Source organism: Epinephelus moara, chromosome 11 (genome assembly GCF_006386435.1).
Source record: "Epinephelus moara isolate mb chromosome 11, YSFRI_EMoa_1.0, whole genome shotgun sequence".
Lineage (NCBI taxonomy): Eukaryota > Metazoa > Chordata > Actinopteri > Perciformes > Serranidae > Epinephelus > Epinephelus moara.
The window spans coordinates 22,102,166-22,172,850 of NC_065516.1; the positions used below are offsets into that span (position 1 = coordinate 22,102,166).

General features: G+C 41.3%; 4 protein-coding genes across 5 annotated transcripts in view; 1 reads left to right on the forward strand and 3 right to left on the reverse strand.

Moving 5' to 3' along the window:
• The window catches only part of pola1 (polymerase (DNA directed), alpha 1), an 83,350-nt gene extending 63,066 nt beyond the window's left edge, over positions 1–20,284 (reverse strand). Inside the window, exons 1-26 of the mRNA XM_050056266.1 lie at positions 20,136–20,284; positions 19,543–19,670; positions 18,091–18,187; positions 17,924–18,001; positions 17,718–17,833; positions 17,520–17,582; positions 17,143–17,244; positions 16,880–17,033; positions 16,614–16,782; positions 16,326–16,498; positions 16,089–16,201; positions 14,372–14,485; positions 14,191–14,265; positions 13,948–14,086; positions 13,682–13,836; positions 13,300–13,384; positions 13,095–13,156; positions 12,294–12,383; positions 12,060–12,176; positions 11,797–11,972; positions 11,572–11,701; positions 10,838–10,957; positions 10,662–10,752; positions 10,448–10,578; positions 10,177–10,326; positions 8,056–8,178 (exon numbers count right to left, since the gene is read on the reverse strand). Of these exons, the coding sequence (XP_049912223.1) occupies positions 8,056–8,178; positions 10,177–10,326; positions 10,448–10,578; positions 10,662–10,752; positions 10,838–10,957; positions 11,572–11,701; positions 11,797–11,972; positions 12,060–12,176; positions 12,294–12,383; positions 13,095–13,156; positions 13,300–13,384; positions 13,682–13,836; positions 13,948–14,086; positions 14,191–14,265; positions 14,372–14,485; positions 16,089–16,201; positions 16,326–16,498; positions 16,614–16,782; positions 16,880–17,033; positions 17,143–17,244; positions 17,520–17,582; positions 17,718–17,833; positions 17,924–18,001; positions 18,091–18,187; positions 19,543–19,670; positions 20,136–20,184 (3,000 nt within the window). The 5' untranslated portion in view covers positions 20,185–20,284. The remainder of the gene's footprint in view (positions 1–8,055; positions 8,179–10,176; positions 10,327–10,447; positions 10,579–10,661; positions 10,753–10,837; positions 10,958–11,571; positions 11,702–11,796; positions 11,973–12,059; positions 12,177–12,293; positions 12,384–13,094; positions 13,157–13,299; positions 13,385–13,681; positions 13,837–13,947; positions 14,087–14,190; positions 14,266–14,371; positions 14,486–16,088; positions 16,202–16,325; positions 16,499–16,613; positions 16,783–16,879; positions 17,034–17,142; positions 17,245–17,519; positions 17,583–17,717; positions 17,834–17,923; positions 18,002–18,090; positions 18,188–19,542; positions 19,671–20,135) is intronic.
• Positions 20,285–22,397: 2,113 nt separating this feature from the next.
• On the forward strand, positions 22,398–38,272 carry pcyt1ba (phosphate cytidylyltransferase 1B, choline a). 2 transcript variants are annotated; one of them, XM_050056282.1, is made up of 8 exons: positions 22,398–22,560; positions 31,408–31,507; positions 33,922–34,038; positions 34,146–34,297; positions 35,288–35,366; positions 35,452–35,594; positions 35,827–36,015; positions 37,409–38,272. In XM_050056282.1, exons 1-8 carry the CDS (start codon positions 22,480–22,482, stop codon positions 37,631–37,633), a joined length of 1,086 nt encoding a protein of 361 aa, XP_049912239.1. In that variant the 5' UTR covers positions 22,398–22,479; the 3' UTR covers positions 37,634–38,272. The 2 variants fall into 2 exon arrangements, with proteins under 2 accessions (XP_049912239.1, XP_049912240.1); XM_050056283.1 differs by lacking the exon at positions 22,398–22,560 and adding an exon at positions 24,915–25,096.
• Positions 38,273–41,580: 3,308 nt separating this feature from the next.
• Positions 41,581–53,673, reverse strand: pdk3a (pyruvate dehydrogenase kinase, isozyme 3a). The gene is made up of 11 exons (XM_050056279.1): positions 53,298–53,673; positions 50,063–50,204; positions 49,876–49,947; positions 49,197–49,381; positions 49,019–49,108; positions 47,028–47,105; positions 46,730–46,806; positions 46,495–46,596; positions 46,305–46,412; positions 46,062–46,175; positions 41,581–43,973 (listed from the first exon to the last, which is right to left on the reverse strand). Exons 1-11 carry the CDS (start codon positions 53,398–53,400, stop codon positions 43,824–43,826), a joined length of 1,221 nt encoding a protein of 406 aa, XP_049912236.1. The 5' UTR covers positions 53,401–53,673; the 3' UTR covers positions 41,581–43,823.
• A 5,855-nt stretch (positions 53,674–59,528) lies between these two features.
• The window catches only part of slc51a (solute carrier family 51 subunit alpha), an 11,993-nt gene continuing 836 nt past the window's right edge, over positions 59,529–70,685 (reverse strand). The window contains exons 2-8 of the mRNA XM_050056284.1: positions 65,506–65,657; positions 65,346–65,419; positions 64,903–65,061; positions 62,954–63,065; positions 60,252–60,398; positions 59,954–60,059; positions 59,529–59,801 (exon numbers count right to left, since the gene is read on the reverse strand). Of these exons, the coding sequence (XP_049912241.1) occupies positions 59,656–59,801; positions 59,954–60,059; positions 60,252–60,398; positions 62,954–63,065; positions 64,903–65,061; positions 65,346–65,419; positions 65,506–65,657 (896 nt within the window). The 3' untranslated portion in view covers positions 59,529–59,655. The remainder of the gene's footprint in view (positions 59,802–59,953; positions 60,060–60,251; positions 60,399–62,953; positions 63,066–64,902; positions 65,062–65,345; positions 65,420–65,505; positions 65,658–70,685) is intronic.

Genomic DNA, 70,685 nt, shown 5'->3' on the forward strand with positions numbered 1-70,685 from the left:
GTTCTCATGTCTGCTACTGGGAGGGTCAATCTGTTGTAAAGCTGTGTCTGATTTAATACAACCGGCTGAGATCACAAACACCGGCGTTCATCGAAAATAACTCGACAATGACAGCAATCCTCCCGCTGTCTGGTCAATTAAATATGTGGTACTTTAATCGTTGGAAAGGACACATCCCAGTGTGTCATTTCATCCATGGCACACTCAAAGTAGCCACCAATGAATTCTTAAAATGTTGCCAGGCAAATGGATAATGTACGTGTGGATGATCAGAAGAGCTTATTTAAATGCGAGGCAACAGATGAAATGATCTTTGGTATAGAGTTCCCCAGGAATGAGTCCCAAAACCCAGAAATGCCTTAGCATGTTATCTCAAACGGTTCCCGCGTCTCGAAGTCAATATGTTCTTTGAATTGATTTTTGGTTTGATGCCTGAAATAAGGTCTGTGGTTCACAAAAGCTTGAGAGACATGCATGTTGATCTACAACATAAAATCTGTTAGCAAATACCCCACTGTGAATTTAGAAGCTTTTATGCGTCTTAAAAAAGGTGGTTGCTTACAAGTGGCTAAATTAGACAATAGAACGTCGCCACGCCGAACATGGCTTTACAGTCTTGTTATGGTGGTGACGTAAGCTCATGCGACCGTTACCTTTTTACTTCTGGCGATTGCATTTAAGCTTCAATAATCATGGAAAACGCGTTTTGTTTGTGAAGATTATCTTGCTGAACAAAATGTTAAATATTTCTGCAATAATTCAATGGAAAAATCGTGTTGACTTTTTAATGAGGGAACCAGTGCGATGCCAACTTCCGGGTCGTCCTACAGAAAAACATCATCCCTGGAGCACTAATTCTAATAATTTTTATTAATATATTTTCAACTGATCTTTGAAGTGTGAGTGTAAGAATAAACTTTTTTATTATGACTATGCTGGTGACTAGCTGGTGAGAATAGTGGAGCATTTAACAGCTAAAGAGACAGATAATTCTCTCAGGAACTGGTGGAGACCAAAAACAGAACTAGAAGAGAGTGAATATTTGGGCAAGAAACACAACTCCTAATGAATAATTAAGTTTCTCCATAACTGCTGGGTGTTGACCATATCAACATGATATAGAACAAAGGTAATTTGTCAGTGTCTCAAAAAAAAAAAATATCAAAACAAAATCAGCTTATGTAGAGTAAACATGTTATATATAGCCCTTTTCACATATGCAGTCTCTCCCCGACATGTTCAGGAACATTTCCTGCATGGGGTCAGGTGTAAATTGGAGCAGGGGTCGATTTAAAGAGAAATCTGTGCTGCCGATTCCCCACCTCAAGATTTAGTAACATTTCAGGAAAAATGCCAGTACGACTGTGTTGTTAATGAAAGCAGTAATATTAATGGGACAAGCACGTAAAGGGGTACGTCCTTCTGACAAAAAAGACTTCATGTTGAGCAAGCGAACCAATCACTAGTCGCCGCTGATAGCGTATTTGGATCCAAGACTTGTTTATGGCTTAGCATGTACACCAATGGTTGAACAAGCAATGTAAGTTCTTTAATTTGCTTTGGCACCCCAAAAAAACAACCTCTCTTCTGCCATGTTCCCGAAAATTATAAGACACGTCTTTTGCCACGTACATGTACATCTGGCGTCACCCTAACTTCTTACCCTTGCCGCATCTCTTCCAGCATTGGCGTGGCGTGTGTGAAACGGGGCAAGAGGGAAATGTTCCTGAATGTAGTGCATGTGTGAATAGTGAAAATAACAAGCAGTGCCCCAAAGGTTATCCCAGTAATTTACTGGGAACTAAGTGTTAAAGAGGCTCAAGTTTCAATTTCCTACCTACCCTAAACTTAGGGAGCAGTAAATGTCAGCATATCGTTTTATTTTTGGTTCAATAAAACAAATGCAGCAAAGCAGAGCAGAGGATTGAATTCATTAGGGTCATAAATCAAGAAATGTTAAGGTTTTAATAGAACAGAATGTATGTCTCACCTACTTGTCAAGTCAACTACAACCATGTACTAATTGTCCTCTCATTTACAACTCCATCAGTGGCCCTGATAAAGACACCATATGTCAGATCAATCCGCAATGAATCATAATCCCTGCCATTAGCCAGGTCTCACATGGCCTCATTAGCAGGTGTTGCTAAAGTCGCAGTTTGGATTCTGAAACCTTGTCCTGTCCACTGTCAGCCCTCACAGACAAGCTAATGTCGCCAAAATAGCAGCACTGCTCCCATGTGACTATTTGTTAAGTCCACTCCTATCAGCAGTAAAGCCGGCTCTACAGACTACGGGACCATGGAAACATGCAGCCTGCAATTCCCCAGACATGAGCACGCATGTGTGCACCAACACACATACACACACATCAGTGTAGGCAGGCTTATGTATTCTTAAATCTAATTCGGGGAAATGTAAAAATGACCCTTGTGATTCTGAGACCACAGCAGCAATTGAGACCCTGAATGAAAGAAATGGGGGCAACAATATTTACGCGCTCCACATCACGGCGCAGCCTGACAGACGCACACACAGACGAGACATGATAGGCTGGTTTAGGTATTCCTGCGTCTAATTCGGGGAAATGATTTGTGATTCCTGAGACAAGAGGAATGATACAGAACCTGAACGAGGGACACCGGGGGCAACAATATTTACTTAGACTTCATTACAAGCACACGCACCCTCACACATACACACAAGTGCGCACTGAGGTTTAACCTAAGCCAAACTTTGACCTCTCCACACCCTCGCTCCGTTACCCAAGCCCGCTTCCATCCTTCACTCTGCATGCCATCCAATAATGTGAACTACGAGCTCCTGTCAGGCTGTTTTTAAACACAAGGACAGAGACTCAATTACAGCAGAACGGCTTTCCGGAGTCATCCTCCGTCCTGAGACACACACACCTGCTAATGGTTGTCAGATTTGCTGGCAAAAGGGTCAAAGGTCAAACCAATCTGCATTCCACAACAATCAACGGCTTCAAGCGGCCTCTGTTGTTAACATCACTCGATTAGGAGGACTTACACACACTTACAAATTGTGCTCAGAGACGAGAGGGTTAACACGGATTCTCAACAAGTGGCAAATCTACGAAAACTGGGAATAAAAAAAGAGCTACTGATTAATTCTGTGTCTTTACTTACACTAAAGGACGCCAAAGATGAACTACACTCCAGGAAAGCAGCTTTTGTGGTGTCCTTGACTGTTAGCAGACACTTCTCTATTTGCTATGACTAGCAACATTAACACCAGCAGAGGAAATTAACACCAACAACCGGCCAAATGCTGCAGAGTTTTTCCTGCAATGGATCTCTAAACCGCAAGAGCGTCTGCAGAAAATCCTCCATTCTTCACATTTAATTCTCTCTATTTGTACAGTGAAACTGAAGTCAGGGGTACACCATCCAGTGGCTGGCAGACAATAAAAGTCTTCCTAGTATGACAAATGCATTTATCAGCCTATTATAACCACATGCGTGTAAGTTGTCTGTGTTTCATATATCGGTTTCTCTGCACCCAACTGTTCTCTGGCGAACATACAAAAGAACCCAAAATAACGCTGAGGGGTTGAGGGGGACATCAATCTGTGGCTGTGTAATCCTAAACCTTCACCTTCCTCTTAATACCCATCATCCCCCCCTTAATACCCACACATACCAGGACAGAGTAGGGCCACAACAAATGGTCCCCCGACAAAGGGCAGAGTTCGGCCAGTAGCACTTGTGCGTGCACACGCACAGACACATGTACATCGACACATACATACAGACACAGATAGATACAAGACATACTCAAGGAGCTCGCACAAGAGTTGGGAGGGGAGCTAAGTGGGGGCTTTCCCCTCTTAACTTGGCAAGTCTGATCAGAAGAGCCACCGCCAAGGGTCTGTCATCCCCCCTGTGAGCCCCCTCATCTGAACCCTCCCTGGGCTGAGAAACCACTGTGGCCCCCGGGCCTGGCCCGTCCTGCCGCAGGGGGGTTAGGCCTCAATTTAAAACGAGAGTGAGAGAAAGATGAGAGCTAAGCCAATCAATAAATACACAGAACACATGCACATTCAGCCGCACACCCGTCCAAACAGATGAAGGGAGCGCGCCGAAGGGTGGGAGGGTGGATTTACACCACGAACAGAGAAGTGGTCTGTGTACGTGTTGCAATTACAAAAATAAAAAGCCTCCTAAATCATGATATGAAAGTAGAGTGCAAATGTGACGATTAAAATGGGGGCCGGGGTGCAAACGGCAATACCCACAAATACACTAGAAACCCCGCTATAAATGCCAGCTGGCCTTTCTGGCTCGCTGCAGTCGGAAACTACCAAGAACTACTTGGCTTACGGTTATTAAACTGTTGCCTGAACCAAACTGCTCTTTGTGTCTTTGCCCGAGCCAGTCGGTTTATGTATAATAAAAATTATAGTAATAATAAACTTGATTTACAGGGCAGGAGATGTCACTTAAGGAGCTTTACAAAAAATATAAAAATGCAACACATTACATAAGGAGCACACAGACAATAAAATGAAATAATAAACAATACCTAACAAATAAATGTCCAAAAACAAATTCATCAGAGTGCTAAATTATACTCGACAACATTGTTTACAACATCTCATTTACAGTGGGAGTCCCTGGTTGTCGTGTTGATGCTGAGCTCTCCCAAAACACACAGCCTGCAGTATAAATAGATCCGTGTCTAAGATCATGGATACAAAGTAAACAAAACACTAAGATTGTGAAAACTGGGATCTCCTGCTGCCTCAGCAAGCTGAGGTCCATGCCATGTACTCAGCACACTGTGGGCTCAGCTCTGACTGATGACCTTTTGACGCACATCTCGCCAATCCGGTGTATCACTGTCCACTGTAAGCAGTGTACTAATGCAACTAATAAAATACAATCCAATTAGTTTAATGTCCCATGATTAAACTGGGTAACTTCAGAAGGCTGAGAGGAAACTGATATTGAAGGAGGTCATCAGCAGGTTTCAAGAGCAGCTTTAAAGACACAGTTCAACCCAAAATCAAGAATAAATATTTTTCCTCACACTTGTAGTGCAATTTATCAGTCTAGATTGTTTTGGTGTGAGCTGCTGAGTGTTGGAGATATCAACCGTAAAGATATCTGCCATCTCTCGAATTTAATGGACCTAGTTGGCACTCGGCTTGTGGTGCTTAAAGCGCCAAAAAAATATGTATGAAAAACTTGTGAAAAAATGAAATCATGACCCAGTTACTCAAGATAATCCACAGACCTTGGTGCAAGCACTTTCACGTAGGAACTATTTTCTTTCTAGCAAACTACACCTGCCAACCGTATCACCACGCAGAAGGAAGCGTGCATCTACTGCTAACTCACCTAGCACCACTGAGCTAGCTAACATTACAGCTCAGCAGAAGAGGACACCATTAATGTTTACATCTCGTGCTGTCACAAGCACGAGCCTCTCGTCTATGCATGAGTAGATGCACGCTTCCTTATGCACGGTGATACAGTTGGCGGGTGTAGTTCGGTAGAAACAAAATAGTTCCTACATGAAACAGCTCACAACAAGGTCTGTGGATTATCTTGAGTAACCGGGTCATGATTTCTGGAAAGAGACATTGCTGTTGAGTTATTCAAGCATATTTTTTGGCGCTTTAAGCACCAGAGGCTGAGTGCCATCTAGTTCCATTATATTCGAGAGAAGGCAGACATCTCTAACACTCTGCAACTCCCACCAAAACAATCTAGATTAATAGATAGCTCAACAGGTAAGTGAAAAATATAAATTTTCAGTTTTGGGATGAACTGTCCCTTTAAAATGATCTGAAGCCATTTAAACGTAAATAAATTTATTTAAATCTATCAAAATATATGTGAACACGGCAGATATTCCAGGCCAGAAATTGTTACATGAAAGGTAAACAAAAGGATTGTTTTGATTATATCAAAAGTGCAGCAGCCTGTTGGCTCCCAAATTCTCAACGTATACCATTATAAAAGGCCCACTATATGCCTTAGCATAAATTTTAAGATTCAGCTTCAAGTTTTCAAATCAGTCACTGTGATTCTCTGAATCTGTCTCAGATATGATACATAAGACACATTCCTTCAAGGTTTCCTCCTAAACTCTACGTTTCGACCCAAATGGTCGAACCATTTGGGTCGAAACGTTGCTTTTTTAGTCATTAAAAACAAAACTGGGAGCTCTAATTCAGTGTGCGGATTTTCTTCTTCTTTCTGCATGGACCCCTATTATCTAGCACCTGACCTAAAACAGGATTGGATGTGCGCACAACTACTCTGTCTTCTGTTCCTCTTAAACTCTGACATCGATTTGTTCCCTATGCTCAGCCTAAACCCTCTGGAGAAACAGTTTTATCATGTGTACAGTCTTCACTTCTGGAACAACCGGTAATAGTACCTAAAAGCATCAGTGCTGAGACTGACAGCTTCTCACAAAACTTTAAAATATATTTTCTAGTTTTATTTTAATTCTCTATTCTATGTTTATACTATTTGTTTAGTTACTATTTCAACTCATACATGTATATTTGTGTTTATATTTATTTCTAATGCAACATAAGCGAGCACCAGTATGTCCTTGTCAGCATATTCTTTAACTACTCAAGTAGCTGAAGAGTAAACGGTGGATCCAAACAGGAAATGTTTGTTTTATTATCTCACTCTGCTTAAATCTCTGTGGCAGAACACTCTTGGTTACTTGTGTAACCAGTGCTGTCAGTGAGAAAACTGCAAGAGGTAAATATTTAGAACATATTTAACGCCAAAATTATGCTACAAGAGCAGAGGAGAAATTTTGTTGAAGTTTTAAAAAGGTAACTGAACCGAGTCTGTTTACAATTACAACATTTTGATGTTCCTAAGGGCACCTTGCAAAGTGCAGCGATGTCACCACCATTTCAGACAGTGTAAATGGAGCTGACTTTGTGGCTGAGAGCAGTGCCACTTCCTGGATAAAATACAGCCAGAAGGAGGTAAAATGTAATAAACCCATCCACCTCTGGCTGCTGACAAAGATACAAGCAGTAAGTCTGGAGGGGGAGAAACTCCCACCTGTACCAGCGAATCAAATCTGCACCTTTTACAATGTAGCTCTGTCAGCCGAACAACGAGCGTGACTGGAGGCACAAACGGACTGACAAAATAACAAACACACACACACTGAGTTACTGCCCTGCCCTCTATTAGTGAACACAATGAGTGTGTAAGGGGATCTTAATGAAGGACTCCCCTGAGGCAAAGCTCGACGCCTCTGCTGAGGATGTGTACTGTTAGAGCTCATTAAATGAACATGAGTACAACCACTGACATGGTGGGAGAGAGTGTGTGAGTGGTGTTCAGTTACAATACCAGATTTAGCCGTTTATGTCACGCAGCACACATGCCTCTGTGCGCCAATTTATTGAGCGCGCACGCCCATTTTGTTCCGTTTGTGTGCGTTGAAAGAAGTCATTACACAATCAGACTTTACATGGAGCGAGTGCGAGCTTCATGTGTGCGCCTGTGGCATTTTGTAAGCGGAAAATACTTACACAGAGCTATTGATATCACAGACAACACAACAGGTCTCTGATTCTGACAGAATGAACTTGAGGGAATAATCGTATTCAGAAGAGGGAAGGGCACGGGGTGAGGGAGGAAGAGATAATGTTGTGGAGAGAGAAGATGACAGATGTGAGACGGGAGGAAAAGAAACAGAAGACGAGGAAGAAGTCAGAAAGAAAAGGAAACAGTGGAAGGAGTGGTGCACGATGTGGAAATTGATGTAGCAGTGCCCTCTTGTGGATGAAATAGGCAATATTTAAATTCTGTTGAGGTGACTCCAAAGACCAGAATCTAAACCTCAAAATGACTCATTATTTAATCAGTCAGAGTGTGTTATGCCTGCTTCCTCTGTGTGTACTGTAATAAATGTACCACTTCCTTTTGAGCATGGGTTTCTATAGGTTCTGTATTAGCTATCAGAGGTGCGACAGCTAAAACCTTCGGCCTCCATCAAAGCTACAGAATCACTGATCTGTGCAGTGTGGGTTACACTCACCTCTCTACCCTTGTGTGTGACCAGGGCAGCGAGTGGCTTGGCGTAGAAGCGGCTGTAGCTGAATCCCAGGCAGCCGTACATACTGTTGGCAGTCAGCTTCAGAGCCTTCTGACGAATGTCGTACTGATGGAAAGACAGACTCGAGTTAGGCCAAACAGATAAAAGAATAAAGATTGTCTCAGAGATAAATAAAGATCTTTGACAAGTAAGCCAATTGTGGTTTTGAGCCTGGATGCAGGCATTAGTCTTTTCAGCAAAATAAAAATGGTTGACCATTTTCTCAAACGGCACCAATGTGCCTACTGAACAGCTGTTTGCATAACTCTGTGTCTTCGCTGAGAGCAGAAGATAATGTAATGCACTCAAAGATGCCCAATTGCTGTCCATCTGTACGCCAGTGTGATCCAAACATCTTTTCACTAATATATGGTTAAATAAATATGCTACTTGCTGCAGTGCTTTGGATTTTAAGGATGACAGAGCAACACAGAAGTATTTTCCCCATACTTTGGCGAAAAGTAATGACAGTTTGGGACATAGCATGCATACAGATGGATGACAAAGTTCATTTTTCTGCAGGAGTAGTTTGAGAAGTTCCTGTGGATGTTATATCCTCCTGTGACCCTGTGTCCTCATATGAGGACATCACATTTTGGGTTTACTTGACCGTATACTTCATTCTGCTTAAATTAGACCTGTTGTCCTTGTTCATGGACACTTTTTTGTGCCACCTCGTGGTCGTAAGAGCACAATACTCTAATCTATGTAAAAACAAGACATAGGTGTCCACATTTTACGCCAGCAAGACTATATCACATCTGTTTACAAACTCTCTCACAACCCGTGCAGTATTATCCCAGTCTCATTTATCTCACCTTATGTTTAGTACTTCCCAAACAGACAATCTTTTCAAACAGGGAACAGAACTAAACGATAAACTTACCTATGCTGTCTTCAAAGCCAGACTCCAGTGACAAAAACAGCAATTTTACCTCACTGAACACAGGAGCTGCTAGTCCACCACTGCATCAATCAGTTAGTGCGTTTGTGTTATTTTGTGACCTTGGTGTTTTAAAGGTAGTTTGTATTACCCAAAGCCACACAATAACACAAACAGATAACCAATTGAGGCAGAGGTAGACCAACAGCATCAATGTTATGCAAGGTAAAATTACGTTGATGTTTTTGTCAGTGGAGTCTGGCTTTGATGGGAGCTTGGAAAGTTTTGGGAAGTACTGAGGATACAAGTGGATAAGACTTGGATTACACTGTAAAGTTCTGTTCACACCAGACACACATAAAACAATTCACGCTACTGAATTACATGTTAAGTCAATGTAAAGATGCAATTACACGTGAATTCCCGCTAGGCAGCATGATGGAGGTGACCTAAATGACACAAAATATGCAAACTAAGCAGTGCAAATGAAGCAAGTGGCTCAATTGTGTGTCATACGTTTATTTGCAAGAGTTGAAAAATCTGAACTTCATATAGCCAATAAGCATTGAGATCCTCTGGGGACATTTGACGCTAAGGACGTACCAGTGGAAGTCCACTCATCGATTCAGCGATTTCACGCACGTATGGCGCAAGCTTTTTGCTTGTGTTACACCAGTAAGCACAAAATATTCAAGCATTCAAACTCAAACTCATTCAAAAAAAATTTGCATCATGTTTGAGTTGCATTGAGTTAGAGTGTGTAAACTGACTTTTCATTTAGTTTTGCTGTTATTAAACAGTCACCCATGACTTCAATTCATCAAGAATTTTCTCTGTTTTTGGATTCTTCATTCAATGTGGAGACGTGCGACAAAAACCAAGTTGTCATCATAAATTTAACGTAGCACAGGGTGAGTAATGTTTATACAAATGCTCATTTAGGAGTTTAAGTATTACTTTAAGTGAATTCAAACAGATTACAATCACAAGAAGCTACAACAGACAAACATTTTAAAGTTTCATATGAAGTCTCAACTAACTTTAAGAATAACTAACCAACAAACAGGGAAGTGAGTACCCATATCAACTTGAACTCAATAACTAAATTGGAAGCAATACAGTATGTAAAGCATCTGTGTTTCAGTGTGCATGTGTAGGTGTGTGTGTGCGTGTGTGTGTACCTGCAGGTAGAGGTCTGGGTTGATGTCTTGCTGTTTCATCAGCTGTTTGACTTGTTTACGCCGCTCGACAAGCTTCCTAATCTCTTTGGGCAGGATTCCCATGTCCAGGTCTGAATCAGGAATCTCAGGAATCTCCTCTGGGTCATCCTCCTGTAACCACGGAGACGAGAGTTGGATGTGAGCAGGAATTAAGTCAGGCTGGGGACCAGGATTTTGAGGCTCTACAAATCAATATACCTGGGTTCAATCTATAAATCATATCATAAATTACCTCGTCCTTCTTCTTCTTCTGTGTGTTATGAGCCTCCCGCTGCACAGTGGTGAAGCAGATGTTGAACTCTTGGATGATTGAAGGATACAGGCTGTTGAAGTCAAGCAGCAGCACGAACTTGTCGTAGAAACCTGCAGAGAGAGGGTGGTTATCGAAATATGTACAGAGACAGAAAAAAAGACAAAGACTTTAAACTAAAAAAAACCAGACGTACCAACTTTAGGATCCAGCACCAGCCCTCCAGCATAGGCTGCCTTCTTCTTCCGCTTGCCTTTTCCTGTATCCACATCTTCCTCTCCCTCGACCTGGGACACAGGAATGAAGAGATAAAGACAATGAGACATTTGTCCAACTAAAAAAGAAGCTATGTGTGACTGTGTGTGGCTTTACCGTTTCCATCTGGGCCTTTTTGAAGGACGGTTTGTCAGGGACGATGTAGTTTTTGTCATGGAAGGCATGAAGCAATAGGAACTCGTTCCTCTCGGAGCGACCGCCCATCAGAGTACGAGACTGCAGAGAAGAAGCAGAGGTTGCATAGGGCTCAGGGGTGATGGCATCTTTATGTCCCATTCTAAGTCCAAAATGTCATCTTACCCCTCTGTATTAAATTTCGTAGTTCTCCCTGAAACACACTTTTGATCAAAACACGCCGGCTCTAAATCTCGATAAAGGCTTTTAAGATTTAAAGCTTTTCTCTTCATTCAAAGGAGAACCAACTCTTGCTTTTGTCTGCAAACTGTTTTGTTTCTGACTTCAATTTTTAGTGTTTGTACCTCAGCTGTACAATAATTGAGAGGAGCTGCTGCCTGGAATTCACAAACCTCAACGATTGTCCATCCCTGTCTTTTGTCAGGTGTGTTTAAAATGCTTTTTCCAAATACTGTTGGTAGTGCAGACGTTTTTTCATTCAGAGAGCAAAATGCATTTTAAGTGTGAGTTGTGTGAATGGTCATATTACGACATTTACCAAATTGTGAAGTGACTACAGTTTTAATTGTTATTTGCATTTTCTGTTTGAGCCGAACAATAAGACTCAGAAGATAACTCTGTTATTACATTTGATGTATATTTTTCTTTTTTTGAAATTGCAGAGGATGAAAGCAAATAGTGTTGGTGTGGGTTACCATGACGTTGCCAGCAATGTTGGTGATCTGCAAGGCCAGGGGCAGCACGTTGAGCTCACACATCATCTGGAGGATGAGCTTGGCGTCTGTCCATGTCAACTCCAACAGGTACAGCAGGTCATGAGAGTCACTGATACACAAACACACACACAGTTTTTTTAGGAGACACAGTTTTGGGGGGATTATGTTGAGGAATTGCAAAAAAAACAAACAAATAATTCTAACTTGTAGAGATTCCTAATGTTTTCCTGCGGGACTGTGACTCTCTCCATCTTCAGCACTTGTGCAGCCAGTTCAGTCAGATGGTAACTTTTACAGCGAATCAGCTCTTTGGCTGAGATCTCCACGTCGCACACCAGACGGCCGCAGGTTGCACTCTTCTCTGCGAAGGCACTACGACCCTGCCACCGCAAACAACAACATTTAGTGATGTGCAATGTGGTGCAGAAACCAACATAAATATTGCTAAGGATTTTTACTCTTCTTACCCCTAGTTTGGGCATATTGGCCCTCCTGAGGCGTCCCATCTTAGACCAGTGGGGAACCTTACACACATTGATCCTCTGCAGAATCACCTCCAAGTCAAAACCAAAGATGTCATGACCCTGCAGGAGAAGAAGAATAATTAGCATACTAATTTTTACCCAGATCAAGCACTGCACCTTCATCTGGGCAAATTATTTGTCTGTAACCAATTCAGGAAAATTGCATCTTCTACTCACCACCAGCACATCAGGGTCGATTTTGTGCAGCTTAGCCAGGAAGAAGCCGAGCAGAGTCCGCTCTGTAGCCGCTATCTCCACTTTGCCATTCTGACGGGGGAGTAAGAGTCACATCATCAATGTTTTTGTCACACATAATAAAAAGAACACAGGGTTCCCACACATTTTCATGCATAAAATTTCAAAATTTTTACATGACTTTTCAAGGACCCAAAATATTTTTTTTTACTTAAGTGCTTTTTGAATAAAGTTTATTAAATTGAAGGCTGACACCCTCTGGCTGGTCGGCTGGTTTGTCGATATGCTCTTGGCTGACCAAATCCTCATGGTCATACAATCGCTGATGTAACTTTCGTAAGCAGCCGTGTGTCTGTTAAAGCTTGTTTTCCCAGCTGAAATGCTGGAGGCGCAGAGTTTTTAAACAGAGATGCTATAATATGGAATATCCACATGGGTAAAAACGTCAGCACAAGGTCGAGTATTTGCTCTCTCCCTTGCTCTGGATGAAGAGAGGGCTGAAGAGCGTACGGAGAGAGGACAGACCAGCCGGTCTATGTAGCCAGCAGTTTCAATTTCTCCTCCACTGCTGCTGTTTTTCAGTATTTGTACATTTAGGATGTAACAGTCACATACATCCACCCTTCCTCTACTGTGATTGTACAGTTGGGTAAATATTGAAAGTGATGAGCACAGTGTTGTCCCCAAAGCTGAATAACTTTCAACTCTTTGCAACCAGAAAAAAATGCCAAACGTGTGACACACGTTATATACATAAATATATAAACCAGTTATCCTTCTCACCTTCTTCCTCACAGCATCTTTAAAGTCGTAGGGGAAGATACAGTCAACTGGTTTACTGACCACTGCAAAGAGAAGAAGGATATAACAGTTTGAAAACTTTCATTAAGATCCTTTCAGACTTTCACTCGTCAGCTGAGCTTTAAAAGTCTATAACATTCATGTGTTACAAGGAAAACCTTCAATAACAGAGGTATAAATAGCTTACCACAAAAATGGGTCTGGTACGGAGGCTGAGGTGGAGCTTTATCCATATGGAACTGGTAGTGGACCAGTGCAGCCAGAGACACAATCTGCAGAAGAACAATTAGATCATCAGGTCCCTGCTCACAAAGTCTCTCAGCTTGAAAACTTTTTCAACAATGTCTGCACAGCTGGTTGCTCAATCTATGTCCACTGCAATATTTGGAGTAGCTCTTCTAGATGTTAACTTAAGCAGAGCCCAAGTGGACATTGTTTCTTTTTTTTCCTTACATCTGTCAGTATATCTTTAATGAATTGCCAATAAAAATACCTTTTTTAAAAAAATGTATCTCAGTTTGTTGGAGCACATCATAAAATTTAAAGTTAAAAAAAAAATTCATTGTGACCTCGTTGTGGTGTGTCTTGGGGTTCTGGACGGTCTTGAGGCTGATGGACATGACGGTGATGGGTGGAGGTGACAGGTCTTTGACCACAGTGACCAGGTCACTCCTCAGGGCCAGAGCCTCCACCTTACACCAGCTGACCGGCTGGCTGATCAGCTCTAACACAGACACAGGGGGCACAAGTGAGTATTCCAACAAGAGCCTCAATCAATCATTGTTATGAATACAAATCATGTTAAACTAAATGGACAAAGGGACGTCCTCCTTACGTGGTGTCTTGATATCCAGCCAGCAAGGCCCTCTTATCTTCCTGCTGAGAAGGAAGTGCTCCAGACTCGATGTGTTGGTTCCAAAAATGTGGGAAAATGTCGCCCCCTTAAGGTCTGACGGCAACGCAGGGAACTCAGCCTGCAAAAACAATATTTAACACATTGACAAATGGGTAATCACCAAAGGTCGACCACATTTCTGGATAACAGCTGGACAAGATGTATGTGTACACATCCACTCACAGAATATCTGACTTCCAGGTACTCGCTCTGAGTGGGAACATCAGGAATTTCAAAAGCGTAGCTCTTCTCCACTTTCTGCAGAGAGAAACACAGAAACAGGCACCATGTGAAACTTACCACCTGCCAGAACCTGACATTCAAGCTATACAGTAATTACCAAATACCAAAGGTTGGCACTGACCTTGGATTTGAACTTCATGATCTTGAACTTCTCGGAGAGTTCGTTAAATTCCTGGTAGACATCCATCATTCCTACAGGAGTGTCAGACACCTCCCCGGTCTTTGTGTTCACTTTCTGTTTATGAAAACAGCCAAACAATTGAAAGAATATCAAAAAAAAGTAGAAGTGATTTCACACACAAAGACATTGTCCTATAGCTTTACAGCTTTTTTAAATTGGGAGAATGTACTTTATCCTGAATCTTAAGCCCTGTTCACATGGGCCTAGTTTTACCTGGGGACATCATGTGATTATGAAAATACACCCCCACATCTGTGTTTCCTTTCCATCGTGCTATGTGTGCAACCCATCGAAGGAGATTTAAAAAGTAGCTCATAGTGGTTAGCAGCTAACTCAAAAGAAAAGAAACAGCGGCCGAAAATGTATGCTAATTTGGAAACAATGAGGTCCGGGAGCTCCTTACCCTCCGAGCAGAGGACGAGATCAGCCGCCGTAAAACAGGGACAGTAAATGACTGTTATTGTCATGTTATGTCATTGTTATTGTTTCTGAAGTGCTGCTGACACATGTTACATGTCATACTAGAGGCCAACACTGTTGTGTTACATGTCACACCCCTAATGCCTCTTTTGATTCCGTAATGCAGGCATGCTGTCTAAAATCCCACACTGGAGCAGCATGATACGCTAGTGTCTGGTTCTGTGTAAAAATGCAAAGGCAGCATGAAGGAAGGACTTCGTTGCGGCTCTATAGTGCGGTATCTGTGTAAAAAGGGCTCCTATTTCACTTGGGTTTACTGACATTATCCTCGGGATATGTTGTCAAGGCTCTGCTTAACATCAACAAGGTCTGAATTTGCTCCCAAAATTCTGTCAAATCTTGAATGCATAATTGCCAACACAGCGTCCCAAATCCTTGACCAGGAAAGAGGTAGAGAGAAAACAAAACACCAGAATACGACCCAAAATAATGAGACGCTGTTTTGCGTGGGATTGATATTATTATATGACCTCTGTGTTTGGCACAATATGGTACCTGATTCCCACAGGATTAAGACGACAGATGTCCTCCACAATTATTCCAAATTACTAGAGGTCCCCAGATTATTCTAGTCCAGTGGGAATTGGGCTTTATATGGCATGATTTACAAAAATTAAGTATAATCTTACTTGTTGAATTCCAGCAAATATAATAAAATGTCACACTGATAGGCGTCTTGGAAAATTGACGCCAAACAAATCTCAAAATGAAACCCCACCTCTCATCACAGTATCAAATATTAGGGCTGCACAATATGAAAAAAAAATCATATAGCAATTATTTTGACAGATATCGTGATTGCGACATGAGTCATTTTAACTGAAAAAGAACTGAAAATGATGAATTTGTGCTGGCTTCTGTACCAAACAAGCATGTTCCTTTATGACTGAAGTATGATTTATAGGCCAGGTCATCTCTGCTGCACCACAATGCGTCATTTAAAATGGCAAGTTGTGACACATTTTACCTTTATCAAAAAAAAAAACTGTAGTAGCAATTTGGAGACTTCACTTGGCCATGTTGCCATTCTGATAACATTTTAATTAACTGTACAGCCCTGGTAATCGTTGGGTTTTCCAAAAACGGTACAAAGGGGTAGCTGGTTGTTTCTTAAGACATGGTCATGACCTTGTTTCCATAATATACTGGCAGTAATGTAACAGAGTAGTTAACTTACATATTCGCGAGGCAGGATGTACATGGTCCTCTCAATGTTCCTGACACTGACACAGCAGCTGACGTGAGACTTTGCAGACTCAATCCACACTTTTCCAAACAGGTACACCACACCTAGGCCACAGGTGAGTCAAAATATCAGGATGTGTTCAACAAATCTGAACAGAATCCTGAGATTATGAAACTACATGATATAATATCCAATATATATTTTCCTCTGGGTGTGAATATGCCTCACCTGGCTGGCTGTAGGGGTCTTCAAAGGCATCCAACCAATAGAAGCGGAAAACCTGCTCCCCGTCTGCACCCTCCACCAGCGGGAGTTTGCTGGAGTCAACCTGTATCTCTGCTGGAGCCTCGCTGGCTGCACCCTCCTCCTCTTGGCCCCACGAGCTTCCAATCCTGCTGGATCTAGAAAAACACAAAGGAAAAAATTTTGAGGTCTTGACATGTTAGCTTATTGTATGTAAAACACATCTATATTTCCTACTAAAGTAGAAGCAAACAACGTAGATAAAAGCCTTACAATAAGACGGGGTCCTGAGGCTCTGCTTTGGGCTCCACTTTAACTGCCACTGTTGCGGCTTTAGGCGAAGGCTCAGCATCATCTTTAAGTGCTGGCTTCTCCTCCTCCTCAAGGCCAACCTCCATCGGCTCATCGAAGTCCACCCCATCAAACGCCAGAGCATCATTAACTGAGAAACACATTGTCATAAAAGGTTAGTGTATTCTTGCTGCTCGAAGCCAGAAAAGAAACAAAAAGGTAGCAGAGCTGTATCTGTCTTTTTTTACCATTGTCTTCATCCATCTCCTCCACTTTTGCCTTCTGTTTCTCCACAGGAAGCGCAGGTGTGGAGGGAGTGAGGCGGGCTGATGGCCTTGGGGTCGGGTCAGAGGGTGGTGGCCGGATAACTTTGGCCTTTAACCCCGTAGCTGTGGGTGACTCCTAGTGGTAGAGGTGACACATAGTAAACAATTATTGGATTCACACTGTAGAATTTGGCCGGTGATGTAGTTTACAGACACTTCTAGTCATATGATAGGTTAAACAATACCTTTGGCATCTGAGGTTTGATAGAAAAAGGATTCATGGGTGCGCCAAGAGACTTCTTTTTCTTCAGAGTGACCACCGGTGGAGGAGCCAGAGTTGTTGGTTTCTAGGACGACAGGGGTAGAGACAGATTTGAAAATCAGATATTAAAACATATCACAGTAGGTACAGGCAAGGAAGAGGTGGAGAAGCTGGCTATGACCAAAAAAAGACACCACTGCTGTGTAAAAAAATCTAGCCACCAAAACTATACTAACTGAGTGTCCCCTTCGACCAACATGACTTGCTCACTCATTACACATCAGCTACAGGCCTAAATATAAATGTGCAGGAACCACTTGGCTGTTTGTGGGAAACACCTGACTCCATACTGCTCCATACCTCAGAGTGCAGGTCTTGTAAGATGTCTCCTAATAGGTCATCTTTGGACAGGTCGACATCTTTCTGCAGGAGACAAAATGACGCTCATGGTCAATGCAAAAGAAGGAAAGACTGTAGGACATCTCTCATGTCAAGTTAAGATCAACACAGAGCAAAGTGAGGGACATTTGTAATTGAAGGAAGTCAGCAGACACACACCTCAGCAGGTCTCTTGACATTACTGTTCATGAAGAGGCTCTTGATGGTGTTGGGCTTGGCTACAACAGATTTCTTCACATTTTTCTTAGAGTCTGCTCCTTTAGCACCACCTTTACCTGCAAACACAAACAAAAAAAAATCACTGTGTACAAAACTATTTACTGTACATTACCTCGCACTCACAATACACATAAGTTGTTGTTTACCTTGTTTGTTTTCAACGATATCATCATCCAAATCATCGTCAAAGATTTCTCTTCCATCCTCCACGTATCCTGTTCCATCTGAGAGGAGAAAAGGCAAAACACATGTTTACATTAGACCTCTGCATCACATATATTCCCACAGTGGACACAGGGGGACTGAGACTCACCATCATCAATAATCCAGTCATCCTCTTGTCTTTCTCGTACCAACTTCGAGTACTGATGTTCGTCCACCTCCTCGTACACACTTGTCAGCTCCTCCACCTGGAAGACATGAACACTGGTTACAGGCTGTGTACAGCTACAAACAAATTAAATTTAATACTTCTCAAGACAGTTTTTATACCAATTAAAAAGAAATTAAAGACAAAAGATGCATAGGAAATTCACACCAAGAGTGAAAATATACTTTTTCAAAGTAAACACATTGATGTCAGTTCAACAGTAAAGAAAATGACACAGATGATAACTCTGCGCTTCCCACTCTGCAGGTGCAGAAAAAATAAACTGACAAGCAGGCTTACTATCAAGGCCTTAGTTTAATGATGCAGACTCACTGCTCAATCTAAATACAGAGAGGGAGAAAATAGGGGCACTGCACGCTTACAGGTGCTGTGACGAAGTTGGAAATTCTCATGTTGAAGTGACTAAAAAACATCTCAGACCCCCCCAGTTCCCAAGCCAAGTCCCTATGGGCCAAGCTACTGCCGCCCCCAAAAGCTGCCATGACCCGGATTCGAACCGGGGTTGCTGCGGTCACAACGCAAAGTACTAACCACTATACTTACTGCAACTGCCTGTATTCCTGTCTTAATCAAAAAACCTTGCAACTACCACAGAAGCACAACCACATTACACCAGTTTTAGCCTTTAGGATTGACTTTAAAATCTTATTAATGACTTTCAAGGCTCTTCATGGCTCCAGAAAACATTTCAGACCTGTTAGTCCCTTATGAACCTCTGTATAGTTTGAGATCCTCAGGCAGAGGTCTGGAATGACCTGCCCGAGGAGATAAGTCTCTCCTAAAAACGTACTTCTATCAGAAAGCCTATCCTGACTTTATCTGAGCTGTCTGTTTTATATATATCTTATTGATGATATTTCCCATTTATTATCTAGATTGTAGTTTTGTCCTTCCTCATTTTATCTTTTACTAGACGACATTTTATGACATGTTGTTTGTTTTATTCTCTTTGTGTTTTAAATGTGTTTCGTTTTATTGTACAGCACTTCGTAACTGTGTTTCCTCTAATGGTCCTCTATTACTGTTACAATTTCATCACACACAACTATATATGGTTTTTCCAAACCTTTACTAATTCCATGACTTTCCAGACCTGGAAAACATAACTGTGAAATTGAGCCAGCTCCTTTGACTGGGCAACAAGTTTCCTCCAGACACAGGACTGCTTGTTGTATCCAAAGGCAAAGTCAGATGAACTTTGGAAAGGGATCCTAACAAGTACAAGGTGATGAAGCTCTGAGATTGAATGTGTCATTAAGTGAGATAACACTGAACTGATGCACATTGAGTTGGATTTAATACAAACAATCACAGCCACATTGTGTGATGTCGACTGCTGTGCACCTGTGTACAAACAACACTTAAGCTTCTCACCTCATATTTGATCTTCTCCCCCTTCTTGGCCTTCTTAAGCTGGTCCAGAGCGGACTTCCTCCCCACCTTCTCCCTCTTCTCCCGTCTGGAGCGAGACCTCGCCAGACCAGCAGCATCACCTCCGTCATCTGAGCACAGGGACACATGGACGTGACGCAGAAGCAAGTATGGACATGACTGCTCGGTTTGGAGAGACTTATCTCAACACATACTCCACTAATGTGCACAACACGGTTCCTTTTACTTTAAGAACACGAACTTTTCTGAGTTATTTCTGTGACGGACACCAAAGTTGCAGTGGAGACAGAGTCATGTCAGAGAATGACAAACGGCTGTAGTTAACTTAGCTAACATTATCTCACACGACTGTTATGACTTGTTATCCTCTCTTAAACTTTAGCATCATTAGTTTCACACTGCAAACTGTTAGCTTAACTAACGTTAGTTCAGGCACTTCAAGAAACACTCAGTATTACTGGCCTAAGCGTGTCCCTTGTTGTAAATGGCAGTGTAAGCTAGCTAACATGTTAGCTAACTTCTTCGCTGCCCCTGCGCTACACTCAGCTAGCAAGCGGCGCAAGACCAAAACTCACCGGCGTCCGGGCCGTCCATGTCTTTCTCTGGGTTTGATACCGGAGCCATTTATCTTTATCTTCTCGCCGTTACCGTTTGCTCACCGACTCCTGCTAACCGCGTCAGAAACAAGTCAACACAACAACAGGGCAGTCCGCGCCAATTCGCCTTCCCGGGGAAAGTCATATGCAGGAAGTGACATCACGCCGCTGTCAGCCAATTGAAGGAAGCGCTGTCTCCTCTCAGTCCGCGCGGGGGCAGTGTTGTTCAGCTGTCGTGTTGACTCCACATGAGCCAGACCACAAACAAGTACAGTGTTTCTACAGTGTCTGAAGCAGGTTTACACTAAGGGACTTTTAAATTTAGTACATTTATCTGTCAGAAATGGTTCATTACTCTGTAAATTCACATTGGAAATACTTTTTATAATATTTTTATGAGCCATACTGTAAACCTGGTTCTGCCATTGTACATATTTTGGATTTACGCCTTACTGTTATCGTAGATTTTATACATTTGTACTCTTTGTATTTGCACTTTTTCCACTTTGTATTGCAAAAAAAAGCAATGAAAAGATATGGTGCAGTCTTATCTCATCTTTTCTTACATGATACAATCAAAAATCATATGATGCTCAGTAATAAGACCACTTAGAACTTAAAATGGCCGATTGTTTACACTTTTCAAAAAGCACTGTATTTATTTGTGCATCTACCTCACACATAAAAACCACAACTACAAAAAAAAGTGTGGATCCTAAAAAATTGTAATCTAACAAAAAAGCAAAGGCACTCAAAGTACATAGTAAAAGTACAAATAAATAAACCCAAAGCAATTATGCACAGCAAACAAATACAGCTCCTGTGTCGAGGGATCCTATACCGACTAATGTTTAAGGTATTTATGATATATCCTCACATCTTTTCTCACAGGTTTCCCTTTTATTGCAAATATTAATTTTCAATAAAGGGAAACCCCATAGATAGCAGACTTATTAGACATATCCTCATGAGAACTTTTGTTTGTTATTCAGTTTTAATTTCTTCTAGCTATTTGGGATCAGTAGGACCTGATAAGTATAAAAAAATAAACACTGTCAACGATAATAAAGTCCCAATGTCCTCAATTAACAGTGTCTTAGCTTGTTACTGTTGGTAAACTTGGTAAAAATTTGTCGTCATATCAAACTACAAACTTAAATTAATCTTAAATAAACAAGTTCAAAGCATAAAATGTGATCAGGTTTTGTCCACTTTTGTCTCAGGATCAGCTGTCTGACTTGACAGACATGGCTGCCATCTTGTCTGTACATTTATTAGTGTATTGTGCTCTTATAATCACTATATGACACAAAAAAGTGTCCTGACAATGAAGCAAAATGAAGTATAAGGTGCAGGAAACCAAAAATGTGACGTCCTCATATGAGGACACAGGGTCACAGGAGGATATAACACTGTGGTTTCAGCATTTTTTTCCTCTAAACATAACAATTGTGTTGGCATACAGAGAGACATATAACAAAACTACTTTTTCCATCAGTATAATATTCCCATGGACAGGTCTATTGTCTAAGGTTACTGAGGTCATGGTGTTGGTATTTTCCAGGCAATATTATTACAACTCTGTTCTAAAATTAGCACCCTCAAATTATAGGATTAGGACAGTCGTCTCCCCCTTTTTTTTTTTTTTTTTTTTCTTTTTTTTTTTTTTTTTTTTTAAAAAAGTGCCTGTGTATCTCGGTGAAGCTCGTTTCCATGGCAACCAGGCGGGACTTTGTGGGGCACAATGGGTTCCTGTCCCATAATGGGGCCACAGAGACACTACAGTGAGTCCAACAATGAAAAACAAAGCGTGTTTTGTCCTTTATCCTCACAGCATATTTTGGGCTTTAATGCCATAAATCAATGTGATTATTTTAAACCTGCTCCTATAACACTATAGTGGGTTTAAGTCCACTTTATCATATTAATGTGTAAAGTAGAATTGTTTAGGTGCTGGTTAATGTTTGTTGTGTTTGATCATTTTTGGTTCAATTTTTAATAGGTTACAAGTTGCATATTTCATCCATGAGTAAAGTCCTCCACTGCAGAACAATAGGACTTCATGAATGTATACACTAACAGCCGTATGGTGTCCTGTAAGGTCTGCTAAATGGACCGTAGCCCACAGTTGTCGCAGCTCATCAGCGCTGAGCAGCTGATCTGTCCTGTGGACAGACTGGACAGACGGGCTGCCGTCCCTCTGCTGCTCCTGCCCACTGTGCTGGAGCAGAGGCTGCCTCACACCGAGCAGAAACTAGACAGGGAAGCAAGTGGAACATAAACCTCTTACTTTACATAGGCTACTTGTTTGGTTTTGGACAGCATGGTGAAACAGCGACGCGTCAGAGCGCGTTCCTGCTGCGCAGCTGTTGCGCCTCTCTGTAGCAGAAGAGGAGCAGTAAAGGTAAGTGTGCATGCTGGGTTTAGTTTCATTACATACTACATAGTTACTCTAGTCTGTATGCTAGTGGCTGGTAGTATGATGGTGGGTAAAGGGAAAAAAGTAAAGTAGTCTAGTGTGTGTATTCCGAGGCAAAGCTAATAAGACCTTGTTTTAATTTTCATATTTAATTTAAGCTATTTTTTCTTTTTTTGAATTTATTTTATTCTACTTTTTATTTTGTTGCCAAATAGCTAACACACTTTTGAATGGTGCTTCTGTTGCACTGCTCGTCAGACTGCTCACACATGGGTGTGACTGTGGTGGTTACAAGGAGATATGCTATCTCTAACTGTATACAACACGAGACTATGTACATACCAGACACCCCATCGAGCTTTACAATAATCTGATAGTATAAGTGATATCATGGTTACCACTGAAATATTAAATTAGTTCTGCAAGACGCTGAATCTTGCATCCTCTTATAACCCTACTTCTTCCTTTCCAGGTCAAATTGTTAATTTATAAAATAAAAATGAGGCTATATATTCTTCTTTTACACTTCTCCATACTTCACATTTGATCTACTTTGATCCGGAGCCAGTGGATAAGTAGTGATACCCAGAATCATCTCACTGATGGTGCTATGGACCACTCCACCAATCCTCACTGCTCATACTGCCAGACTGCTGTAGCTGCTCTCTCATTGGTCCTTTCCTGGAGCTCTCTCCTCTTTTCCGTCGCCATGGCGAGAGCTCATCGGCTCTGTACACCAAGATCGTCTATTGAGACAATGACTCACTCACGGACAGAATAATCCCGCACAGATAGGCTAAATAATGTCTTCTCTTCTCACGTGGCTCATTTCTGCTCAGAGGAGATGATATCCCTACAGTGCATGGCGGATTATGAGACAATGGGCCCCTGGGCACGAGACACACACATACGTTGTGGTGGTTTTTGTAGTTGTTTTTGTTTCTTTGCAGTTCCTTTGAATCTCTTTGTAGTCTTTTTTTGTGTCACATTGTGGTTGTTTTGTATGTCTTTGTTGTCGTTTTGCGTCTCTTTGTAGTTGTTATACATCTCTTTCTGGTTTTGTGTCTCTTGTGGTAATTTTACGTCACTTTGTAGTTATTTTGTGGTTGTTTTTGTAGTTATTTTTTGTCTCTTTGCAGTTCCTTTGCATCTCTTTTTTTCTGAATGTGACTTTTTGCATCGTTTTGAGTCTCTGTTACCCCCCCTCCCCATTTTTATAGTAATTTGTGTCCCTTAGCAGTTAATTTGAATTTTTGTGTAGTCTTTTTTACGTCACATTGTGGTTGTTTTGCATCTCTTTGTAGACATTATACGTCTTTTTAAGGTTTTGTGTCACTTTGTGGTCATTTTGTGTCTCTTTGTGGTTGTTTTTGTAGTTATTTTTTGTCTCTTTGTAGTNCTCTTTGTAGTCGTTATAAATCTTTTTTGTTTCGTGTCTTTTTTTGGTTGTTTTTGTAGTTATTTTGTGTCTCTTTGCGGTCCCTGTGCATCTCTGTGTCTATGTGTTGTTGTTTTTTTGTGTCTCTGTGTCATTTTGAGTCTCTCTGTCGTTGTTTTGCCCCTTTCTATAGTTGTGGTTGTTTTGTGTCTATTTTTGGTTATTTTGTGTCTCCTTGTGGTCATTTTGTGTCTCTTTGCGGTTGTTTAGTGACTTTTTGTAGTGGTTTTGTGGTTGTTTTATGTCTCTTTTTAAGCCATTTTGTGTCACTTTGCCTCAGTTTTGTGTCTGTTTGGTTGTTTTGCCCATTTTTGTGATTATTTTATATCTCTTTGCATCCCTTTGTGGTCTTTAAGCATCTCTTTGTAGTAATTCTGAGTCTCCTCCTGGTCGGTAATTTGAATGACATTTTGCAGGTGAAGGCCAGGGGGCCCCTGACACATATGGCCCCTGGGCCTGTGCCTAATAGGCCCATTCCGTGATCCATCCATGCCTACAGTTGCACATAAATGATGGATGAGTGACCCCCAAATCAACTGTGTTGCACTTGTAATTTCCACACGATTGCAATCTATCCAATCGAAGGCAGTCTACTATAGGTGTCTCCTTCCCTTGTTTTTACACAACCATCAATGTTAGTGAACATCTGTAACACCAGTGTTGCCTGCAGACCCATTTGTGACACAGATACAAAGAGTCTATAGGTTTATTCTAAAGCGTCTATAGAGAGAAGCAAAATCGATGCAACTTTTTTAACTAGATATATGTGCAGGAGCATCAAGATGAGAGCAGAGATTATCCTCTTTTGTGGTACCAAGAAGTAGCTGTGGAGTGAGACCTCCTCACTGCCTCCTCCTCTCTGCAGCAGGGGATCAGAGAGGTGGAGGAGGAGGAGGACAGACAGAGAGGCAGAGCAGGGAGTGGGCGGGGGGAACAGAGGACGGAGAAAGAGACAGAGTGGCGAGAGGAGAGAGGCAGCGTCTCACTGATGCTGAGTCACATTACAGAGGGACCACAGCCGCATCCCATGAGTCTTTGGGAATCATGGAGGAGCTCGAGCACACCTGCCCCCATCCGCGGACGGTAGGGCATTTGAATGTGTGTGTTCTGTCGTGTGTTCATGCCTTGCAGTGTGTGTGGCAGACAGAGACAGGGAGACAAAGGGACCTGCTTTCTCCCCTGTTACGAAACAGATCCCCTATAGCATGAGGCTGTGGGATACACTGAGAATGCTGAGTGGACAGTGTGTGTGTGCTTGAGTGTGTGTTTGCCAAAGAAGGAGGGGGTTCACACAATGGACAACATTGCATGAGTGTCCTGCTGATGGGACATTGCGGCAGTGAGGAGAGCCTCCTGTGTTTGGATCCTCTTGTCTGCTTTGGTGTAATTCCTCATCCTGGCATTCATGTTTGTCTTCTCATATGTGCCTTCTCCTCCTCCCTACCTTCACCTCAGCCTCTCTGTTGTTGTGAGACGCTCTGTCTTTACTGCCGGTGTTTTCTTTTGGCCTTGTGTTTCTCTTTTTTGTCAGCTTTAATCCTCCTTATGCCAGATGTTCTTTGCTTGTGCCAGAGTGGGCTTTACTGTGCACGCTCACGCCACTCGCCCTGATAGGCCTGTGCTGTTTGTCCCCTGGTCAGCGAGTTTAAGCTTTACCATCTGCTCTGTGCCAAGTGTTTGTAAGCCTCCCCTCTATTCTCACCGTGCCCAAGGATTCATGGACGATGAGGGTGCTCCCTAACCACAAACTCTCTGCTGCTACTAGCTTTGAATTCTGATACCTCTCTAATGGAGATCTTAAGCAGTTAAAAGGTTTAACAGTGAGATTCAACTTACAGTTGCCAGGTGGCGTGCACACTAGGAGATTTTTGTGTACCTTGAATGTAAATAAGATGGCAGAGCGCATAAAAAGCATCAAAATGGAGTGTATTTATCCAAAAGGATCTCTCTGACCCCCCGACAGAGGTCCAGGCTAAACCCTGAATGTCCTCAAATCCTAGAAATGCCCCTGCGTACACCTGATCTGTGCCAAGCTCCTGTGACTGGATTTACCTCTCTGCAATCACGAGTGAGGACAGCAAATGTCAAAAGGTTGAAAAGAGGCAATTCATGTATTATATATACTGATAAATATTAATATTTGCTTTTTAACTTCCCACTGGCTTCCTGCCATTTTGCAAAAGCAAGTTGAGTATCCCTGGTTTAACATGACCTGACAGCATGTTCGAAGCCAAAAAACAGCGGAAGGATGTGCAAGTAAATGGGACGTGGGAGGATAATCTATAAAAGGAGTCTCACATGGATGGCAATGTTAAAAAAATGAATGTCTTCTTTCTGTTTCTCCTGTAGCTGTAACTCTTTACCTGCCAATGTGTTGCCTACTTTTATATATTATGTTACACTGATGGATTGAAATCCATTTGTCCACACTAAATGGCCTGTTTCTAGGTCTCGAGATCGCTGCCCACGTTTTAATTGCTCAGCAATTCGTATAATGAAGTGAAAGTGAAATTGCATTTCATCAGCAGCAGCTGACCATAAGTTGCTGACCAGACCAAATAAGCACACCGAACCATTATCGCATCAAAATCAGGAAGTGTGTCATGTGTTATATGTTTTATTGGCTATGCATGAACAAATATATTTTGCTTATGTTTGCCAAAATCCTATATCAATATACTTATGCTTTGGGTTGACCTTGTTTTACTGTGAGGGTTGTTTTCTGTAGTGGACGTCTGCAACATGTCATCAGTTCAAAATCATGTTTATAAGCAATTCTCATAGTTAGGGGAAATACTCGTAAATGTAAAAGTGATACAACAATGTGGATTTGAGCTTCTAAAGACGTCCAATGGTCTCCTGGGTCTCAAACATAGCAGGGTTGAACAAGCTGCTTTAAGGACATTACACCTCCCCAGATGTTTATGCTTGCTTCTTAGAGCTCTTTTTGCCATATATTAGTTTAGGAAGGACCTCAAGTTTGAAAAGGCAAGCTGTAATGCAGTTGATAAAAACATCCAGAAACAGACAGGTATCTGAAAATCGCTTATCCGGCCGGGTTAGGGGCCGCAGGCCGAGCAAAGCACCCCAGACATCCCTCTCCCCAGCAACACTCTCCAGGTCCTCCTGGGGGACCCCAAGGTGTTCCCAGGCCAGATGAGATATGTTATCCCCCCAGTGTGTTCTGGGTCTGCCTGGGGCCTCGTACCAGTAGGACATGCCCAGAACACTTCTAACAGGAGGCGCCCAGGAGGCATCCTGATCAGATGCCCGAACCACCTCAACTGGCCCTTTCAACGTGAAGGAGCAGCGGCTCTACTCTGAGCTCCCTCCGCATGTCTGAGCTCCTTACCCTATCTCTAAGGCTGAGCCCAGCCACCCCACAGAGGAAACTAATTTCGCCTGCTTGTATCCGCGATCTCATTCTTTTGGTCACTAACCAGAGTTCATGACCATAGGTGAGGGTTGGGCAGCGTAGATGGACCAGTAAATCGAAAGCTTCGCCTTCCGGCTCAGCTCCATTTTCACCAAACCACTGATCCATCTCGCGCTACATTCTACCCTCACTTGTGAACAAGACCCCGAGATACTTGAGCTCCCTCGCTTGAGGCAGAAACTCTCCACCCAACCCGGAGGGGACAATCCACTGGTTACCGGCAAAGAATCATGGCCTCAGATTTGGAGATGAGCCCAAACTAAACTGAAAACCAACCGGGATAATACAATGAACTCAGGGAAGAAATCCCAAAAGAACACAAGACACCAGGCAGGAAGCGGCGTAGGGAACGACCCCAAGAACACTGGGATGAACACAGACAAACTGGTATATATACACAGAAAACTAATCACATGCATGAGACATAGCTGGAGCAGGAGGACACGGTCGGGCATAAGGAGGGAAATGGAGATTGGCCAACAACAAGGGTGTGGAGAGGAACACTAGAGTGGAGCAGACAAGACTAAAACAGAGCAGGTGTGAAGGGAAGACTCTGGGAACAGGGAAGGACTAATGAGACAGGTGGAAGACAGGTGTGACAGAAAACAGGCAAGAAAACACACAAAGGCAGGAAGTAAAATCAGACATGACACATGAGGAGAGAATCTACAAAATAAAACAGGAAACAGATTACTCAGAGGAGGTCACCTGTTTATAGCTCATGTTGTTGCCTGTCATACAGAGATGGATAACTCGAGAACTGTCTTCAGTGTGACAGAGTCCCATTAAAGTATGATGATAAAGTATTATGGCAGGAATTTGTGAAAAACTTTACATTTCAGAATAATTTGTAGCCGTTATTTAAACAACCTTCTCATTAAGAAACAGTCTTTTCGGAAACTTTTGGGAACACAGTATTTTATGCAATGTGAGCACCACAGGTTAAATTTCATTGACCTCCACTGAATTCAGGAATGTGTCCGCCCCAACCATTGCAGTTTGTAAATCCAGATTGGAAACCTTATTGGTCTTTTGGCATTTTTAACTAGGGATGCACGATATTGGATCCTTTGCCGATATCTTATATGCCGATATATAACAACTTATTTGGCCAATAACTGAAAGCGATGTCGATATATCCACTTTTTTCCCACTTAATTTTAGTGATCATCAAGTCTCTTCTGTAGTGGAATTAACATCATATTATGCATGCATACTCTTATCGTGATGGCCCACCAGCAGACGGAGACATGATACACAATACTTTTCAACGTTTGTAATAATTATTCATTGTGAAAAATGAGGAAAAGCATGTTCGGTGAATAGAATAGATTCAATAGTCTATTTTAAAGACCATTATCGGCTGATACCGATGATGTATCGATGTTATCGTGCATTTCGATTTTTAACTACTTTTTTTTTTTAAACCCAAGGTGTTACAATCGTATCATTAATATTATTATTTTAAATTTTGTGTGTGTTTATGGCAGTTATATGCACTTTTTTCTGATTATTTGAGATCACAGAGTGCCTAAAATCTAGGGGTGTAACGATACATCGATCCACATCGATACATCGATTCATTGGTTAACGATCCGATTATATCGATGCAAAAATGAAAACATCGATCCATATCGTCATCTTAAAGATACACATTTATTTTGAAATTCACATAGCACGTCTGTGTCACCATTTCTGGGCAATCGTGCCTCGCTCAAACAACAAACAGAGCTCAGAAATAAAATGGTCAAATCATATTCTAGTTGTTTTTGTGAGTTGATGTAAATGATTGTGTTAGGAGCCTGCGATCGATATGACGCGATATCATATGCCCAATATGATATCGCGTCATATCGATCGCAGGCTCCTGAATCGAATCGAATCAAAATCGTATCGTGACAGACTTTGTGATATCGGCAAACATCGTATCGCCATCCAAACAAATCAATATAATATCATATCGTGATGAAGCTGGTGATTTACACCCCTACTAAAATCATCTGTACATTATTTGGGAAAAACATTAAAGGTGCCAGGGAAAAATAATCACCCCATTTTGTATCTAATTGTTCTCCAATGGGATTGGGGGAAAAAATCAGGGCAGCAGCATTGCATAAAGACATACAGTACATGGGTAATTATTGCATAATGATCACATAGCCTAGATAAGACTCACAGTTCAGGGGGAACACAACTAATTTAGAGAAGCAAAATACACGGAAGAGCTTTAGACGACATTACTATTTCTAAGTTACATAATGTAGGTAGGGTAGGACTTTGGCATATAATGGCATTACTAATCTTGAACTCTATTTTTTTGTAATATAATGCCGGAGTAGATTTCATAATCCAATTGTTTATCTGACAAATCCATGCCATGATAATCTGGGCTGCTCTGATTGCAAATCCAGGATCCCCAACAATGCAAACTACATGTGGTCGTCAATACTCTGGATTTGATATTCGGCTAACAAAAGAACATTTACTCCATTATATTTGATTTATTAAGGGCCACACATTATTACAATATTCAACTGGGCCTATACAAAAAATAATGAATGAATTTCTAATTGTAAGTAGCAGTATTTGGTGCACTCCCGTTTCCTAATAAAGAGGCACACTCTACCTAATTTAATTTTATTTAATTTAAAAAACCTTCAAGGGGAACCTATTTGTCTTCGTTCACGTGTATGGCACATCACATTATCTTAAATAATTACCCATTTAAATTAATGTTTTATTGGTGCTTTGATGTGATTTTAAAATGTTTAAGATGAATTCTTGAATCATTTTGTTGAGAAATATTTCACCATTAATGGCTGTTTGTCAATTGTTATTTTATATTAGTCAATAAAAAGAAACATTTATGTCATTATAAGAGTGATAACACATGTTATAGAGGCTATCGTGTACAGATAGATGCACCTTGAGATTTTTTTGGCTCGCCCTTTGTTGTGCTTTGGGCACACAAAGATTGGAGTGAGTAGAGCCCCCCTGCACCCCACCTCTGGTTAAAGCTTCAACGTATTAACCTGTTAAGTTTTACTCTCCAAACCTGCGCTGCCATTTAAAACCTCTGATTAGATATCTAACTGTCCCTATCTGTGTCTGTGGAACATGTTGTCATGCCAGACTCCGATTTGGTTGCTGCTCCGAGAGGATATGTTGACGTCAGTTGCCTGCAGTGTCCACAGAGACTGTATCTGTTTCCATTTTTTCACCCGCCTCTCACACTCCCACAGCTTTCTGCTCTGTGCAGACTCCGATTCTCATTTATTGGTGTGAATGAGATTTGGTGAATATTCCCTGCAGTCAACAGATGGCACACAAAGACAAATTTCCAGGCGTGCTCTCACTGCAACACTTTAACCTTGATGTAGCTTTGACAAGCGCAAACAAGTAACGTCTATTATTCCAATCATCCTTTCTTGCCCTGTCTGTCTTTGAGCCACGTCCTGCTGTCTTTTATTCTTTCCTTACCTGCTTGATGCATCTGCAAATGATCATTGTTTCCTCCCCGTCCAGTTCACAGCTGGCAGACACCTGCGTCACGACCTCTTCCATCTTATTCGCTCCTGTGAAATGAAACTAATTTCCAAGAGGCCTTCAACTACGGATCAATAGCTCTGCCCTTGTTTTCTGACACACACACACACACACACACACACACACATGCACACACACACAAACAGTGATCAATACCACTGAGTGCAGCTCTGGCTGTCTCTCAATCCATTGTCCCAGTATGGAGCAGGCATCGACTGTGGTCAATAACCTAATGGAGGTTACTGTAACAGGAGTGAGCGTGGAAACAGAGACATATCGTAGAGCACTGAAGGGATGCAGGTGTTGTAGATGAACATCAGTCTCTCAGACGTTCATTCATCCTCCTAACTAAGATGTTTGTTCTGTATTTGATCTCTAACCCAGTCTCTCTCTCTCCGTCTCTGTGTCTCAGACTCTGACAGAGCCTGCCATCTTTGCCCGGGAGACCAGTTGTGATTGTCGCGCCCCTCATGAGAAACTCACTATTGCTCAGGCCCGCAGGGGCACCCCAGGTATACACAGCAGACCTCCTCCTGCTTGTTTTCCTTCTCTGATCCATTTCCTGCAGCTGCTTTTTCCCGCTTTCATGTTTGTCTCCTCAATCTGTCCTTTCTCTAACTACATTTACTCACAATGCTATCATCACTGCTCCTGCTACATTTTTTACGATGATACTGTACTGCAGCTACTGATAGAGCACCTGCTACTGCGTCTACTTCCTCTGAAGCTATTAGCTCATACCACAACAGATGCTGCTGCTAATGCTGCTGCTACTCCAACGGTATCACTATCACTGCAACTATTACTTCTACTACTGATGCATTTTACAAGTGATGCTAACGGGAGCGTATCTATGTTTCCCGGGTTCTATGTTCCCCACTTAACCCTGCAAAAGAGGTTCTATGTTTCCTTTTTGTGTAAGCGGGAAACATAGAACCCTTTTTGTGTAAGTGGGGGACATAGAACCCGGGAAACATAGGGATGACCCCATGCTAACACTACTGCTACTTACTCCTCTTATATAGCCTACTTACTATAAGTACTGCTAGTACAGCTGCCACTGTGTCTACTACTACCTCTAAAGCTAACTTTACTACCGCTACTACTGTTGCTACTCCAGCAGTCTCACAACAATCTGACACTGATGCATTTTACCTACTAGTTATGCTAACACTACTATACACAGGGGTGAATTGAGAAACGGGGCCCCTGGGTGCAGACATGCAAAAGGCCCCACCACCTCTCCTACACAGGAACAGGAACTTTTTGTAGTCATTTTGTGTCTCTTTGTGGTTGTTTATGTGACTTTTTGTAGACCTTTTGTGTCTTTTTGCCATTGTTTTGTTACTTTTTGTAGGCCTTTTTTGTCTTTTTGCCATTGTTTTGTTACTTTTTGTAGGCCTTTTTTGTCTCCTTGTGCTTGTTTAGTGACTGTCAGTAATCATTCTGTGGTTGTTTGGTGTCTTTTTGTAATCAATTTATATCTCTTTGTGGTAATTTTGTGTCTTTTTGTGATTGTTTTGTGTCTTTTTGCAGTTGTTTTGTGACTTTTTGTAGTCATTTTGTGTCTCCTTGTGGTTATTTTGTGACTTTGCGTTGTCGTTTTGTGTCTTGCGGTTGTTTTGTGTCATTTTGTGGTTGTTTTGTGACTCTTTGTAGTTGTTTTGTAGTTGTTTTATGTCTCTTTTAAGCCATTTTGTGTCCTCTGAGGTTGTTTTGTGTCTCCCTTTGGTCATTTTGTGTCTCTTTGCAGTCCCTTTGTGTCTCTTTGTGGTAATTTTGAGTCTCTTCCTGGTCAGTACGTGTTAATTAAGGTGACATATTGCCGGTGAAAGCCAGGGGGCCCCCTAGCACTTTAGAGCCCTGGGCCTGTGTCTGATAGGCCCGTTTAGTAATCCATCCCTGACTGTACTACAGGGGTCTTCAGTGTTTTTCAGAGCAAAGGACCCCTTAGCTGAAAGAGAGATGGAGCAGAGACCCCCTGCTTAAGCATATATGTGGAAGACACAGTGAATCATCAGACTTTTCTGTATCTGTGGATAGCTACCTTAGTAAGATGTCTGACCCCAGTGAGTGGCACATAGCCTGTCTATCGTAGGGTGAAAGGAGGTTGTCAGACAGAAAGTCAAATCAGTGTCAGGCTATATAGTCTTGAGCTGTATTTGCTTTTCAGGTAGGTGAGGGAGGAAAATCTTTTTAATGGAGATAGTTTGTTGCAAAAGGCAAAATATGTTGCATTCATGTTAATGTGTATTTTTAATTTTCAATTTAGTGGCTTGTATTTCAAAATATAGGTTATATAAATATATGTGGCCTGCCACACAATATTGGTTTATGAAGCAAGATCACTTTGCGGTTTTTCCGTTCACCTCACCATGGCAGGACTATCACACAGTTTGTACACATGCACCAAGTAGGAACTATACAGGTGGAACTAATTGGTTCTCATAAACAAACAATTACCCAACAGCAGACATTTCCTGTTAGACAGCAGACATAGCCACAACACAGAGGCGGAAAGTCAACAGTGACGGCTGCCGCCTGAAAGTGGTGGAAAGTTGAATGCTTTTTCCCTGAGAGATGAGCATCTGTCTCATTCATATGTGTGTGTGTGTGTGTGTGTGTGTGTGTGTGTGTGTGTGTGTGTTTAATCACCCATATGATGCAAGTCTCAGCCTGTTCCCAGGTATTTTCACATGATCTTATCTTGCCCCATTCAAAAAAGTTTGGAAACCCCTGCTGTACTGATACTACTGCTAGTGCAGCTGCTACTATCATTACTATCACTACTGCTATTACTTTTGCTTCTCCATCACAACTGCTCTTACTACTGATGCTAACGCTACGGCAACTGCTGTGGCTACCACTGCTACTACTATTACTTACTTGATTTTTTGATTTATAGTTTTATTGCTGTGCGTTTCAGTGGACCGGCCAGTCAGAGTCTACGCAGACGGCATCTTTGACCTGTTCCACTCTGGACACGCTCGTGCTCTCATGCAGGCCAAGAACCTCTTCCCCAACACCTACCTCATAGTAGGAGGTAGGACAGACCCACTGAGACAACACACACTCATACTGTACATACACAAATCTGTCTGATAGTGATGTGTATCCGTCTGTGGTTTCTCTCCCACGTGCCTGGAACAGTGTGCAGTGATGAGCTGACCCATAAGTACAAAGGTTTTACAGTCATGACGGAGCTTGAACGATACGAAGCGTTGAGGCACTGCCGCTATGTCGACGAGGTTCTGAGAGACGCACCCTGGACTCTCACACCGGAGTTCCTAGAGAAACACAAGGTGTGTGTGTGTATCATTGTCTGCAGTAGTGTCAAACTGTGCATGAAACATCTAGAGGCTGTAATCACATTCTAAAGCCTAAAGTAACCTCTAACTGAGTTAGGAGAAACTCCTAGAAAATAAGAGCCGTGTCAGTTCTTACTTTGGGATTCCTCAGAGTAATTCACAAGGCTTTTAAGGGCTAAAAGTAGGTAGTAAGTCTGAGAGAAGTCAGAGGCAGTCCAGGACTCCCTAAGTCCAGGTGCTGCAGGTAAAATGCCCTGTCCCCCATGATCACTGCTTACCTCTGGAACTGTACCCCCCACTCTCAATCTGGCTGCAATTACACCCACCCTCAAAAAACCCGGTGCTGACCCATCTGAGCGTAACCACTACAGGCCCATCTCTAACCTTCCCTTTAGTTCCAAAATCCTGGAGAAGGTGGCTGCCGCTCAACTTCAGTTCCTCAACTCAAAGAGTTTCCACAAACCCTTCCAATTTAGTTTCCACCCAAAATACAATACTGAAAAAGCCCTGGTTAGACTCACCAACGACCTCCTCCATGCTCACCACCCTTACCCTCCTTGATCTAAGTGTCTTGTTCCACACCATCTCCCACCCGCTACTCCTGGAACGCATGGCTGATGTTGGGATCACTGGTGTTTCACATTCCTAGTTTGTGGACCACTTTCCTCCACCTCCACAACATTTCCAGACTCCATCCATCTCTGTCCCAGTCCAGCACTGAAGTCTTGGTCCATGCATTTGTTACATTCCGTAATGCCTACTCCCCACCAAACTCCTTAACAGGCTTCAAATCATTAAAAACTCTGCTGCCCGCATCAGATCATCCGACCACATCACCCCTATTCTCATCCAACTTCAAAACCGAATTGTCTACAAAAACCCTCTGTTCACCTTCAACGCCCTCCACAACCTTTTTTCACTTCATGTCTGTGTGCCAGTGCAGTGTTTTCTGCCGTACGGTCATGTCCTTTGATTGTTCCTCAGATCGATTTTGTGGCTCACGATGATATCCCATACTCCTCAGCAGGAAGTGAGGACATTTATAAACACATCAAGGAGGCAGGTCAGTGTGTGATAACAGGAAAATATCTGTGTGTACTTCCTCAGGCAGTTTTCAAATCCTGTGCGTTTTTATGTGTGTGTGCCAGGGATGTTTGTGCCGACACAACGGACAGAGGGAATCTCAACATCTGACTTGATCACCAGAATCGTCAGAGACTATGACGTCTACGCCCGACGCAACCTCCAACGTGGCTACACGGCTAAGGAGCTTAACGTCAGCTACATCAACGTAAGAGCCCGATCAATTCTTCATGTCACCATCATGGTATAATGGGCATGCACATGCATTGCAAGAAATGTAAGCCTTTTACTTCCCATTATATTGGCTATTGCTTCAAATGGGCTGTACTCTACAAATGTTAACCAGTCAGGATACAATTAGACTAATTTCTTGTTCTTCATTGACGTGTCCATTTGCAACACTTGCATAATGGCTTCTCCTCAACATTTAACTCCCACAGGAGAAGAAGTACCGGCTGCAGAACCAAGTGGACCGAATGAAGGAGAAGGTTCGCACGGTGGAGGAGAAGAGCAAACATTTTGTTTACCGTGTGGAGGAGAAGAGTCACGACCTCATTCAGAAGTGGGAAGAGAAATCCAGAGAGTTTATAGGCAACTTCCTAGAACTTTTTGGACCTGACGGTACCTGGGTAAGTGACTCTTTGATAAAGGCAGTTCACATAGTTTCAGTGGACAGCATATATGAGCATGTCAGGAACCAGTTAGGTACTTGAAGTGGTTAATTGGTACATTGGCTCCTTTAGTTTGCCTGCTAGTTCACTCCACTGAGTTTGATGGATATTTTTGGCTGCATAGGAGGTCATGTGGGTCAAGCACGCTTACTGTATATAAAGTCAATAGTTTCTTAGTTCATATAATTTATTCTCTTCTAAGTATATCTCATGTTGTATTGATACCCTGTGGACAAAATTATAGGACTTTCAGTGTAACCAGAGGTAGATGAAGTACTCAAGGGCCGGTTGCACAAAGCACCTTAACTTTGCTCCTTATGACACTTAAGGTTAAGTTTTTCCTTAGCTGAGGAAATTATTTAAAACTGTCGCACAGAATCTTTTAAAAGGTTTCCTTAGTCAGGGAAAGGCGTACAGTCATTTACTGCACTGAAAGAGGTTTTACAGCAGTAAATTTCTACTGTTTCCATGGAGACCATTTGTTTGCTTGAACATGCACCTGTGATAGCCCAGGCTACATGTTGTATTCTCTCACAAGGTTGGCCTGATAGTAAAAAAATGGCAGAGGATAAGAAGACACGAAAACCACATTGGTTGGAGGAAGAAAAAAATCATACTTCTATCTTCTACTTCCATCTGTATGTCCATCCATCCCATTCAGTGAACGCGATATCTCAACTTCAGGAATTTCTTCGAATTTGGCACAAACATTCACTTGGACTCAAAGATCAACTGCTTAGATTTTGGTGGTCAAAGGTAAAGATCAATGTGACCTCATCTGTCTCATTCACGTGAATGCGATACTTTAAGAACGCCTGTAGAGAATTTCTTCAAATTTGGCACAGACGTCCACTTGGACTAAAGGAAACTGATTAGATTTTGGTGGTCAAGGATCAAAGGTCAAGGTCACTGTGAGCTTTCATCCATCCCAACCTCAGTAAAGCGATATCTAAAGAATACTTTGAGGGATTTTCTTCAAATTTGGCACAAACTTTCACTTGGACTCAACAATGAACTGATTAGATTTTAGTGGTCAAAGGTCAAGATCAATGTGACCTTGTATCCATCTCATTCTCGTGAATGCAATATCTCAAGAGGACCTTGTGGTCACTGTGACCTCAAAAAACAAATTTTTGGCTATAACTCAAGAATTCCTGTAAAAAATATGACGAAACTTCACACTGATGTCTAATAGAATAAAGTGATGAAGTGATGACATTTTAATTTCAAAAGGTCAAAGGTCAACTTCACAACAACCATGCGGCATTAATTCTAGTTTATACATTGACTTTTGTGCAGTACGTACTGTACTAACACTCACTCTGCTTCTCCCTCCTCTGTCCCTGTACAGAAACAGGTGTTTCAGGAGCGCAGTGGACGAATGCTGTCCTACGCTCTGTCTCCCCGAGAGTCGCCTTGCAACAGCCCTCCCCGCGAACTGTCCCCCCTGCGCTCTCCCTCACCCCCGTCTCCCCCCGTCCGCTGGCACAACGCACGGCCCTCGCCCCCAACCTCCCCCAAAGGAGCATCTGCCTCGATAAGCAGCATGAGCGAAGGTGATGAAGATGAGAAGTAGATGGACTGTTGAACACACACACGCATACACACACACACACACACACACACACTTCACTCACAATGCACTGCCTGAGAACTGCTCACACACACACACACACACACACACACACACACACACACACAGTCACACACACTCCGACAAACACTGGCTGGATACTGAACAGTTATCCTCAAGGGAGACGGCGATCATGGGAAATGTAGTTCTTTGCTGCGGAGCCGAGAAGCCATCACTGTCTCTGTTGTCTGGGCAACCAAGCAGACAGAAGCAAGACAAAGGAAGGAGAGGATTTACGAACATGGTGTCACATATCGTACGCAGGTGCGGAACGCTTCGCAGCATCTTTCGGGAGGATTTGCTTCGGATTGTCCAGCGCTGATAGAGACTGTCTGACAGCCTGCTCATGACATCACCTCATCGCTTTATGTCCTGTTCTGTTTAGTTTAGCATTTTTACTGAGATGCCAAGATTTCTTGTAACTACTGTGATCACCACATGTGAATAGGCACAATGTTGCAGAGCATTGTGGGTATTGTTCAGTTCAACAGGTCACGTGAATCAACGGGAACTGGATTCATTAATCACTGAGTTATTTTGTGCTTGTTGAACTGAGAGTAAGGAATAAAAGAAAAGACACTGCACACCCCAGATTAGTAGAAGTGAAGTGTTGGACAACTTCTTGGCACTTAAACACCATTTTAGCACAAATGGTTGGCAAGGATTATTAAAATCGGTGATCAACAATTCTTAATGTACTTGTTCCCACGCTACTGTAATGACCACTAAAATGGATTAAAACTAATCCCTGAGAAAATCATATGAAATTAAAATTAGCCTCTGGGAGTGGCAGCCTGCACATTCCTGAAATTTATCCAAAACTGAGATTATTGTTTAGAAAAAGTTCAAGTGAAAGGTGGTTTTTATCGCCTTGGTTGTACAGCGTTGTCTGAAATCAAACTATATAATCCTAGTTGTAAAGTTCATGTGACAGTAGGAGTTTTTAAATGACAAAGGAAACAAAGTTTGCTGTAAAATTAGACACTAAATCAAACCCCTTAAGTATGGAGGATGAAAAATGACTTTTTAATAATTAAATAAATAAATGTATAAATTAAAAAATGCAGGAATAAATAAATATATAAATAAGTAAATAAAAGAATAAATGCAAAAAAATACAAATAAAATAATAGTATAATTATGACATTAATAAATAATACATAATCAATTCTAATTATATTATACATATATATTATATAATTATTTATATAATATTATAATTGTTAATTTTAATTATAATTAATTATACTAATAAGAAATAAATAAATAAATAAATAAATAATTAAATCAATGTTGAAATAAATATGGAAACAAATCTACAAATGCCTAAATAAGTAAAAGCTTATAATTAAAGTGGACACAAATAAATAAATATTACATTTATTTCTGCATTTCAGTGTCTGTATGTTAATGAAATAGGAGGTCCCAACTTCTGCATTTACTTTATTCATGCATTTATTGCTTTATTTCCATTTTTATTTCAGCATTTATTTAGTCTTTTATTAAATATATTCTATATTAATCTATTTAGTCCTGTATTTTTTTAATTTATTCATTTATTTATTCATACTTTTGTCATTTATCGTCCTCCATACATAGATCTGAGTCTTGAACAGCCTTCACTTATTAGCTTCTTGAATGTAACCTGAGTCTTTAGGACCACATCTACAATAGAGCTTAAATGTAACCACTCTAATTTCTAGTCACGTCATACAAACACACAAGTCCTTCAGTTGACCACACAAATACCATATCTCGCAGTAATGGATTAGTAGAAACATTTGTGGATTTCCAGCATTAAAAAGCCATGCATTTTTTTGACAGTTTGCCATGTTTTATCTTTCAATGTTCAGCAGAAATTCTTGCTCTTTGAAATCTGATGTCAGCTGTGAATCAAACCCGGCAAACATGGAGATGCAGCCTTCCTCTAGGACTCTGATGATACTTGAAATATACAATAATTGAAGCCCTCCAGGTGAACTGTCAGGTCCTCAAAAGCCGGATCATCATCACCCTTATGTTTTATTTGCAATTATTGGAAATGTATGTAAAAACTTAATTCTTTGGTTCAGGTCTGCTCACTCACGCCAGGCTGCCTGGAGCGGACCTCTCTTCCACCCCAACAGTACAATAAATACCCAAATGCAATGTAGAGACCTTAATGTCCTGTACGCACTACATGTTAATCTGCACTATATGTACAAACTTTGGGAATGTGTGTCCTTTTTTATTTTTTAAATTTCAATGTTCAAACGGCTTGGTATGTAAATAAATCAAAACTCTATAACTGAATGTGAATAAAAACGCACTTCACCTTTGGATCAAACCACAACAGACGCCTCGCACACAACAGCAATTTTCTTTATTGTCGGGTTGACAGGTTGATCTCATGCTGAATAACATTATTAGACTGATCTTATCTTTTTTTTGGTATATGTTAATGATGCATTAATTGCATATTTCTGCATGAACACCTCCACAGCGAGGAGTTCATGCATACAAATACATCTGTCTAAGCTGGAGGTACAGTAGGATGGAAAACAGAGCGATCACTCCACACTGGCTGCATGTACAGCAAACACATTATTATAGTTATATACACAACATTTTCTAAAACCAGAGGTACAGAGACGGTCTTTAACAGTAAAGGTTGACAACTACTGGAGATTAAAGATCCTCGGGCCTCTAAATCACAAACCAAAACTTTGACAAAGGTGAGAACTCTTAGAACAGTCATTACATGTGATGATGACTGACTGAAGGTGGTGAGGTGAGGCATTTAGATGAAGAGGACTAGTCGTCGCTATATAACACTTCCTCTACAGCAGGTTCGTCGCTGAGCATCGCTCAGTGAGACTGGCAGGTTACGAAGGCATTGGCAGTGATGAATTCTTTCAGTGAGGCTGAACCTTTCCGTACTGAATCTTCATCTACTCTCCTTTCTTTTCGCATCAGATGGAGCTAAAGGAGACGAGAGAAGGAGGTCACTTCAGATTATTTAAATGCTTAACAAATGGTGCCAGGTTTGGGCCATGTTCGATTTAGGTGAGGTCTTTTTTAGTTAATTATATTGCTTCTATGACAGTTTTAGGAGTGCAAGGTGCGACCTTGGATGTCACCTGATCATAATTAGTCTTCCATTTACAAAGAAACGTCTCGATAGAGGTCTCAAATGATTGTGTGAAAGTTATTTGAAGAATAAATATACACCTCGGGTCAGTAAAGTGCTTGAGAAAAGTTCCTGAATGTGATTTATGTGATAAAAATCTGATGGTTTGACGCAATATTTCAGCACCAAGAGATATGAGAGCGTTATGCATTCACTGAAGAAAAAAAGCTTTTTGATGACATTATTATCCCAGAATTCCAAGGAAAGTTTTCATGAAAAAACTATACTCTTGTTTTTCTGAATTAAAAATATTATTATTATCGTACGTTGAAAAAATATGGAGCTCCTAAAGTCCCGGAAGGTGATTTTTTTTTTTAAACTTGTACGCACAAGATGATCTTTTGTTGATTAAAATATCACCTTCTGGGACTTAGAATTATAAAGACTCATTTGTTGTCCGTAACTGCTTATCCCGTTAGGGGTTGTGGGGGGGCAGGATACACCCTGGACAGGTCACCAGACTATCACAGGGCTGACACATAGAGACAGACAACCATTCACACTCACATTCACACCTACGGACAATTTAGAGTCACCAATTAACCTGCATGTCTTTAGACTGTGGGAGGAAGCTGGAGTACCTGGAGAAAACCCACGCTGAAACGGGTGGAACTTGCAAAACAATTAACAAGATTATTACATCATTAATTGAGAAAAACAAACAGATTTTTTTTTTCCATGAAAACGTTTCTTAGAATCCTGAGATTATCTGATCAATCCACATGAAAACGTTTCTTAGAATCCTGAGATTATCTGATCAATCCATTTTCATCCGCTTATCCGGGGCCAAGTCGCGGGGGCAGCTGGACAGGCAAAGCACCCAAGATGTCCCTCTCCCCAGCAACGCTTTCCAGCTCCTCCTGGGGCACCCCAAGGCATTCCCAGGCCAGATGAGATATGTTATCCCAATCTGGGATCCCTTCTGGGTCTGCCCTGGGGCCTCCTACTTAGTGGGATGTGCCCAGAACACCTCCAACAGGAGGCGCCCAGGAGGCATCCTGATCAGATGCCCGAACCACCTCAACTGACACCTTTCGACGCGAAAGAGCAGCGGCTCTACTCCGAGTTCCCTCCGGATGTCCGAGGTCCTCACCCTATCTCTAAAGCTGAGCCCAGCCACCCCACGGAGGAAACTCATTTTTGCCACTTGTATCTGCGATCTCATTCTTTCGGTCACTACCCAGAGCTCATGACCATAGGCGAGGGTTGGGATGTAGATGGACCAGTAAATCAAAATCGAATCCCTGCCATAATCTTGTTAATCCAGAAAAACGGGGCAAATATTTTTTTCTCAAGTGAATGCAGTTTGCTTCCATTATTAGTTTCCCCTGCTGGCTTTTCCAAACACTGCGTGATTTCCTTTGTGTTTAAATAAAGAAAATGAAGTGGACTGTCCATATGCTTTAAGAAATAATTAAAGAAAAATCATTAAAAGATCATTAAAAGTAATTTTGTTCCGATGAAACAGATAATTAGTAGTAAAAGACAACATAGTAAAAGCTTGAAAAGGTAGTTCTTTAACTGTGTCCCTGCATAAAATAAATAAAAACCCTGTCAGGTATCAGATCTTTCTGCATTTCACCTGTATCTTCCAATTCTATCATTTCCACACGTGGTAATAAAAACAAAAAAAGCACATCTTAAAAATACACATGCTTTGTTTCAAACTCATTCAGCAGACTGTCCGTGTTAGTAACACTACGGGTGAGTCACAAGGCTGGCTGGATGAAGCGCTGTTAGGGTCACAAGTTCAAGCTGAGAGCTGCAGGTTGCCTATCGATCACAGCGGGTCTCAAATGTTGGTAGGATGGTGTAGAAAGGAGATGTAACGATGTATTCCCACGTTTATAGTCCTCGTTAGATGCAACAGGTCCATTCCTCTCTGTGCAGGTTTGTACGATACATCATGCTGGTGTGGCTGAAGCTACTAGGCGTTTACCTGGCATCCTACAGATGCTCCTTTGGTCCTTTAGTTGATCAATCAGGGTGCAAAGCTGGCTTAAAAGCAGAAATGGAGCGTCAGTATTGCCGGTCAACTGTGTAAGAGGGAGTTCAGGTGACTTTTACATGTGAGAGGGTGAGATATAAACAAAACACTGAAATAAAAATCTTCCATTATAAATAAACTGTAAGTTCTAGTGGAGCCTTAAAGGCAGATTTTAACATCAAATGTTAGATGTAAGGCTTTCTCTCTTTGACATGAATCTTCATAAAATAAAATGTACTCCTGATGCATTTGTTCTTACACTTTTTTAAAAGTTATCCCTTTTTCTCATCTACAGGCAATCCTGTCTTCCATTCTCCCAGGCTTACATACAAACAAGTCTTTGCTATGCCAGTGACACACTGGCCTAATTGTGCGTTCAGTCAAAAAAGTCTCCCAAAGGAAGGAAATGAAACCTCCTCCTCTTCCCATTCGCACTGAAACTCAAACCCCCCGACTCTGCTTGTGTTTGAGAGGGAGAAACTGAATACAAGCCCTCGCCGACGGTGGGAGAGACACTCAATCAGCCGTGCGAGGCTTATTCAGCGGCCTCGTCAGCAAAGAGGAGCGAGGCCAAACTGCATGAGACAGAAGGAGAAGTGAGGGTGATGCGGTGAATTTAGTCTGACGTAATGGCCCGATAGAGGAGGAAACGAAGCCGACGTTAGTAAAGATTCACAACAGTGACTAAATGACACTGGGGGGGTCTATAATTTGGAAGAGGTTCATTTTAAACTCCATCCTGGGAGAGCCGGCGTTTATGCCACAACATGCTACACTGATGAATGTCGTTGCCATTGGGTACAGACATAAGTCAAGGTCAACCATCGTTTCCAAATCTTTAACCACCGGAATGTGAAATCAAGTCTGATCCTGAACCAAGTGTTTACCCAAGGGCAACAGTTCATCGTGCATGCTCCGGGCAGAGTGCGGCCATTTGGGCTTCCAGCAGAGGGCAGGGCTAGCAGGGTCAGGCAGAGTTATCTGTTGGCTTTGTATTTTGACTTGCTGGCATCGCGCGGCTCTTTGCTGGGGTTGCTCCAGTCGTCTGCTTCAGGGCTGGTCTTGTAATGGCGCCACGCTGATTTGTTGAAGACGGGCAGACGCTCGAAGGACTCGCTGGAGAGGGCCTTTACGTGGAGGGACAAAACATAGAACACAAGAACTCGCAGTTATTTATCTTTAAAGAAAAGTTTGATGTTTGTTTTCAAACCGAAACTTAAATGACAGTAGATATAACAATGAAGCTAGAGACGGTTAGCTTAGCTCAGCATAAAAATGGCAGTGAGGAGGTACAGCTAGCTGACAATGGCACTTCCATTATTGCACAGACTAAACAGAAAAGGTAAAACATGTTAAGTAGTAAGCTCTAGGGTTACTGGCAGGTGTTTTTTTTTTTGTTTTTTTTTACACTCTAAAAGTGTTGGGCTCGCAGTTTCCCCTTGCTTGTAGTTTTTACGCTAAGCTAAGCTAAGCTAAGCTAAGCTAAGCTAAGCTAACCGTCTTCAGTATTTTTAAAGCCGGACCATATCTTCCCATGTTTTTGTGTCTAACTGACTAATGGGAATAACAATTTTTGAAATTGTTTACATACCAAACTTAAATGATGTTAAATATAACATTGAAGCTANTTTTTTTTTTTTTTTACACTCTAAAAGTGTTGGGCTCGCAGTTTCCCTTTGCTTGTAGTTTTTACGCTAAGCTAAGCTAAGCTATGCTAAGATAAGCTAACCGTCTTCAGTATTTTTAAAGCCGGACCATATCTTCCCATGTTTTTGTGTGTAACTGACTAATGGGAATAACAATTTTTGAAATTGTTTACATACCAAACTTAAATGATGTTAAATATAACATTGAAGCTAGAGACGATTAGCTTAGCTTAGCATAAAAATGGCAGCAAGAGGAAAAAGCTTGCCGACAATGGCACTTCCATTATTGCACAGATTAAACAGAAGAGGTAAAACATGTTAAGTAGTAAGCTCTGGGGTTACTGGTAGTTTTTTTCTTTCTTTCTTTCTTTTTTAACTTTAAAATGGTGACAGGCTAGCAGTTTCCTCTTGCTTGCAGTTTTTATGCTAAGATAAGCTAAGCTAACCGTCTTCAGTATTTTTCAACCTGGACCATATTTCCTATGTTTTTGTGTCTAACTGGCTAATGGGAATAACATTTTTTTTTAAATTGGTCCAGTATTTATCGAGAGGGCTGCAGCCGACAGCCGCAAAATAGGCTGCAACATTATCACTCGGGGCAATTATGCACCGTCAATGTACATCCACCAAAAGTTCTTTATTTTGCTACTGACAGGCTCAGGATAATATTATAGGTGTCTGACAACATTATGGAAAGGATTCCTAAACAGATAAACCTTTTTGTTAATGAGTAAGATCCTTTTTGTTTAACTAAGATCAGCCCCAAAATCGCTATCGCCAAACCCACCAGACTCCATTTAAATAAACTATCTCAAGGCAATTGAATCGAACGCAACTGGACTTGGTTTTGTCTTAGAAGACGTTTCACCTCTTATCCAAGAGGCTTCATCAGTTCATGCTTGTCTGACTAGGCTGGAACTAGTCTGACAAACTGGTGTGGAAGCACCCAGGTATTCAACCTCTGGGGAGGTCTTCACAAGGCCAATTATGTCACTGGTTCGTTAGTGCTCCAATGGTAAATAAACTACAATTTTATCATTGTAAAACACACTTAATTCAAAGTTGATCGAAACAAAATAAAACTCATAAATACCACAGTGGTTTGTCTTTCCACTGTTCAAACAATCACCAGCTCTGGTTTGGTTGAAATAAACCCTTAATTTACATGGTTAGATGGGAAAATATGCTGGCTCTATATACACTAAAATTACTGTTTATTTGAATGGAGTCTGGTGGGTTTGGCAACAGTGACTCTGGGGCAGTTTCTGGTCTGGCTGTAGCCCTCTCGCTTAACACTGGACCTATTTCAAAACTGTTGTTCCCATTAGTCACTTAGACACAAAAACATCGCAAAATAGGGTCCAGGTTGAAAAATACCAGAGTTACCCTTTAACAGACAGATAAGAGTTGTATCAGTCTTCTCATCTGAGTCTTGGCAAACAAAAAAGGGAATTAGCTTATTATCCTAAATGTCCAATTGTCCCTTTAAACTCTGACGTAGCTGAGTCACGTCTTAAGGACACAGAATAACCGACACAACATGCTCCCCATTTGACTAGCTCACTTTACCTTCAGATAGATGACTGCATCAGTGCCAACGCCCTCCATGGAGTAGAGTTTCAGATCCCCCTGGAAGTATCTGGCGTAGAGCCTAGAAATCGGCAAGCCGTAGCCAAAACCAGCCTGGGAGAGGGAGGGAGAGTGTAAGAAATATATTTCCCAGAGGTCACTCCACATTTAACAAATGTATGGGCTAAAAAAGTTTGGGAATGGTGACCAGGGGTCAATACTGATTTGATTTTATGTGTGTACCAGTGGGACAGCTCCTGGCTCCAGGCTTGGTGTAGGAGCAGTGGAATACATGTAGTTAAACAGACGGTCTATCTTCCTCAGAGGGACTCCTCCTCCTCTGTCGCTGATCTGAAGACAGAACGTGGCAGAGGTGGAGCAACAATCCCACAGATTATTTGTTTAATGATGTGCGTACTTGTGTCTGCTTTACCTTTATGGAGAGATCTTCTTTACCCAGAGTGACTTTGGCCTTGACTGGTGGTAATTCCTCATTGCTGTTCTCATAGAGCTCCACTGTGGCTCTCATTGAGTTCTGCAAACACCCACAGAGCTAATTAACTCAGCTCAGCACAAGTCCTTATAGAATTATAGTCACATTCAGATTTAATTACACTTAGAGAGCACTTAACCAGCTAAGTTACCGCCAGTGATGCTGCACTGCTCACCTTGAAGAGCTCGAACAGCATGTGGAACAGATGAGAGGGCACGTACACCGCCTGGATGGGTTTTTTCAGGGCCTTCACTGTGAGACAAGAATAACAGGGGTGTTGGAAGATCACACACTGAGCTGGCTCTTTTGAAGTTAATGAGATGGTGAACATTGTAATCAGGATGGGACTAAATTTGGACTCCAAAGCTGCACCCATTCATTCTAGACTACACAGTATACACTGCTTCATTTCAGCTGTGCGACAGATTACAGGGACGAACGGTCAAATGCATGAAGCCATAAAAAAATCTTACTGTTGAACTCTTCGATCTTCAGCCCGGGTGAAGCCAAGTAGTACTTCTCACACAACATCTTCGCTGTGTCGTAGGCATCTGACAGGATGCAAAACAACATGAGTCAGGGCAGAACCGGCAGAATATGTTCATTGTTTACATTTAGATTCCAGTCTCAGGTCATTAATGTAGCTGCTGTTCCTCGCCGGGTCACTGAGAGGGCAGCTTTGGATCCGTACTGCTGGTTTTCTTTAGAAACTATCATTATGTAAACATGCTGTTAAGTGGAGACAAACTTGTTTGATTCCGGTCACTGTTGAGAGCTGCTGGTGTGATATAACTGTGTCTCATAAGGACAAACATTTACAACAAAGCAAAAAAGTTCAACCTATACAGCTGCTTCAGAAAGTATTCAGACCCTTTCACTTTTGCAATTTATTGTGTTGTAGATTTGAATTTTGGGTCACTATTGGAACATGTTTATATGCTTTTATGTTCAAACCAGAAACTTCCAAGTGTATTTGTGCCAAATTAGAAGAAATCCCCTAAAAGCATTCTTAAGATATGAAGAATGGGACGGACTGACCAACACTTATAGCACTTATCTAAACAAGGTTACAAAGTGCTTCACAAAGTGCATGAAAATAAGACATCAATGACAATATTTAAAATATGTTAAGAGCATCGAAAACTAGTGTGTACAGAGGCAAAAATAGAATAAAAGGAAATAAAACACAAAAGTTACAAATCACAAAAGTACAAATCAGGCATTAAACGGGAAATATTTCCTATAAAATATGTTTTCAGCAATGATTTAAAACAGGTAATGTGCTAGCCAGCCTAATCTCCTCAGGCAGAGATTTCCAAAGCCTCAGGGCCTTGATGGCAAAAGCCTGTTCACCTTTAGTTACCAAACTCGATCTGGGGATAACTAGCGAGGGTAGGCTTGAGAACCTCAGGTCACGACTTGAAGCATAGGTAGTCAGAAGCTCCACTATATAACTGGGGGCTAAATCATGTTGAGCTTTTAAATGTATCAAAAGAATCTTAAAATCAATTCTGAAGTAGACTGGCAACCAAAGGAAGGAGACAAGAATTGGGGTGATTGACCTGCAGCATTTTGTTTGAGTTGAAGACGAGCTACCCAAGATTTACTGAGGTATGTAAACAGTGTATTACAGAAGTCGAGGCACAAGAATACAAAAGCATGAATAAGCTTTTCTAGGTCAGGAAAAGACACCGCTGATTTAACTTTGGTAGTTGCCAGAGGACAAATAAACGATTTAATAGATTATTACTTCTGTCTTGTCTGAGTTTAGCTGCAGAATATTACAAGTCATCCAGTTTTTAATAGCAGTGAAGCGCTCCATTCAAGTGCTCAGACAGCTAACATTAGCTGACTTAAAGGACAGGTACATGTGGGTGTCATCAGCGTATCAGCGGTAGGATACCCCACTAAAATTGCTGATAAAAACAATAATGTGTCATAATGTGTAATGCGTCAAGCTCTGATACGATGTAGAGCGTATGCTGTACCCTACGCTGTAGCCTGACGTGCACCTTCCCAGAATTGTAACTACAAGTCACAGCGATGCAGACCTCCTAGCTATTTTTGTAAGCTGAAACCATTTCCCTCAGTGGAAACGAAGCTTTTATTTACTTTAATTTCACAGATAAGAAACAATAAATTGTGAAGACAATAAAGCCTCCACAAAAATAGCATTTTAAGTCTTGTGTGTGATTTATCCTGGCTTCATATGAGCAGAGGAAATCTCTGCTCATCGCTAGGCTAATTCATACAATGAAAAATGCCATAGGCTTGTGCTAATAACATTAGCATGTTGTATTTGTTTGGAAAACGTGTTTAGTATAAGACAGTTGTTTTGTCAGTGAACCTTGTGAGTTGTAATTGAGATGAATTTTGTAATGTTACATTTTATGCATTTAAAATTACATCTAAAACACAATCAAGTGTGCAAAAAGTTAATGAAAGTTTATGACTTTAAACTCACCACTGACGACTTCAGCCACACTGCAGGTGGGATCAATACTGCCTATGTGTTTTGGATGTGCAGGGTTAGTGTCGTTACCAAACAGGAGAGCTGCAAGAAAGACAAAACAAAAATTAACTAGCTACTCAGACAGACAGTATGATCATGATTCAAATAAACACAGATTTCTGAGACTCACTGTGCTGGTTGATGAGCATGCGGAAGGAGATACGGTTGGTGTAGAAGCGGTCGAGGAAGTACTGAATGTTGCTGCTGATAAAGGGGTCAAAGCCAAACTTCTCCTTGTACTCGATGACTCCCTGAGCCATGGTGGGAACAACATCGTTGTGACGGTTGCGGATCTCAATCAAGAGCTCCAGGAAACTAAAAATAAAAACATTTTAAGAGGAGGAAATTAAATCCAAAATATTAACACAATCACCAATGAGGAACCTGTTATGTAATTTTGAGGATGTTACTTAATAAATCTCAAGAAAGAAATATGTTGCTCAACAGTTTTTTAAGGCGGCCAGAAAAATGATCAGGAAGAGTATCAAGCTTAATACCACACTTCTTTCATTTCCACTGAAGCAGACAGTTCTTGGTAGTGTGTTCTCTAAACAGACGGTCTTATCCAAACTCCTGTCTGTGTTTATCAGTAATGTGTGGCTGTTTATCTCAAAGGTGTGGTTACAGTATAAATACGCACTGTTACCTGGACAGTCTGCACAGATCTATGTGAGCAGACGGGATTAGCTGCAGCGGACTACAGACATAGAGCCAGTATGCAACAGCTGGGTGGCTCACAAAGCTGTGCTTACTGTACATCATACTGTACTTGTGTTCATGAATCTTTAATAAGGGAAATATTCACTCACTCGTTCAAAGCGTGAGGGTCCTCTGGCTTTCTGTTCTCGTAATCAAGCAGCTCCACAAAGCTCTGCATGTACCTAACAAAGCAAAGAGGTCAAAAGGCAACTTTTACAGACACTTATCAACACTACTACGATTATAAACCTTATCGTCTGGAAGGAAGATGAAGTGTACTTCTCAAGGATGTCTCACCATTTCTGCACTAGTCTGATGGAGGGCTGGCTGAGCAGGTTATCAGGTAGCAGGTTGACCTCTCTCATGGTGTTGGCCAGCCGCACCGGAAGCTCCTTGCGCAGGAACATGTAGGATGTTTTCTCACAAGCATTGTCCCTGCCTGAAGAAAAAGTATTTGTCACAGATGCACCATTAAAAGTGGCAGGACAATCTGGAAAGTCTGGTATGGTTTTCACTTATGGGAATAAAGTTTTCCTGCCAAGAAACATATTTCTTTGCTGGAGAAGCGCCAGTTCATCTCCTGGGCACTGCCAAGGTGCCCTTGAGGAAGGCAACGAATACGCGCCCTTGCACTGACATCCCTACATTTGAATTGAACGCCTTTATTGTCATTGTGCTTTACAATACAACAAAATTTGGAGCGCTAGTCCACCATGGTGCGTACAATAAATACAACATAAAAAAGGAAACAAATAAAACAATAACAATGAAAGAGCAATAATGAAATAAAGTACAGGTGTTGACGTGCAAGAGGTGGCAGTGAGTGGAGTGAATTTGTTTAAACTGAGCATAGCGTTAGTTCAGGCAGCTCAGCTCACATCCTACTGTAGCTACATCAGCTGATCTCAAACAGCCCAATCAACTGATGGAGCAGCTGATTTATGGAAGGGTGTCAGCTAATAGATCACATGATTCCTTTCTATGCAACCAATTGGTGAATCTCATTCAGGGCACCCTATTTAAACTGCTCTGGCCTGCCAACTGTTGCTGCTTCCTCTGCAAGCTGCTGTGCAACCTGCCTCCACCCCAGCTCCTCCTTTTCATGATGTGTCTGACTTATCAATGTCATTTCTGTATATTTGATGCTGCTCTGTTCTGTTCCTGGGGGGCCTTTGCTGCTCCTCCTCCTGCCTTAGGCTTTCCATGTAAGCGCATGGAAGGGCAGGGAGGTGTGCTCTTTCTGCCTCAGCCTTTCCTCATTTGCCTGTGGAAGGGCAGGGAGGTTTGCTCTCTCTGCCTCAGGCTTTCCATGTAGGCACATGGAAGGGCAGAGAGGTATGCTCTCTCTGCCTCAAGCTTTCCTCATTTGCACGTGGAAGGGCAGAGAGGTACGCTCTCTCCGCCTTAGGCTCTCCACGTAGGTGCGTAGAAGAGGCTTTCTGCGTAGGCCTGAGGAAAAGCAGAGGGGCCCCAGTACAGAGCCATACCACCAAATATAATACTGCAAATGGAAATAAAGTTTTCTTTGACTTATGTTCCTGAGTGAACTATGTTTGTTTAGTGAAATTATTGCATTTGGGAAGAAGCTATTTGCAAATCTGGTGGTTCTGGATCTGATGGACCTATAACGCCTACCAGAAGGTAACAGTCCGAATAAGTGGTGGCCGGGGTGTGTATTGTCCTACACGATGTTATTGGCTCTTGAGAGAGTGCGGCTGTTTGCAATGACTGAAAGAGAGGGGGGGCTCTGAGGAGCCTTTTTGTCTGCAACAGAACACCCACCAAAACCACACAGAAATACAGTATGAGCGGATGCTCTCGATTGTGGATCTGTAAAAGAACACCAGCAACTTAATGCATGTATTGTTTTTGTTTGTGCATGTCTGCATATTTCATGCTTTTAATGCATGTATAGGTCCTGTTCATGCATGTGTATATGAACAGAGTGAAAATAATTGAATTTCCCCTCAGGGATGTATACAGTATATCTTCTTCTTCTAAACACACACCACCCATAGCCAAAATATAAGTATATGGCTGTAGTCAGTCTCAATTTGCAACCTTTAAACATGATACTTTTAACTCTGCTAACTTGCTGGAAGTGTATTTTCTGTCTGCCAACATTAGCTTTACAAGGAAATCATAAATCTTGTTACCCAATGGAAAGGGGGGAGTCATGGGGAGGTTAGGGGGATTTATGTTTTACATGTAAACAACAGAAACTGAGTTACTGTGGTGTAATATTAAATGTCTTCCTTGAGAATGACTATGACTTTGCTCTTTTTGTACCTCACCAGATTCACACAGCAGCATGTGCAACCTATTAACCCTTGGCCTAGGGAACCACTTCACACAGAGCAAACTGGTTGGAGAAAAATTGTTCCAGGTTTTTCTAACTATTAAAAAAGTAACAATGGTAAAGTCTCAGCAAATCATGCATTCAAAGGAACGTCTGCAGCTTACAGGAAGTATGTTGTGCAGATATCGTGTTGCCCTGTGTGTGACCTCAACACTCCTACACACAGACGCAGTAAGAAGTGCCGATTTTAGCGTCTTTGGGATGACAACAACATGATCTGGCAGAGTGAAAGAAAACCTCTGGTCAAAGGAGCAGCTTCCACTGATTCAGCAACATAAAGGGAGGGCTCTTCGATTATAAAATGGGGTAGTGAAAGCAATAAACACTGACTCAGCCCTGGAATGACACACACACACTCGGCTCCTTGGACGACGTCTCATTTGTTCCCTTCTGAAACACACCTATGCTGTTTGCCCAACTCCTCTCATGCCATGAGGAATTGTTGCGAAAAAAGATCCTTCCTGTACTTGCACATCCAATCTACAGCTGTGAGGATGAATTACGCAACAGTGATGACAGTGTTTAATCAGAGATGGATTAAGAAACGGCTAGAGTGTGTCTACCAGCACTGTCATCTTATGTTTCAAGTCTCGTGCCAGAGGGAACATGCCTACGTGACTCTAGGTGCAGACAGAAAAAAGCACTGCATGTACAAAAACAGACCTCTCGTGTAACTTTCAATGGTGTAACACCAAAGTCCAGTGATTCATGCTGTGAGATGAGCTCCTATAAATGGAAATAAACCTGATAAGATGAGTAAACATGAGTAATTAAAAAGCCGGGGTGCTCATCCTCCTCCTCCTCCTCCTCCTCCTCCTCTGCTTATGGGCCTGCTGCAGTGACAATACCTGCATGGATTACTGTCACATGTCCACATAGTAAACAAACCTGCAACAGAAAGCAACCATGCAGAGCCATCAGCATGCTCGGGACTGTTTGTGCTGTTCTGGTGGTGAAATTAAACACCAAATTCAGTTGCCATGTGATCATAACAAGGTGTAATGTTTCAGGGCAGCCTGGAGAACACTTACACTATTAATAACAAGTAAGGGATTTCCTGTGACACTTGAAAATGTATAGATATTGTGAGTAAAAATGATAAAATACAAGGCCCCAGACTGTCCTTATCATCAAGTCCTTGCTTTAAGATGCCAGCCCTGCAGTGCTACTCACCAAAATCCAGAAACTGTTTAATGGACAGCGGGGACGGAGAGAACCTGGAGTAATACTCGATTTTGGGGTTGGAGTTTTTCAGCAGAGACAAGAAGATCCTCATTTTGAAAGTTTAATGATGCTGCTGCCTGGATGTGACGGAGAGAATGACATTCAGAAAAAACGCCACCGATTCATCCCCGGTACTGTTGACAGCCACACCGACAGTCTTGCGCTCTCAGCGGCGTCCACATCTGTCCCAGCCCGCGGACATCCAGAGGACACGACACCAAGAGATGAAGAAATGTCCATAAGGGTACAGACAGGACACAGACAGTATATTCTCAGGAGGGCTTCCTGGATCTACATTGTTGAACATTGAGAGAGGCTCAACACTTTTAAGCTAGCCGGAATTAAACGTTGACTTCCGGTTACAGGTTTTCAAAATAAAAAAGGCTGTGGCAAATTTACAAGCACTTGAGAAAAAAGTGGTGCCATTTTTTAAGCAGGCACCCTTTACTAATTGTTTATAATGGCTTTATTAATGTTAATAAATAATGTATTAATATATTTATATAATTATAACCAATTTATACGAAAACCATGTGGGTTGCCATGTTTTAAAAATGTCCCCCCTGCTGGTTAATCTTCCCAACACTTGCTTTTTCTCCAAACTTTCATTTGCAAACAATTAGGCTAATGTACCCACTCTAGAATAAGGTAAAAGGTCCAAGTATCATTGGGTACTTCGTAATTCATTTGTAATTTAAAAACAAACCAAACCAAATTTGAAGTTTTGTCATTTTCTGTTTTAAACCAAAACCAAAAAAAAAAAAAGAGAAAACAGCCGTTTTTCTTTTGTTACAGAATAAAAATACAAACAATCAAAAAAACAATCCAGAGCAGTCCATTTGGGTCAGGATGCAAATAGTTAAAAACAGAAGAAAACATAAACAAACAGAAGAATATATAAAAATTGGGAAGCATGATATTGGATTTTTTTGCCGATATCTGATATGCAACAACTCATTTGACCGACAACTGATGCCGATATCGATATATCCACCTTTTTCCCCACCTAATTTTAGTGATCAATAAGTCTCCTTCTAGCACTGTCGCCTCACAGCAAGAGGGTTCCTGGTTCTATCCCAGGAGGGAGCTCCTTCTGTGTGGCGTTTGCATGTTCTCCCTACTTCATCGTGGGTTTTCTGCGGGTACTCCAGCTTCCTCCCACAGTCCAAAGACATGCAGGTTAATTGGTGACTCTAAGTTGCCCGTAGGTGTGAATGTGAGTGTGAATGGTTGTCTGTCTCTATGTGTCAGCCCTGTGATAGTCTGGTGACCTGTCCAGGGTGTACCCTGCCTCTCAATCAGTGTCAACTGGGATGGGCTCCAGCCCCCCCGCGACCCTCAAAAGGATAAGCAGTTACGGAAATGAATGAATGAAGTCTCCTTTCTAGTGGAATTAACATCATATTTTACATGCATACTCTTATCACAATGGCCCACCAGCAGATGGAGACAAGAATTAAAATACTTTTCAGTTTACTCTTTGTTATATAATTTGCCCAGTGAATTAATATTTAAGTATATATTCATGTATTAGGCCTCACAGACCTCTTTTCATATTGGATGCACTTGTTTTGCATTTGGCCGGCACCTGTTGCTCCATCTTTTATCCCCTCTATTATAAGAAATCATATTCTTGAAAATTATATTTATATTGTTATATAATTTCTTGGAGTATTGAAAGTAATTTGAATCAATTTTGGGCAGATTATTTCCTGTGAATACTACATCGGAGATGAACTTCCGTGATATATTTAAGACCTTTTAATCTGATTCTGTTTAGTATAGGCCTACCTTTTCCAGTTTATATAATCATACAATAGGCCTCTTTTTGGACAAATTCAGTTTTTTTTTCTTTTCCCTGATGCTTAGCAATTGTTATATGCTTTTTCCTGCTAAATGTTTTTTGAAAAGTTGTTTTATACCCCTTAAAATCAAGAACTCCTGGTGACCCCCGTAGAAGCTCTGGCGACTCCTAGTGGTGATCTGGACCCTCAGTTTGGGAACAAGTGTTATTAAAAAAAATAATGAACAAAACAAAATTAAGCAGCATTCTATTGATATACACTTTATTACAATAATGATAATGTTTACAGTAGACAGTGAAAGTAACATTTTGTTACATAATTTTTTGAAATAGGGGAGATAAAAAATGGAGCAACAGGCAAATGCAAAACAACTGTATCCAATGTGAAAGGATGTCTGTGAGGCCTAATACATGAAAATGTCATATGCTTGTTTGTCTTTTGACCTCTGACCTTCTGGAAAACAAATTTGAGAACTTTTATTAGCAACATAACATTTACAACAGTAGCCATCATGGATTGTAAGAACCCTTATTTTCATTTACTTGCTGATTTGCCAAAGTTTTATGAAAGTGAAAAACATTTGACCCTTTAATAATGAATTGACATTTGTAAATGCAGCTTTAATGGTTTTTAAAGTTTCACCCATGAGGCTTTATAGTAGAAAGCTAGCTAGTTGTTATGAAGTGTCATGGGTGAAACTTAGCTGTGTAGTCGTAGCTTTATAGCTAGTTAGCTAACTAGCTACTATAAAGTGTCATGGGTGAAACTTTAAAAACCATGAAAGCTGCATTTACAAATGCCAATTCATTATTAAAGGTTCAAATGTTTTCCGCTTTAATAAAACGTTGGCAAAAACAAGTTATCAGCAAGTATACATGTAGCTAACTAGCTAGCTAAATACATAGCTAGATAGGTAGATAGATACTTTATTGTCCACTTGGCTTCAATACGCCACAGTAGGCTTAGATGGACTCATAAAGACATAAAGACAGTGACTTAACTGTTCATGTTTTAACAGCCAGATAGCTTTTTCACACCTTGCTCTTTGAAGTGTTTTATGACAGATAAAGCAGTAAATTATTAATCACTGTTTAACGCCATCAGTCACAATATAATTGCAACTGGATATATGTAGTAATGATGACTATTTTTGATGGACCATATTAACTCAGAGTTGTCGGGGTTGCTCTCAGAAGACAGACTGATGTCCAGTCAGTCCGTTTAAACTGCAGACGTTTTAAATTTTCTGTACAGCTGGAAAACATTTTTATTTTGAAGGCTTAAGTTTAAGACTTCCGGTCTATTGGGACGAGCTTGACGTGTTTTGGCAGCACGTACATTAGAAAGTCTCGACTCAACCGCACTTGGTCCAGGCTCTTTGATGCACTACGGTGATTGGCTTAAAACCCGGAAGTGAGACACAGCAACAACCCAATTGGACGGCGGTGTGTCAATCAACATCTTCTCTGTTGCCTTGTTTATCTGCAGCCACTTACTGTAATATATGCAGCATTACGTCTACACACGGTCACTGGGGTTACATTAAAAAATATATACAACATGTGTTATATTGACAAAATGTCTCATTGGACCGTGGAAGGACTTCCGTAACGTAAGCTACGTGTGACGGTAATAACAACGGCCAGGTGATGATAATCAGGCTCCAGTCCCACACAATGCAGCTGTCTGGTATCTACTAGATTTTGGTTTCTGCTGCCACGTAGTGGAGAAGTGGTTAGCACTGCACAGCAAGAGGTTTCCAGGCCTGAATCTGCCAGCCAGCTGGGGCCCTTCTGTGTTGAGTTTGCATGTTCTCCCTGTGTAAGTGTGGGTTTCCTCCGGGTACTCCAGCTTCCTCCCACAGTCCAAAGACATGCAGGTTAATTGGTGACTCTAAATTGCCCGTAGGTGTGAATGTGAGTGTGAATGGCTGTCTGTCTCTATGTGTCAGCCCTGTTACAGTCTGGTGACCTGTACAGCGTGTACCCTACTTCTCGCCCAATGTCATAAACTTTATTGCTTTTTATAAATATACACTCATTCTGGGTTTGATGCCTGCAACATGTTCCATTAAATCAGAATCAGAATTAGAAACACTTTATTGATCGAGTATGAATAGAAGTATGTAAATATAAAGTAATACATTCAATATAATAGAAATAAAAATGTGCATTAACACTAAGACAGTAGGAAAAAGATATACATCTTCACCTGCTGGGGCAACAAAAGAATGGGGATGATGTGGAACGCTCAAAAAGCACCAGTTTGGACTATCCTATAGGTAAACAGGTGAATTAGTAGCAGAGTAAAGTATCATGACGGGGTATGAAAGTGGCATCCTCGAAAGGCTCAGTTGTTCACAAGCAAGGACGGTCCCTTTGTGAAAAACTGCATCAGCAACAGTCCAACAGTTTAAGAAGAACGTTTCTATAATATCATCAAAAGATAAAAACAATCTGGAGAAATCTCTGCATGTAGGGGGCAAGGCTAATATTGAATGCCCATGACCTTTGACCCCTCAGGCAGCATTGCATTAACAACGGACATGACTGTATAAAGGATTTTACTCCATTGTTGGAGAACACAGTTCGTCACTGCATCTACAAATGCAAGTTAAGACTCTACCATGCAAAGTGAAAACCATTTATCAACAATATGCGGAGTTCTCAGAGCCCGAGCTCATCTGAGATGGACTGCCCTTGTCTCAACTTTTTTGGAACGTATTGCAGGCATATGATTCAGAAGGATTGTATGTTTACAAAAAACAACAAAGTGTATCAGTTGGAATATTCGATATCTTGTCTTTGGATTATATTAAGATGAATTTAAGTCAAAAGGGAATGTAAATCATTGTAAATAAGTGGTGACATTTTATTTTTGGGCTCCCATTTTTTTCTTGTAATCTCCTAGGATTCTGTAATGTAACTGTAAATTCATAGAGAGGTAATTTGGTGCTTTACTGGTAATAAATACCCAGAGACTCTAGAGCCAGTGCACAGTAGATAGGCTAGAAATGTGTCCACCAGCAGACATACAATTCAACATATATAGAAATCTAATTACTACTAATAAATTAATAAATAAAACCATGTTTTGTTTAAACTGAGCAAATTAACGACTTAACACTAACCCCAAGCATCACCTTTTCTTCACTTTCCCTGTATTTATTACTGAATCACATTTATTTCAAAAGACACTTCCTTTGAGGTTAAAAGGGGAATTATGGACCTATAATATAAAGTGTTACCGTTATGGTCTCTTTTTTGGTAAAAACTAATTAAAATAACACAAAGTGGGAGCAACTGTAACTCCTGGATAAGGCGGGATTTTTTTATGTGTTGTGGTGACGCAGACCTCCTGTCTGTTTTTGTAAGCTGAAACCATTTCCCTCAGTGGAAACAAAGCTTTTATTTACTTTAATTTCACAGATAAGAAACAATAAATTGTGAAGACAATAAAGCCTCCACAAATATAGCATTTTTAGTCTTGTGTGTGATTTATCCTGGCTTCATATGAGCAGCTAATTTCTACAATGTAAAATGCCTTGGCTTGTGCTAATAATGTTAGCATGTTATATTTGTTTAGACAACATGTTTAGTATAAGACAGTTGTTTTGTCAGTGAACCTTGTGAGTTGTAATGGAGCTGAATTATGTGACGTTACCATTGTTAAATGTTGCTGTTGTCCCTGGCTTTATATGAGAAGAGAGAAGTTTGCTAGCTGCTAAGCTAATTTATACAATGTAAAATGCCTTGGCTTGTGCTAATAACGTTAGCATGTTATATTTGTTTAGAAAACCTTTAGTATAAGACAATTGTTTTGTGTGAATCTTGTGAGTTGTAATGGAGCCGAATTTTGTAATGTCACCTTTGTTAAATGTTGTTGTTGTCCCTGGCTTCATATGAGTAGAGAGAAGTCTGCTAACCGCTAGGCTAATTTATATATAAAATGCCATAGGCTTGTGCTAATAACGTTAGCATGTTGTATTTGTGGGGAAAATGTGTCCAGATAAAGACAAGTGTTTGTCTGTGAATGCTGTGAGTTATAGTGAAGCTGATTTGTGTACTTGTGTTTGAAACTGTCTATATTACACCATGTTTAATGTGTGTTTAATGTGTGTTTTGAATCAACTAAACTTTACAGCACTTCACAGAAACCCCCTCCGTCGCCGACTAGTATTTTGGAGGTGTAACTGCAGAGTGACACAGACACCACCGCACAAGTATACATGCTCACAGCGGCGTAGCCCACGTTCGTTGGCGCACAAGTATATATTCCGCTTAAGGTGAAAGACTGGTGTGACCTGTCGATCAAACAGTTTTTCAGAGTGTAGACCACTGTGACCCTAAATGAACACCCACAAGATACATTTACATATAATTTATATAACATTTATTCATATCGACTTATATAATCTCATAATCAGTACATGGAGGGAATAAAAATTACACACACACACACGCACTCACACTCACACTCACACACACACACTCATAGAGTTCTCAAGCAGATTGGGGCATTGTAATCATCTTTGTGTTTTCATTGACGTCTTCCTCTTCGGGTAAGGGATCATACTCTCGGCGGTAGAGCAAACGTGTTACCAGCGTGATGATGAACATCTCCAGGATCAAAAGCTGCTGACTCATCACTGTGGAGACGGAGAGGTGAAAACACAACAGGCGAGTTAAAGGAGACTCCAAGGAGCCTTTCCTGGTGTTGCCAGTAAATGAATACAAGGATGGATTTACTCATCCTTGACGGGAACAAATGGAGGAATTGTATGGATGGATGTTGACTCACTGTATCCTCTGGCTGCGGGGGAGAAGGGTGGTGCGCAGGCGATGGTTCCGTTCAGTGCCAAGATATTGATGATGGCTGTTTGCAGCTGGCTCAGGACCAGCACCAGCTATAAACACACACACACACACACACACACATGTGCACTGTTTAATCAAACACAACACTGGAAAATCCTGTGAAAAAAAGCTTACGACTGCCCTATAACCTGAAATGTGGCAAAGGTTACTGTCCACAATGAGGTGTGTAAACAGCTGCTAGTGTGCAGTACGTATGTTTTAAAGCGTCTCCTGTGCCTTACCTGGTACATGGCGTACTTGGGGATGATCTTGAGCGTGCGCAGGGCAATCCTCAGGTGCATGAACAGGATGGCTACAGGCCACAGGGCGATGATCGTCAAGATGCCCACGAATGGGTTGATCCATATAGCAGCTCCTTTGATGGACAACTGAAACGTGGTCACACACACAGGAGAGTCAGGAAGTTGGCAAAGTTAACAAAGAATAATTCTGAGACAGTGTGATCAGATAAGCAGGGAGTCATGGGTTGCTGCTAAAAAAAGATATTTTATTTAATCACCGGCACCATCATTTCTCCATATTTTTAAATTAATAATACTAACATCGTTATCGCTCTATAAAGAGTCTACAAAATGGATGTAGTTGCGAATGTTTTTCTCTCCTCTGTTGTCATCTTTACTGAGGAATACTCAACCCCCCACATGACCATTTGTAGTTCACTAACCTCATGTTGCATTGAATTCATGAATAAAACCTTTTCTCACATGCTTCCCGCGACTGAAGAATCCAAAAATTTAGAAAATTGTTAATAAATGGAAGTCACAGGCATCCACAGTTAACAAACAAATACAATGCATGCAGTATAATGAAAGTCTCATTGATCCAGTACGAAAAATGAAACCCATCTATGCTCTCTTAAAAACCAGACTCCATCCAGTTTAGTTTATGTTACTGTGTGACATTGGTGTTTTAGAGGTTTAATCCTGATTCACCAGAGTCATACAATCGAGGCAGCAGCAAACCAGCAGCTCAAGGCTGTTCAATAAAGGCTGGGACAAGGTCACTGACCCCATGGGAGTGTCCATTTCTTTCATACAAAGCGAACATAAAGTTTTCAGCATGTTGCACACTAGTTCCACGCCACAGCGGTCAAAAACCTTTTGCTCCTCTGGGGTGAAACACCTGAAGACAACAATGTTGTTCCTACCTTTATACACTGAAGCTCCAAATATCAATACAGCACCCCCCAGTGTGCACCCACAGTAAATACAATTCATGTCTGCTGAGTGACATGACATATTTGGCTCTTACACTAACTAACTACAATATAATGTTTTAAATATAGAAAGCATTTGTTTATGGACTTCTGTTACAGAGTTTTTCAATAATTGCGTGGCGTGCACCAAATAATATTCAACATTTTCTACAATCAGGCTTCCACCTCACCATCTGCGTCGATAGTTTCCCGTCTCCAAAATGTTTGTAAGCATGGGTCAAAGCTTCTGCCATCAAGTCTGTTTTTATAGATCACAACTTTTGCATGGGAAATGGCGTTTAACACTTTCAGGCCTCGTTTTGTGCCAACGCAATGTTTACAAATGAGGCGAGACAAGTTAAAGGTTTTTGTCAGTTGGGTCTGGCTTTGAAGAAAGCACAGAAAACTTTCACTTTAAGTTCAGTTCCCCATCAGACAGGCTGTGTGTTTGTGAGGTACTGAGCACACCACTGGATAAATGAGACTTTCATTATACTGCACGAGTTGTGCGAGAGTTTGCTGCTGTTAAACAAAGTCGCCTATAACTTTAATTCAACGAAAACTTTCTCCATTTCCGGATTCTTTATTCACCAGAGGCGAGAAAGTTTTCTTCACAAATTTAACAAAGGGGGTGAGTAATAGATTAGAATATATCTTTATGTCCACCATGGGAGGAAATGTGTCTTCAGCTCACCAAAACACTAAAGACAACATTGTAAAAAGCAGACAAATAGTCAGTAAGACAAGCATATAAAGTCATTACAATACACTGAAACACTGTAGATCAGCTCATTGTCTGTCTATGGTTTAAAACCCATCAGTCACCTTGTTGATTTAAGCATACTGATGGCACTTGGGATATATTTTAGTCACCAGAGGGACTCTACAGCGCCTCCTGGAGCTCAAGAGCTCAAACTGGCTGAAGAGAGGATGGGAGCTATCTGCCAACATACTCCTCGCTTTCTTCAAGGGCTTTTGAGGCTTGCCAACTATTTTACTTGCCAGTGTCACAATCTTAGAGAGTTTATTCTTGGATGTTGAGTTAAGATGACCGTACCAGATAGGAAGGTGAAAACACCACAGTCTCGTATGCTATCTCTCACTGTGAGCTCACATGGGAGTCCAGAACTGTACCAAGGTATTTAAAAGTTTCCACAGTAGTTGTATAATTGATATTCAAATAGTTATTAAGTAACTAACTAATGAGTCTGCTGTTGTCGCTTTATTTCACATTTAGAAGCCACAGGAGGTGGAACCAGAGATTTTCTTGTGTGAGGCGCAGCACAATGAGAAGAGGGACTCAAGCAAACATCAACAGTTTGCATTGTAATGAAGTAAGAAGGTAAAAAAGGGTGTTAATGTTCTGTCGGGAATCTGTTAACGGTTCAGTCATGCATGCTAACTTTAAGCTACCAGGCAGATGTTTAGCAGATGTAATGTTTAACATGTTCACCATGTTAGAGAGACAAAGACAACAATTGCGTTTATGAGAGTGAGTCATGGATTGTTGATAATGATGCATCGGCACTGAGGCAAGATTATTAGTCTGTTTTCTGCAGAAAATATAAAGAAATCCCTTGTAAATCACAAGCAAACAGTAAACACAGTGGGAATCTGGCGTCACACACTCATCATCTCATAACAAAAAAACTTGAGCAAATAAATAGAAAATAGAGATACAATAGCATGGAAGGAGAGGCCTCCATTATTTCCATGTCAACAACTCACATCAGCAAGGTCAAACGTCCCGTTGGTCGAGAGGACAATGGAAAGGATGGTGAAGACAATCTTCAGGAGGGCAAACTGAAAGGATCCAAGTTTGAGCAGGAAGAGCGAGCGCCTGGAGAGGGAACAGAGGAAACTATTTTACAGAAGCCACCGATGACAGATAAATGGATTCAGTCTCCAAAAAGGCATTTAAAAGACTCGTCAAGGTCCAAAATCCCTGAACTCATCCTGTATAATTACCGCAGGATGTTTAGAACAATTCAGCACGGTCCTCATTGGCCTCGGGCATGTCCATAATCACGCCCCAACATGTGGAACAACAACATCAATAGTCCCCCTGTGATGCAAAATAACATTGAAAGGAAGCTTGGCACTGAGTGTCTTGGCTTGACTATCATCATGGTGTATAGTGGGAGTGTTTGGGTGAAAGGATTTGCACTGAGTGAACGCCTGTCAAGCAGTGCACATTTGTCTGAGGTTGCCTGAACAACAGAATCTAAACAGACTGTTCCTGCTAAACACACAACAAACAAAGCAGCACGACAGACTTTATTTAAACTTGATGGATCAATCAATTACCTGCGATGCAAAGTGTGACAGCAGCCGGCGTGAACTCAGCCAGAAATGGGCATGATGTGCCTGCTGTGTACAGAGAGCTACAACAAACACTGGGCCCCACCTTTGAAGAGGTGAATGACCAGGAGCGTGTTCAACCTGTGGTGGGGTACATCTACTCTGAGTGTGTGTACAGAGGATCTCTGAGGTTATGCAATCTTCAAACAGGCCAAAAATGACATCAAAGCGCGAACACGTGGTCGAAACCATCTTACAAGCTGCACAAGACCTGTGCTTCATTAGCACTGCAGGATGTTGCTGTCACCACCTCAGCAATGCAGCCATTTCTCATATTAAGAGATGGTTCCGGTTTATTTCAAAGTGGTGCACAGTGTTTCCCAGGAAAGCAAAAGCACTGAGTTCCACAGAAAGTAGCCACCTGGAGTAGCCACTATGACTGACTGCATAGAGATTAAAATCTGCAGCAATTTGCCAGCAGACCTAATCACCCTGCACACTCATCCACACATGCCAGTATGTTTATTGTACATGTGTGACGCTGGCTTTTACTGCGGATGTACGGTCTCCTAAGGGAACTGGAGTCATTTCAGGCTACTTGGTCGTATTTACGGGAAATACACCAGGTTAACGTAAACTGGAACTTTCCTTTACAGCGGCAGTGTGCCAAATATGAAGACCATGGGACAATAGCACTCTCAAAGAAACATTGTCCCCCTTTGAACCGCCAGTGATCTCTGTTCACTGCAGCTTTTAATACGGACAGTTAAAGACTTTTCAAGATGCCCGCTTTTTTTAGTTTCTTGCCGAGAACTTGAGAAGAATGTGAGAAGCCACTCTCATGTCTGTGCAGTAAACATGTAACTGGTTAGCTTAGCTTAGCATAGAGACTTGAAGCAAGGGGAAACAGCTAGCCTCACCTGTGTCAGAAGTTAACAAAATCCGCTACCAACTCCTCCAAAGCTCAGTCTTTAACAGGTTATACTTTGTTTAATCTGTACAAAACCCAGGGAAACAGGGGTCAGGTTAGCTGTTTCCCCAATTCCCCATCTAAGCTAGGCTAATTGTCTGTTAGCTGTAGCCTTACATTTAAGGAGCATATATGTCAGGAATCAGGTCAGGAAGGACCCAGATGCAGAGCAGGAGGCAGGTTTAAGGTTTAACAAACTAACTACAGCTGATACCAAAACTCCTGAGGCCTCTCCTAATGAGGATAATGGGAGCTAATCTGTACAAACACATGTTGGGAGCTGTCCAACGACACTTGCCACTGATATCAAACTAAATATTTGCTGAGTGTTCCTCAGAAACTGTTCACACCCAGGGAGTTTGGGGAAATAAGCAGTGCATGTTGCGCTCGTCGTATATTTATTTACCGTGTGATGGCGGCGTGTGGCAGGCAGGGGCAGCAGCAGCAACATGGCCCTGTACTGATCTTGAGTGTATGATTCCCTGCTCGCTTCAGGAAGGCCTCGTCACCACCCAGCTCCTCCAGCATCATGATAAGGAACTTGAAGACCACAACAGCAAAGTAGCTACAGGGATAAGAGGAGAGATTGGTAAACAGAGGGAGGTGAAGAAAGCAGGAACAATGAGAGAAGGTGGAAGAGTCAGGAGAGAGATTAGCAGAAGAAGAGAAAGTAAAAGCCACCCATGTTGCACAACACTGTCACTGTTTTCTATTAAACCCTCTCGAGGCTATGAAGTTCAAGTTTCAACATCTGCGGTCTTTTACTGTGGGGCTCTGTGGGTAAAAAAACACACAGCTCAGAGAAAGCGGGAAGGTGAGTAAAAGAGAAGCAGAGAAAAGGAGACTCACCAGCCGGAGGTCATATCAGTAAACATGGTGGCTCTGGGGATCCACATTCCCAGACACGACATGGTGCCAATCACCTGAAACAGAGAGGAGAAACCAAATGAAGATGAAGACACGATATATTTGACCATTAATATCCACAGTTTTTCAGTGTTACTCTTACCGGTGCCGCCCCCGTCACCCAGATGATCACACTCTTCTTATTGGCGGGCACTTTCTTATAGATGTAGACGCACTCTTCAATGAAGATCAGCATGGACACTACAGCCATGAAGGTGAGCACCGAGTACAGGATGATGCCAAAGCGGTCCAGCTCTACAGGGAGAGATGTGAAATTACAACAAATTAGCATTGCTCTAATTTGAGCTGGGACTCTGGACCCAGAGGTCGTTCTCTGGAAATTGAAACTTGATAAAGTCTTTATGAAGGTAATATGTATTTATGTTAGCCTTGAAATGTTTGTTCAGGCAGGCTTGATTAATCGCTGCTGGAAAATAACTAGTAGTGGTAAAACAAAGAATGCTGCATGTCCTGACAAGGCGAAGAGTCCACAGTCATACCAGCAGCTCTGCCAGGCTGTACTGAGGCACAGAAGTACTTTTTCATTAGTGTATATAATCACATAAAACTAAGAATCATTGCGTATTTGTAAACTTAGAGTTCTTCATATCTACGTATAGCAGGTCCTCGTCCACAGAGCCCACCATGTTGTACCATCATGCTTCTACAGTAGCCCAGATTGGACAAACAAATCACTGGCTCGAGACAAAGACTAAAACTAATGGACGCAGCTAACATAATGTCACCCATTGCTTTGCAGACTGCCGTTTTGAAGCCTCGAGTTTGGCATTTTGGCCGTCACCATCTTGGATTTCTCGAGCCAGGCATGCAAATGTTTAGACGAGAGGGTGGAGCTGTGGAGAATACGCACACTCGCTCAAAACACGGCAAGTTGAGTGGCCTGCGGTGAGGCCTAGCAGACGGCCTGTCAGTCAAAGTGGCCACGCCCTTAATTATTCAGAACTTTAAGCCTTGATAACATTTAAACGGAATCATTGATTCTGAATGAATCTGAATTGGAGCCAGCCCCCAGTGGCCAGTCGATGAACTGCAGTTTTTGGCTTCACTCGTCAGCCCTGGAGGTTGCCACCTGGCTCTAGATAGGGTCCTCTGCGTTTTTATTTTACCTTAAGGCCACCACAGGTAGTTCCACTAGTGATGGGCAAAAATTAACAAACAAATCACTTTGAACAACTATTTTTAGTGTCTGGTATGTAATGGTTGTAAGTTTTAATGTAAGAACAACATGGACGCTTCAAAGAAAATGTTGTATTTTATTGCTCAGAGCGTTTAAACCAGTGGCTTCCTAACTTTCTGTGCCCAAGGCACACCAAAGGGCGAGCCAAAACCTCAAGGCATATCTGTTTTTACATCAATACCTTCTATAAAGGTGTGTTATCACTCTTATCACGATATAAGACAATAAAAATAAGAAATATCAGACAGGTAGCTTTCGTGATTCTTCTCTTTCAGTGGTAGGTCGTCTTCGCTGGTGCTTTGTTGTAATTTTCTCCGTACAATAAAGTGACCCATTGTTCCGCTCACAGCTTTCTCCTTTTAAATGTTATCATCCCTCACATTGGCTGCCAATCACGGCTTTTGATGTGTCACACAGTTAAAATTACCATGCGTAAACAGCGACAAATAGGTTCCCTGTGACGGTTTTAGGTAGAGTTTGCCTCTTTATTAGAAAATGGGTGCACATAACATACTGATACAGTCAATTTAAAATTCATTCCTAACTTTTTGTGTAGGTCCAGCTGAATATTGCAAAACTAGGCTAATGTGTGGTTCTCAAAATCACAAAATCACAAAATCCCACGGCACACCTGAGAACCACTGGTTTACACTGGTAACAACACGTTACACACTACTCCACATGAATGCAGCACATGGTTGTGGAGGTAACTGGGACGTCTGCTTCCTGGCCCTCAAAGAACGAGGTAGTTGGTCGATGCCTTTTCTGTAACATCGTATTGAGGTTACATTGCCTACCTAGACACAAGTTGGATGCCTAATCATTGCATTACATTGAATATTTTATCTATTAATGTAAACTGATGACTGGTTTGTGGGACTTGCAGCACTAGCTTCGCAATGTGCACATACTATAACGGAGTATCAAGGAATAAACTTGAAGGAATCGAAACTGAACATAATCAGGACTCCCACAGAAATGTGAGTGCCATATTTTTAGGATTAACCAAATACTGATACTGTAAGTCAACAATGATTCAGAGTTAGCTTTGAATCAAGGTGAAATTAAAAACAGCAATGCAGGAAAATCAAATGCAGACAGTTGCCATAGACTTGTATGTTGACAAAATAAGACAAGCTAGAAGTTGGATGGATCCTCCAGCTTTAGCATCTGTTGGACAGTGCAGTGTTTTCATCATGTCATATGATATATACGAGCGTGATGAGGTTCGCATCATCAAATTAAGACAAACAGAACTGACAGTCAGAGATGGAAAACAAGCAACAATGTTTGACTTGTGATTCTGAATCTGAAAGCAGCCATACACATGTACATTATCAATGCATGTGGGAGGCATTTCGCACAATGCAAGAGAAGCAGGGTGTTATTTCCTGGAATAACGTAGGAGGATGAACTCAGCAGATGTTTCAGACAAAGGAACATATAGGATATGGCAAAGAGTGGGAGGAAAGGTTGCGCAAATTGTACCAGTGTGTTCCCTGTAACTGAGCAGTCATTTATTCCCTGGTATTCAAAGCCATTAGTGGAGATCAGTACACAACCAAACAGAAAAACATTCCCTCTTTGATGCCTTCTGTCTGTATAGGTGGTCACTGTGCCCTCGTGTTGTTTGTTCAGCTCCTTTATAATCATTTGGAATTCCTGTTGATAACGGACCATTCCGTTTTCCTTCATCTCCTTTAACGACTTCTTTGCTTCTATTTTTAAACATTTGACATCTTATGTAATCGCACATGTTCAGCTTTATGTGGTAAAGAGACTGATGGTGTTTTTCAATGACAAAACTGATCCAGATGGTACCATCAAAACTTTAGCCCACCCAGAACTACATTTTTGAGGCTGATACCAAGACACAATATTTGGGAGAATATGGGAAAACAACAGTTTGACATTCCCCCCCCCCCAACACATAACATTCATGGGTCTAAATATTTTTAACAAGAATCTCTTAAATCTGAATTTTACTTGCTGTATACAAAGTAAATGTATGCAATGAAGGACTTGTATCGGTGTCTGTCATATAAACCCCTAATTTAAATTATATTATTATTAATTGCGTTTTTTTTTTAAATTTAATATCATTACTATTATTATTTGTATTTATTGATGCTGTTTGTGTTCGTATTTATTTATTTTTGTATACCAGTGTGTGTGTGAGTGTGTGTGTTTTTCAGTTGCTGTAATACAGCTTGTCATCATGTATGTATTTATATTTATATTCTTATTTTCTTTTTGTATAATGTTGAAAAATTAATAAACAGTCTTCTTGTCTTTATTTAAAAAGAGATTACTGATGAAACGATTTAAACACTATGTTTAACTAGAACTAGTCGATTGTGGTACAATTATTTTATTCTGTTTAATTTCTTAATTTTTTTTAAATTTCTTCTTTCCCATTTCATGTTTGCTTCTCTTATCTAACCTTATTTTATTTATTATTTAGTTACTCTTCACCCCATAACATGTACATTATTTATTTTCCTTGGCTAAACAAGGTCAGGGTGGGGTCTCTATATAGAGTGATTTGTACTGAATCTATAATTTGTTCCTTTTGTGCAAATAAATAAACAATAATCTAACAAACAGATTGTTGACAAAAATTTTAAAACTTTAAATAATCATGACTAGGATAAGTAGTGATCTGGACATTTAACAGCTGAAAAATAAACATGACAGAGCTCTCTGGTGAACAAAACAACAGTGACACTACTCCTTAATTACCCAATTCTTATTTATCGGCGGACACTAATACAACACATCCACAATAATCTGTTTATATACTGGCCCGGCCAATTTATCGATCAAGCTCTTATGAGATTACACTATAGCAGTGGTTACCAGCTGGTGGGTCGTGGTCCAAAAGTGGGTCGCCGGTCCATTCTGAATGGACTGCAAGTAACTCGCAAACATGTCAAGTTTGTAAAACACACACTTCATTTTCAAGTACAGTGAATTTCCAGTACAGAGATTTTATTCTGAAGTGCTGTTTCCTGCTGTAGAGTGAGTGAATCTCGGAGAGCTACTTGACAGAGACAGAAAACTAGCTCAACAACATGGCCAAACGCAAGTGTGATGCTGTATATTTTAAACTGTGTGGACCTTGAACTAATGACTGAGGGTGTTTTCACATATAGTCCTTTTTAAATGACCCGAACTCAGTCCTCTTAAAGTGCACCTAAATGTGGAGAAAAGGGACCAAGTTCTTTTTGTGTTCACATTGTCAGTTCATTTGAAAAAGGGCTCAGTTCTCTTTCTGGTCAACTTCAGCTCTGATGGGGCCTCAGTCCTCTCTCTGTTCACACCATAGCCTACGTATAATATATACAGACATAGTTCTGTTTTTACTTTTACTTCTGTGGACCAAACTACTCCTAGTCCTGCATCCTTGTAAGCGTTACAGGCGGACATGGTTTTGTCTGTTCTATCAAGCGTCCCAGTGCAACAGTGTGTGACCTAGAGGGCTAAATACAACAGCAAAGAGCAAAGTGAATCTGGAGCGCGTTGTGCTCACAAGGCACAGGTTAAGCGAGTTGTGAGCTCTCTTGGAGTGTTCACATACGCTAAAACCAACTGGACCAGTTGAGAACCACTGCACTAGAGTATGTATTCTCTAATCTCTCATGAGTAAACAAAAATGGAGAAAATAGATCTTAAAATAAAATAAAACTTATTTTGATTCGAAAATTAGTGTGCTTATTGGGTTACACATTATCTGTGATCTAACATTAGACAAAATGGGTATCTTTAAACTTCGTTTAGGCTTCATCATGAAGTGGAAAAATGTTTTTTTGCTTAAAGAATACACTTCGAAAAGGTTAAAATGCACACAAGCCTGTAGTGTTTAACAGCCAAAGTGCATGATGCAAAGTGCTGCACACAGAAGGCAGAGACTGAATTGATTTTATAGGTTTTTTAAGATAAGATGGTAAAAACAGCAGCAGGCAGTGGAAAACAAAATCTTAAGGTGCGACTTCATAAAAAAAACTCAAACATAATGTGATAATGACTGCACTTTGATGTACACCCATTTATTATGATTCATTCAGAGATTTACTGCTTAAGGA

What these genes read in the sequence shown, in the direction of transcription:
- pcyt1ba (XM_050056282.1), top strand. Translation starts at nt 22,480, where the DNA reads ATGGTGAAACAGCGACGCGTCAGAGCGCGTTCCTGCTGCGCAGCTGTT. An exon ending in CACCTACCTCATAGTAGGAG is followed by an intron (nt 34,039 to 34,145) that starts GTAGGACAGACC and finishes TGCCTGGAACAG; the next exon opens with TGTGCAGTGATGAGCTGACC. An exon ending in TTAACGTCAGCTACATCAAC is followed by an intron (nt 35,595 to 35,826) that starts GTAAGAGCCCGA and finishes TAACTCCCACAG; the next exon opens with GAGAAGAAGTACCGGCTGCA.
- pdk3a (XM_050056279.1), bottom strand. Translation starts at nt 53,400, where the DNA reads ATGAGGATCTTCTTGTCTCTGCTGAAAAACTCCAACCCCAAAATCGAG. An exon ending in CATGCTCATCAACCAGCACA is followed by an intron (nt 49,109 to 49,196) that starts GTGAGTCTCAGA and finishes TCTTTCTTGCAG; the next exon opens with CTCTCCTGTTTGGTAACGAC. An exon ending in AGCCAGGAGCTGTCCCACTG is followed by an intron (nt 46,176 to 46,304) that starts GTACACACATAA and finishes TCCCTCTCCCAG; the next exon opens with GCTGGTTTTGGCTACGGCTT.